Source organism: Trachurus trachurus (assembly GCF_905171665.1).
Source record: "Trachurus trachurus genome assembly, chromosome: 21".
Lineage (NCBI taxonomy): Eukaryota > Metazoa > Chordata > Actinopteri > Carangiformes > Carangidae > Trachurus > Trachurus trachurus.
The window spans coordinates 27,796,323-27,855,919 of NC_139899.1; the positions used below are offsets into that span (position 1 = coordinate 27,796,323).

General features: G+C 42.0%; 3 protein-coding genes across 3 annotated transcripts; all 3 read right to left on the reverse strand.

Moving 5' to 3' along the window:
* Nucleotides 1-5,653: 5,653 nt before the first annotated feature.
* Nucleotides 5,654-18,061, reverse strand: LOC311004083 (trace amine-associated receptor 1-like; the record flags this gene model as incomplete). The annotated part of the gene is made up of 3 exons (XM_083996032.1): nucleotides 5,654-6,473; nucleotides 6,949-7,062; nucleotides 17,868-18,061. 3 exons carry the CDS (start codon nucleotides 18,059-18,061, stop codon nucleotides 5,654-5,656), a joined length of 1,128 nt encoding a protein of 375 aa, XP_083852158.1.
* A 30,594-nt stretch (nucleotides 18,062-48,655) lies between these two features.
* Nucleotides 48,656-52,924, reverse strand: LOC311004084 (uncharacterized protein; the record flags this gene model as incomplete). The annotated part of the gene is made up of 11 exons (XM_083996033.1): nucleotides 52,864-52,924; nucleotides 52,437-52,551; nucleotides 52,286-52,357; nucleotides 51,694-52,098; nucleotides 51,442-51,540; nucleotides 51,115-51,347; nucleotides 50,637-50,815; nucleotides 50,459-50,474; nucleotides 49,028-49,105; nucleotides 48,761-48,948; nucleotides 48,656-48,668 (listed from the first exon to the last, which is right to left on the reverse strand). Exons 4-11 carry the CDS (start codon nucleotides 52,082-52,084, stop codon nucleotides 48,656-48,658), a joined length of 1,197 nt encoding a protein of 398 aa, XP_083852159.1. The 5' UTR covers nucleotides 52,085-52,098; nucleotides 52,286-52,357; nucleotides 52,437-52,551; nucleotides 52,864-52,924.
* Nucleotides 52,925-56,523: 3,599 nt separating this feature from the next.
* Nucleotides 56,524-57,694, reverse strand: LOC311004085 (trace amine-associated receptor 13c-like; the record flags this gene model as incomplete). Its single annotated transcript, XM_083996034.1, has 2 exons — nucleotides 56,524-57,346; nucleotides 57,525-57,694. The coding sequence occupies 2 exons, from the start codon at nucleotides 57,692-57,694 to the stop codon at nucleotides 56,524-56,526; spliced, it is 993 nt and encodes a 330-aa protein (XP_083852160.1).
* Nucleotides 57,695-59,597: the final 1,903 nt, after the last annotated feature.

The window sequence follows — 59,597 nt, forward strand, 5'->3', positions numbered from 1 at the left end:
ACAACTCCCACCTCTGGGAGAGCTTTGACCGGATCCCGAGGGAGGCTGGAGACATTAAGTCCGAATGGACCATGTTCTCCGCTTCCATTGTTGACGCAGCTGTCCAGAGCTGTGGCCGTAAGGTCTCCGGTGCCTGTCGCGGCGGCAATCCCCGAACCCGGTGGGGGACACCGGAAGTAAGGGATTCCGTCAAGCTGAAGAAGGAGTCCTACTGAGCCTGGCTAGCTCGGGGGACTCCTGAGGTAGCCGACGGGTACCGGCAGGCCAAGCGGACGGCAGTCCGGGCGGTCACGGAAGCAAAAACTCGGGTCTGGGAAAAGTTCGGAGAGGCCATGGAGGAGGACTTCCAGTTGGCCTCGAGGAAATTCCAAAATGCTTTCATTCCAGCATGGCCTTAGATTAAAAAGTTGTGGTGACTTGTCGGCAAGTTTTTAATCGAAGGCCATGCTAAAATTTAAGGGATAGTTCAACATTTTGCTAAATTTGCCCATTCCCATAATCCCTATAATCATTATTTGTCAGTGAATGTTGTTTTGAGAGAGAGGCACAGTGACGCGGCACACGATACTTTCGGTTTTCCCTATAAACAATCCAACAACTCCAAAACGCTCTTGTGGAGAAGTTGTGACCTGCGCATTCACCACACTATGAAATAATAACTGTCCTCTGAATGCCAAGCTGTCTGATGCTATACTGACCCCTATGGAAGCAAGGGTGAATGCAGTCTCAACTCCCATTTAGTTAAGTTTCACTTTCCGTTTTGAGAGGTGGTTGGTGCTGCAGTCCATTTTCATTGGTCTTTGCACTGTATGAAGATTTCATTTTGGTATTGAAGCCACAGAAGACTAGCCTAGAAATCTAGACGCACCCTAGCGGCAGCAAAAATATTTGCTCTGTAGGTGGGTCTAGAAACGAGCCATAGGAACTTTTTGAGTCTCGAACACCGATTGTGTTCACCAATCACAGCACTCTGTGTAGCGAGTCGTTGGGCGGGCTTAATGCGATGACGACATGCATTTTAATTGGCTTGTCAGGCTATCCTGCTCTTTGCTCTGATTAGTCGTAGCGCTACACTATTGCGTGCAGAGGCAATTTGAAAGACAGCCTTCATCCCGCCCCCTGGATTGAGCCGAGGTCTACCGCTCGTTTCCAGACTATACATGTTAATGATATACAGATGTAGCCACCTAGAAGTTCCCCCTGGTCCCTGTCGGGACCTCTGCGGGACCGTGATGGGTACGTGGCGGGTCCGTGACGGGCTCCCGCTTGGCCCGTGGCGATAATTTAATCCCCCGCGATGACGTAGTGAACGCAGCCACGACTGTTAACGCCCCTCTGCAGCCCGTGTGAAAATCAGCTGCAGTGTCGCCTTTGTCCACGGGGAGGAGCAGTGATTTTGACCCGAGTTAATCTGTCAATCACTTTTCCTCCTCCTTTCTTTTTTCCCTCAGATGAATTGCTATAATTGCCTCCAAAACAGGCGATCTATATGTAGCTTCAAAGATAAATAAACACCGACAGAGCACAAATAAAAATGTATATCACTCGCAGTTTACCTGTCTACAGAATTTGCATTCTAGTAAATGAATAAATAAATAAACAACATGTCAACGTGTCCGTGATTATACACGCATGAGACTGTATGTGTAAAATGAAAGTGTGGTCCTAAGTGACCACCCTTATATTCAAACAAGAGGAAAGAGAAATAATTATGAGGTTCATAAATTAAAACCACATGTGCGTCGTGCGCCCTCGCCATGGCACAGCTGAGACTTAACATAGGCTACTGGATGTTTTTTGTTTGTTTGTGTGAAACCTGTAATATAAACAGTTATGTACAAGCCCCTCTTTCAGTTTTTGCCAGTCGGCAACCATGAAATCTGCTGTGCATCTCTGGCTTGCTCATTCACTCCCGATCCGCAAATAAATAAATACATTTCTAGTGACCACAGCGAGTCACGTCTCAGAACCACGGGCTACATTTGTGTATTTATTAGGGCTGTGCAAGTTGCGTTATGGCAACTCATTAAACTATTAACGCCAACATTTATTTTACTGCGCATTAATGCATGTTGCTCACATGCTTTTATTTTGTAAAAGTCTGTTGCTGGCTGCTGCGGTGTAGGGGTCAGAGTCGCCGGACACCGTAAACATGCGCTGTGCACCTCTGTAAAATTCTCAATAAAATTTCACGAATGAGTCTATTTTTCACCACAGAATACTAATATCCCTCCCCCTGCGCTATGCTGACCTGACGCGTCTAGTGGTTGACAGCTCTCTCTCTCCCCCTCTCTCTCTCTTTTTTTTTTTACTTTTAATGATAAAGTCACGTCAAACCAGCCATTCCCATTAGGAGAGCCAAATGCCTGACGCGCGATTCCGCGATGATCTACTGGCACCGACGCACCTGTCTTAATATGGAACTCAACATGAGAGCGAAGGTGCGCTCTGCTCTTATTTCCATCTCACCCCACACACGTCGACCTGTGTCTTGTGAAGACGTACAGCCCGATGGAGAGAGAGAGAGAGAGAGAGAGCGAGAGATCATACAGTAGGCTATACAGCGCGCACTGTACACCAGCTGATCCGCCGGTCCACTTGAAATAAGCAAGTTAGTCAGATAATCAGGGCTGTTGCTAGGAATTCTGGGGCCCCTGAAAGAATACTAAAGTGGGCCCCTGACTTTTCCACTTTTTTTCTTAGACTACATATGTATGATCATTTTTTATTTAGCCTACTTTGTTTTGATGCTAATGCAGCATTACTATGAGTATTAGTCAGGGTCTTATGCAGAATAATTCAGTCACACAAAGATTAGACTAGGTGCAGCAGGTGTCTTCAACTTTGTGAAGTTGTGATATCAAATCGGAATGGGGTTTATAGGGGGATTGACAGTATAGGCTTGTGCTATAACTAGTAAATTATAGTGAAAAATCAATACATTTAATTAATAAATTTAATCCAGAGGAAGTACAGAGTTAAATGAAATTCCAGCACTGACTCCATATGTTCAGACCATCTGCAATCCTGTGTGTGTGTGTGTGTGTGTGTGTGTGTGTGTGTGTGTGTGTGTGTGTGTGTGTGTGTGTGTGTGTGTGTGTGTGTGACAGTTGAGGGTCCTGTCACTATGCCTCCTATTGATCATGCGCCCTGGCTACTTGGCCAAGGTGATGTCCCTTTGGCCGAATGGTTAGCGCACATGACTGTTACCCAAGAGTCTGGGGTTCGAAGCCCGCCCTGGACCCTCTTCACCTTGCCACATGTGCCTTTCCTAACCTCTGCCATGAAGCACTGTTGCAAAATTACAACATATTTTGTAAGATAGATAATAATGTAAGATAATCATGAAAATATATATGTTTAAAGCAGGACCTTCTAAGGAAATACCTGCTCATTTTCTAATCAATTCATAGTCAAAGTGGTGGGGGATGCTTGGAGATGGTAATGCTCTGGAGCAGGTGTGAATGTTCAGGGGTTTGGGGTGTGTTGTTGCTCAGGAGAGAGTCTGGTCCAGCTAGCCTTCCAACATAACCTCCCCTCCCCCGGTCCTCCTTCAAAGTTGAACAGCGAGCTCCATTGCAGGCTCTGTGCGATTTGTGTGACAATGGGTGACCAATAGGTGGCCCATTAGGGCAAACAAAAGATTGAGCAATGATAATGCTAATTCCCTGGTCGAAGGCATGCACTGAATACCTGCAACTGCAAACATCTTAAAAAGGCTTTCATCACTCCCTTAGTTTTTTCCTATTTAAATGTAGATTCACAGTAAATAAATTGTGATAAAAAAAATTGACAGTAGCTATTATTAGCTACAACAATTTATTTCCAGATAAAACAGTGGCCAGCGCATCTCCAGAAGCTAGGTCTGTTATAATTTCACTTCTTAAATCAAACATGTACTCGTGGTTCTATGAATTATGTGAATTTCCACTCACCACCAGCGGGCGGCACTTTAAATGCCGCCTCTGGCGATATGTACTGTTCTGTGAGAGAAGCGCCATCTCCTGGTCATGTCATGTATTTCATTGAATGGGTGGAGTTCCAGTAAAAACTAGTCACACCCAGGAAAAGGAGGGGGTCACTCCAGCTGCTGGGACTTTGCTGGAGCTCTGCTGGAACTCTCATGGGGACAGCATGGGAACAGCATGGCAGCAGCATGGCAGGGGAATTTCTATGTGGCTCCCACTGTAGTCTGGCTTGTCAGGCTAACAGAAGACCATATCTGCAAGTTTTTTTGTTTCGTAAGTTTTCAAATGAAGATTGTGTGTTACAATCATTTTCATAATCATTTTCATTTTGTGCATTGTAATAATTCAGCCACGTATGAGACACAGACTTAGCCATTTAGCTCAGATGCTGTTCTGATTGATTTGAGGCGTTCTACTACACTTTTTCTCTTTTTGTTCATATTATGTTGTCTGTACTTACCTCACTCATTGTGATTATTATTCTGTTTGTGTAAGTTCATTTAAAAAAAAACTTGTATCTGTGGATATTTTGTATTACAGTTTCACAGTCATGACATCTTCAGTAAAGATAAGTGACAACGCCACAGTCTGGTCTATTCTCGATTGTTTAGGCAAGCTGGATAACCACTTCGGCACAAGAGGTAGGCCAGCATAATAACATAATTATGTATATTACAAAATGAAGCAAATACTCGGAACTACTTGCATTTTTGAAATCACTCCACCCAGCAGCTGTGGAGTTTAGTTTTGGTTACGCATTTGCCTCGAAAACAACTCTGTCTCGTAACGTTCCAATATTATTTCATAGTGTGGTGAATGTGTAGGTCACAACTTCTCGGCGAGAGCGTTTTAGAGTTGTTGGAGTTTGAATTTAGGGAAAACCAAAACAACATGCACCGATAAATAAAGGTAATCAACGTACTCCTATGACTATAGGGATTATGGCAATGGACGAATTTGCCAAAATACTGAACTATCCCTTTAAAGTTTTTATTCTGCAACTACCTTTTAGAAAGAGGAAAGTGTCTGAAACAAAATTATTCCAACTTTTGGGGCTGCTGTGTAATTTTCAACCTGGTTTCCATTTTAATAATGCACAAAAAGGATGACGACAAATGTTTATTTAACTATTTAAAAAAGCAAAGCATCATGTCTGAGTCAAGTAAATCACTGATGCTTGAACTGGAATAAAAAAAAAAAGGCTCAACATAATATGTTGCTTTTGTATTAGCCTAGATTATCTTGTCAAAGAACGTGAATTACAATCATCAGAGTGACTCTGGTGAAAACAATAATTGAAACTATCAATTTTGTACATAGGCTACAAATCTTTAACACACATTTTTTTTCACATGTGTCTGCCATCAAAAATAGACAGCATGAAGGCCAGTTGATGTCAATGACATCATATCAGTAATAATCAATTGTAATACCTTACCAGCCCCCCGAGGAATTCATCTAACTGTCTGAACAGCTGCAGACAGGTGGCTTTTTCAAGAAAACATTAATCTGGAATTAATGAATAATTAAGATAAAAACCACTAATCCCAGCAACCTGCAAACTTTCTAAAGATGGCAGCAGCAGCAAAGTAGCTCACACAACACAGGCAGTGTATTCCTGCCATTAGGATGATTTTCCCCTCAGAAATATAACTGGTTTCAGTGGATTTAATCACTGTCCCTTCCTACATGAAACTGGCCTGATTGGAGCCAGGCTGCAGTATCTTAAGTGTAACAATGTGTTTAATGGACTTTCTGAACCAGGGATAGAAAAAAACATAGATCACTGGATTTAAACAAGAATTGAAATACAACAGCCAAATTTCAATGGCTGCAGAAGACTCCCCTATTGTGTTGGTCACAGCTGCAACTGCAACACAATAATATGGACAGGAGCACAGAAGAAACACAACTACTACAACACCAAGAGTCCTCGCTGCTTTCATTTCAGATTTCTTAGGTTTTACACTCTCTGAACGCTCAAGTGTCACAGTTGTAATGTGAGAGCGCATGGCACGAGCCTGAGACACAGCCACCACAAATACTCTCAGATACAAAAGTGTAATGATTAAAATGGGACCTAAAAAGGTCACAGCAAGGTCAAAGATTTCTTCAGCATAATTGTTTAAATATATACACTCTCCATAACAGGAGTCATACCTGTGTGGTTTCCTGAGAAAATCCCTCAGAATCCAACTACTATGGACAACAGAAAATATCCAACACAGACAAATGCAGAGGTTAACTCTTTTCACAGTGACTTTGGTGGAGTAAAACATGGGATCACAAATTGCAACATAGCGGTCAATTGATATGAGCACCATGTTTCCTACTGAAACACTGACAACAAGGTAACCGAAAAAGTAATTGACCGCACATAGGAAGTCACCGAGCATCCAGCAGCCTTGGAAGAGGAGGAATTCAGATGGCATCTGTAGGAAACCAACAAGGAAGTCTGAGACAGCCAGAGAGAGGAGAAGGAGGTTGGTGGTTGTGTGGAGCTGCCTGAAAAAAAAGAGAGAATATATATATATTTTATCAACAGTGAGCACACTGTTACATGTAGAGTTTGTAGAAATAAAAGTTATAATCTAAAATGTATCCAGCATTGTGATTTAAATTCATCACAGCATTAGAGCTGCAAAAGCATTTTCAAATCATGAATAAGCATCCATTAAAGGCCTAAATAGGAAGACATTATTTCCTTGCATTATCTATATTCTCAAGGAGAAGAATATTTTCTGTCGTCGGGCATATGAGAACTCATCACTCATCCTTTTTTTAATCATATATTTGCAATTATCTGAAAAGTACTAAAATCAGTTGTGTTGCCTATAGGTCAAAGCAGTATCTTCATATTGGATCAAATAGGAACCTGTAAATCTAACACGTTTTTGTTCATAACCTAAATCACACATTATGTTGCATAGAAGGAGCCACAATATAAACTTTAGACCATGCAGAGAAATTCTATCTCTGCCTGAAATGGGAGATAGAGATGATGACCAGGAGGTTCAGGACCACAATGAGCAGAGTGATGCAGATCAACCCAGTGAAAAGGAGCATAGCCAATGCATGATGATTCATTGTTGTCCTGCAGGAAATGTTCAACTGGGAAAAACAGAGGTCTGTTTCTTCTGGGGCCTCCATATTCAGACAGAGGAGAAACTGCTGAGCTCTGACGACTTTCCGATTAATGCTATATTGGTCATAGAGATGATTTATCTCTTTCCATCCTCCCTTCCCACATTAAAATTTGAATTATTCAGAAGGCTGACTATGTCATACTTTGGCTGTATCTACCTACTTGTGGGCAATCTTTAATCAGTGCAACTACACAATCAGCACAAAGGTCAACTAAAAGAAACATAAAACAAAGATAGAGGTGGTCTACTGATGACTACTAAAACATTTTCCAATATTTTCCTTTTTAATTTTCATAATGAATATGTTCATCAATAAACCCCACCACGATGTAGCGATTATATCACTTAAGTTGCTTCCTATATCAATTTGGCGTGACTGAAGCCAGGCTGCATTATTTGAAGTGAACCAATGAGTTTGACAGAATTTCTGACCCAGGGGTAGAAAAAAATGTAGATCACAGGGCTCAGACAGGAGTTAAATTTCAACAACCAAAGTTTGAGGGCTCCAGTTGATGGCCAAAGTGAGTTGTTGACTGCAGAGCAACACAATGATATGGACAAAAACACAGCACAAACACAACTGCTACAATACCCAGATTCTTTGCTGCTGTAAATTCAGATTTCTTAGGTTTAACATTTACTAAATGCTGAAGTTTGACAGCTGCAATGTCAAGGAACATGGCACGAGCTTGAGAGACAGCCACAAAAACTCTCAGATACAGTGTAATGACAAGAATTGGGCCTAAAAGTGTCACAACAAGGTCGACAATTTCTTCTGCAAAGCTGTGTAAATATATGTACAGTATGCATTATTTACATCCTCAAGGAGAACAGGGATCCTACTTGTCTGAAGGCTCAGGTTCAAGATGGTACGGAGAGGCACAGCCAGCTGGACAGCACAGTCCTCAAGGAGTGTCAGCGAAACACCATCAGGGCCAACCAACTTGTTTGAAGTTGCTACCAGCTAACCCAGACATTTTGTTTGAAAACTGACCGCATGGTACCATGAGCACTTTCAGTCCTACCAGCTATGCTAGTAGGACCTGATGGCCCTTCTATGTGTGTGGTTAAGATGCCTGATATAAATAATGTCTTTCTACTGTCAGCATACAAAGTAGGCCACAAGGGAAGCTTATGGTGACCCTCAAGATTAGTTATTTGCTAAAACTGTTGATGTTTCTTTTTTTTCCTCAGATGGCTACACAACAGAAGCTGACGATGAGAGTTATTTATTTTGAGGGGGACATACGAAAAATGACAATGACTCCTGGTCCCAATACAGTTGATGATTTAATAAAGTGGTTCAAGAAATCAGTTGAACCTGATTACAACTTCGCTTTACAGTACGAGAACCCTGAATTCAACAATGCACGTTGTAACCTTACAGACATTTCTGACCTCCCCTACCATCAGAATTATTCCTGTCCTTGATCTCATCCCAGTGCCACAAAGTGAAATAAACAATGACATGAGCAGCCAGCCTGACACAGAGATCTTATCTACCTCATCTCAGGAGGGACGTGGAACACAGATTACGGCATGGAAATCTGATGTATCTTTGTGATAGCACTTACCTGAAAGTGACAAAGGATATGAAGCCAGCATGGGGTCATTCCTATGTTCCCACAGCCCTATGTTCCCTCAGCCCTATGTTCCCTCATTTCTAACTTTTGTTGTCACTGGAAATTAGGCCCTATGTTCCCTCAGCCCTTTGGTCCCACCATTGGTTGGGTTTAGGCAATGAAGAAAGGAGTTGGTTAAGTTTAGTAAAAAGACCCGGTAGAGGCTAGACAGGCTAGATAGATAGAGAGAGTCCAGAGGGAACATAGGGCTGAGGGAACATAGGGCTGTGGGAACATAGGCACGCTCCCTGAAGCATGATATTCTTGACAAGCTGGCTGGGAGATAATCTATGGCTACAAAGTGTAGCCGATGTTATCTGGCCCTTGTTGTGTTCGGGGCGGACTGCCCCAGGTGGGGTTTGAACCGGGAGCGTACCTATGTTCCCCAGGTTTTTTTACTCACGGAAATTTTTACAGAGGTCCGGTCCTCGGTGACCTCATAGCTGGCTACAGCCATGCCTACGCACTCCACCTGCAGTACCCAAGGTGCTTAAAAAACACATTCACCTTCACTCAGCAGGTAGAATGCTAAATTTGGGTTGAAGTGAGCTACCTCCCAAGGTTCAAAAGCTGAAAAATGATCTTGCAGTGTAAGACACATGTATGCTCATGGCACAATTCTTGATGTCCGTATCTGAAATTTTGACCAACTCTGTTCTCACTGCATAGTTGTTCTTAATGCTACTGTTCTTAACTCATTGAGTGCCGCGCTCCTTTCCAAAGTTTTAGTCAAGTGTACCGGCAATTTCGACCATTTTTGACTTTTTATGTAGAGCCATAGTGTATTCTATATTATTGCCACCAACACATACTGTAGCTCATTTGAAAGGTGTAACTGTATGCTTCAAATGGCCACAAACCGTTTGTTTCTACGTGCCTCTGTTCCTGAGAAAAGTCAAGCTAAACATGGCTAGGTTTCACCAAAATCCCTCCTTTTTTTCTAGAAAAGGAGATAGAGCGTCTTTTATGAAAGGTGCTCTGTTTGTGCCTGTCGCTCTTCTGACACTCGCATTTCTGGATCAAAGGGCTCGTGTAAGATAAATATATACAACAATTGTTGTTCTATTCACAAAACCACCATCGGGGGCGGGGGGGGGGGGGGGGCGCCACTAAACAACAATAACACAGACGCACCGTGCCGTGTCACAGCCTCTCGCCGCGGAATTTGAGGGTCTGTCGGCCACAGCGGCTCGGGAACACCAGTCCCGCCGGTGGTCGCGGTCCTTCTGTGGTACGGGTCGGTGCCGGCGGTCTGCTTTGGCCCAGAGACCATCATATTTTACCGCGGGAGGACCTTGGGGAGGACACGGTGTTGCTCGAGATGAAAACCGGGCGGGACTGTCGGCTGAGAGCTTCCTGTTTCAGCTCCCAGCTGCTGCAGCCTCGCGGGTGAGAGCGGAGCAGCTGCGCTGCATCCACACGCAGAACTCCGTTTGAAAAAGCTGAGTTATGATTAAAACTTCCAGATCATGAGCTGTCATGAGACTGATCGTCATCTATTTCAGTTCTGCTCGGCGTAGAGTCCCCAAATTTACATATAGGGCCCTAGTTTGCTGGCGCAGCGCAGGTGGCGCAAGGTAGTGCAGCCGGTCTAATGCAAGTTTCGACCAGCGCAGCCTAGCGCAAAGTCAGATTGGGAGATTTGTAGATCGCGCTGCGCTGAGATAGGCGTGGCCGCGCAGCAGGGGGAGGCGTCACAGATTCAGCTTGGTGCAGTGGAAGTTTTGTGCGAAAATGTCTCGCCGAGGTTGCGCTGAAAGCTCGCCACCTCCAACCAGGTCTACTCTCAGCGCAGGGCGAAGCGCAGCAGGTGCAGTGGAAGTTTGACTGACTGACCTGCAGTGCACACACATCACCAAGACCTCACAGGCAGATTTCCACAGTTCCAGGCACATTTCAATGCAATAAATATCCACAATAACCACTATTTAATGCAACTAATGGAATCAACACGTGAATTTATATCTATATAGATTGTCCCGTCACATCTGACGTCAGATCAAAGCAGAGATCAAAGGCTGTAGCACGCGTAATGGAAACTCCACCTGAATTAACACAGCAGGGACGAACTGGCACTGAAAAGCAGCTGTGGATGTCCCAAAAGCAGGACTGAGGGTGGATGACTGCATGTCTCTGCCGTGTTGAGATACCACTCTGCCCTTGTGATGATCGCTTTATTTATTTATTTACTTATTAATTCATTAGCGTGAGCGACCGCATCAGGCAGCCGTAATGAAAAACAAAACACAAATCTTCATCTCTCTTAGTCCACCACAGCCTCGGTATCAGATGTCAGTATATAGCCTACTACAGTATACTCAGCATCTCTATCACAGAAAAAAAAGAGAAAAAAAGAGACGGACAGAGAGAGAGAGAGAGAGAGAGAGAGAGAGAGAGTCCTTTACGCTGATTTCATCCGTTACGCATGGTGTTTGTTTATGTTGTGATTACACCTCTCATCTTGCTTACACAGGGTTTGAATAAATGTGAGTTTCTTTATTAGTTTATTAGTTGTTGTTTCTTACATTGGGCAGGGGTTCTCAGTGTATCAGATCAAACCTGATTAAGGATATTTGTATTATTATTAGTAAACTCATTATTGGTCACTCTGTGCTCGGACCTCTGGACCAAAACAGCTGTTTCCTCCGGGGAGAGGTTCGGCCTCTGGCGTCGCTGTCTCCTCCGTCCATGTCCAAGTATAAAATGACAAACTTGCAGCGCGCATCGCCCTCCGCGCAGTTAAAGGTGAGGAGAGGAGCTCATTTGATTGGTGAAGATCTAACTCGGCTGTGTCAAACCCACTCCACGCCTTTCTCTCCTCCTCCTGTCTCCCTCCCGCCCTGTCTCCTCCCTCTTCGCCGTTTGCGCCGGTGGGAGGGACGAGGGGAGGGCTTGCGCTGGTCTAAGTCTGACTGCGCGGCCCACCAATCTTGCGAAATGGACCTGGTCCACGCCCCGTTGGGGTTCCAGGGTGCCATTCCGAAGGGCCGCCACTCCGAACGTTTACTTTAATTTGTCGGAATGCCGACCCTTAATTATTTATGGGAAAAGGGTGCCATTACGAACCTGAAAGAAAGGGTGCCATTCCGAACCTGAAATAATCTTGAATGGTTTACAGCACCTTTTGCGGTGGTAGCGTAGTGGTCAGAGCATCTGCTTTTGACGCGGTGGATCAGGGTTCGACTCCCGGGGGAGATACATATTAACTGCGATTTTATTGGCCTCTACCTAACCTTTTTACTAAACTTAACCAACTCCTTTCTACATTGCCTAAACCTAACCAAAGCACAGAGCAAGGACATTTATTTTCAGCAGGAGTGCCGCGGCTGCATCAGACCATGGATGTAATGCATCAGACTCGCACCTGGGTGAAACTTTGGAGGCGGAGGGGGAGGGGGAGGGGGAGGGGCCGGTCGGGCGCTGTCCCCGCGGCGCGTCGTGTCAAGCCGGGCAGGAAGTCAAACCACGAGAGAATCCGGTCAATTTTCAAAATAAAACACATTCGGAACGGCGGCCCCTCGGGAAGTTCGAAATGACGGACCTTCGGGAATTTTCGGACTGGCAGACCGTCGGAATGGCAGTCCTTCGGAATGGCGGTCGCCCCCCCCCCCCGTTGGCGTGGCGAAGCTGCTCTGAGGTTAGACTTCGCTCGGTCTAAGAAACTAGGGCCCTTTATGTGTATTAAAGTGTCTATTTTCATAATTAAAAAAAAAAAGCAAAAAACGTAAAATCTCGTTTTTGGCACTCAACGCATGGGAACGAAAAACGAGAAATTACGTGGTTGGCACTCAATGAGTTAATGTACTGTATATTGTTGTGTGACAAAGTATACAGTTTTTTTTTTCATTTTGCACTTGAAATACCTGCTGCTATATGATCAGTGTTGTTTTTTTGTTTTGTTTGGTCTTTTTTCCAAACTTGCAGCGTAAGACACATTTATGCTCATGGCACAATTCTCCATGTCCATGTCTGGATTGTTGCACAAATACATTGCACTCAATGGAGCAAATATTCTTGCAGTTGCTTATGTGATACTTCTTGTAATGCATGTGTCTAGTGTTGTTTGTTTTTACTGAAATAATTCTATAGAGGACACATGTTAGAAAGTTGCAGTTTTAATAACTCTGATCTTCACTGCATAGTTGTTCTTAATGCCACAGTTCTTAATGTCTATTGTTGTGTGGCAAACAAAGCATACAGTTTTTCCTTTTGCACTTGAAGTACCTGCTGCTACACAATCAGTGTTGTTGTTTTTTGTTTTGTTTTGTTTTTCCTCCAAACGTACAAGTAGGCTAAAAGACATTTATACTCATGACACAATTCTCCATGTCTGGATTGTTGCACAAATACATTGCACTTGATGAAGCAAATATTCTTGCAGTTGCTTATGTGATACTTCTTGTACTGCATGTGTCTACTTCAGCATACATGTTAGAAAGTTGCAGTTTTAACAACTCTGGTCCTCACTGCATAGTTGTTCTTAATGCCTGCTTTGTTGTGTTGTGTTTTGTCCTCGCAGTATGCTGGTCAGTGTTCTTTTTTTTCATACTTGAAAATTGTTTGCAGAACAAACAATTAAAAAACTGTGCTGTGATTGTATTTGGAAGGAAATTGTTTCATAATTCTATACACATGTTCTGTTTGCTGCATCATAGAATCAGGTAATATCTGCAGCAAAAAGTAAGAATAGCCTATACTGTTGTAATTGTTGGCAAAGACCGATTTTGATAATTTTATGAAAACAAGGTCTTATTTTGAATTTGTATCAGGAATTTCACACAGCATCATTATTTTACATAATTTGTTGCTCTGTTGTGTGTCTAAATAAAATAAATAAAATGTACTGTATTGTGTGGTCATTGACAAAATAATTAAATCCAGGTTTACAGTTACAGTGTAACTCATTCATGTAATTTTGTAATTTTTTATAAAGACAATTATTTTTTCTAACTTTGACCCATGTAAGCCTAATGAGGACAACGTAGGTATGCATTCTGATCTGTGGAAAAATGACTGATTTCAATGAAACCATCACAGTCATCACAGAGAACTGTGGCTGCAGAGGGAGGGTGGAGGGGAACAATAAAGAAAATCAGTCAAATTAGCAGGTTTATTTGACAAATATACTTATAATCCATACAAATGTAATCGTATAATGAAATAAGTTTTGTCAGACATGACAAAAAAAAACAAAACATACTCATTCTTTGTATGTCTGTTAAATACAAATTTATTTACAGCCCAATCTGCTGCAGCAGAAAGCCAAGTCAGTAATGTGTCAGTGTTCAATGTAATCTATTCTATTCTATTCTGTTCTATTCTAAACAAGAATAATTTCACTTTCAATGACAAGTAAATCATCTCAGTCAGTCTGTCACTTGCTACATCATATTTGCCTGACTGGAGCCAGGCTGCAGTATCTGAAGTCTAACAATTTGTTTAATGGCTTTTCTGAACCAGGGATAGAAAAAAACATAGATCAGAGGGTTTAGACAGGAGTTGAAATATACCAGCCAAATTTCAGTAGCTGCAGATGATGCCCCTACCGGGTTGTTCACAGTTATAAGACTAAAACAGTAATATGGACAGGAGCAAACAATAAACACCACTATTACAATGCCCAGAGTCCTCGCTGCTTTCAGTTCAGATTTGTCACTTTTTACAGTGTGTGAACGCTGAATAGTGACAGCTACAATGTGAGAGCGCATTGCACGAGCCTGAGACACAGCCACCACAAATACTCTCATATACAAAATTATAATGACTAAAACTGGGCCTAAAAAGGTCAAAACTACATCAATAATTTCTTCAGCATATTTAAACTTGAATTTACACTCACCATGACAGGTTTTATATCTGTCTGGTTCGTTAAAGAACTCCCTCATCATCCAACTGCTATGAACAGCAGAAAACATCCAACAGAGTAAAATACAGTACTGAACCCTCCTCAGAGTAACCTTGGTGGAGTAAAACATGGGGTCACAAATTGCCATGTATCGGTCAACTGATATGAGCACCATGCTTCCCACTGAAACACCAACAACGACATAACCAAAAAAGTAAATCATAGCACATAGGAAGTCACCCAGCATCCAGCAGCCTCGGAGGACAAGGGTTACAGCTGGCATCTGCACAAAACCCACAAGGAAGTCTGCAACAGCCAGAGAGAGGAGGAGGAGGTTGGTGGCAGTGTGGAGCTGCCTGAAAAAAAGAGAGAATATCAACAATGAACACACATGCAGCAGTTGTAGAAATACTTGTTATTAACAGCTACAACAGTAGCCAGGCTAGCGCCGCCTACTGGTTCCGGCAAATTTAATTTGCCTCAACCATGTAGTCAGGGAACTAGCAATGCGTTTCGGTTTCAGCGAACAGACGGGTAAGTGAAGGCGATGACGTTGAACTCAAGCGCTCAAGATTAACCTATGAGCTTAACCGGTGTATAGCACACGTGACCACCAAGCAGCAGCGATTAGTTGAAGCAAATGTAAGCAACCGCCTCCCGGAAGCAAACAAATCCCTATGGCTCGTGTTCAGACGCTATATGAAATGTAATGAAATAAGCGGCTGATGCATCAGGCTACTACAACAGCACTGTAACAACATAAATGTATAAATCTCAACTGTAAAGTGCATTTTCAAATAACTATTTTGTATTCATTCTTAAAAAAAACAAAACAACAACTTTCTTCCTATTTATCAAAACAGAGAAGCCTTGGTCAGAGCTCTTTCCTTATAAATTGAACCAAAACATAAAAGTAAAACATGTTTTCATCAGTAACCTAATTCTGAATTTCTGTTGCATAGCTGGAGCCAAAAAACGAATAATTTTGTAAGCCATCCACACAATTATTATCTCTGCCTGAAGTGGGAGATAGAGATGATGACCAGCAGGTTCAGAACCACAGTGAGCGAAGTGATGAAAGATATCAGAATGTAAATAAATATGGCGTCAGTGAGAGAAAGTATTGTCTTCCTGCAGGAGTTGTTGAACTGAGGAAAGCAGAATTCAGCCTCCTCCAGAGCCTCCATATTCAGAGAGAGGAGAAGCTGCTCAGCTCTGACAGCTCTCTGAGTGAAACTGTTTGTCACACAGATAATTTATATGTTACGGAGCCCCTTGGAGGACATGCATTGTTCCAGAAAGCAGATTATGTCATCGATCCAATCTGTCTTTGAATGGAAGTCTATTTTTAGAGCGGCGGGGTTTTCGAACGGCGGGGTGTAACAGCGACGGCACCAGTACCGGTAACAAATTCACAGTAGTAGGAGTATCCACCTTTTTCCGTACGTCAAAAACGTAAGCCTGTTTTGCCGGTTTTGCTCTTCCGGTGGAATTTTATGTTTACGTTTCCATGGTTTCGGTAGTCGCGGTAAATGCATGGATTTCTTTTTTTTATGAAAATCTGTAAAACGCATGGATCATCACACCAGCTTTTAACAGTGGATATCACACAAATTGACATCCGTGTTAAAAGCCAGTGTTAATAGATCCATGCGTTTACCGCAACTATGACAATGACTGAAAACCATGGAAACGTAAACGTACAATTCCACCAAACCGGCAAAACCGGAAGCCAGTTTTGACCATAGATGACGTTCGGAAACTTGTGGATACCATTACTGCAAGAGTGTCAAAAGTGGACAAAGGAAGTTTCATGCCTGGCGATGTTGTCATGGTGATGGACTCCACAGCACTGGGTACTTGGAAAAGTACCAGATAAGAAGGGTCTTGTATGTGTTGTTCCAAAGCAAACCAAAACAAGCGTGATTTAAGATCTGTAATAAAAATATGTCTGTTATGTGAAGTCACAGCTTGATTTATTTGTACAGTGATTTATGTAAAAGCATGGATTACGTATTCATGCATATTCATATATTTTGATGTTGGTTTACATTATTGTGGCTCCTTTAATTTTTGTTTATTTAACTGCTTTGTTTTCACGCTTTTTAAGTATCCCATTTTTGTGTTTGAGCATGTGAACACAATTTTTTAATGATCAAATGGTATTCATTTTAATACATTTAATAATTTCCTTCTGCACTTATTAATTTACAAATCTATTCATGCTATACCATTGTTTTTTTTCAATATAAAAGTGGTTTCACGCAGTCTTTACAAGATCAAAAATAGGTAGCCTATTCAGTATTACACAGATAGGAAACAAAACTCCAATACTTATGAATTACAACTCCCAGACTATGTCACCTGTACTGTAAATCAAAACAAACATTCAAAACTAGATGAAGTGATGAATATGTAGTTAAAGCAGAAGTAAGCGATCTGGTCGTTTTGGCTAATGCTGCGTTCCAGGCAGGCTTTTGAAACCGTAAGTTACAGCTTCAAGTCACGACTTATGACTTTGTAGCGTTCCAGGCAACCCGTAACTCGTGTTTTTCCGACCTGTTGCCTGTGAAAGTGCACTACAACGGCCACTCGTAACTTCCGACCCATGAACTCGTACCAGATCAAACTGGTCTGACTTCACAGGTTGGAAAAATGAGTTACGGGTTGCCTTGAACGCACCATAACTTCTTGTCAGCCGATGGAGTTAGCAGTCCCCGCCCTCGTCATGGATCTATTGGTCCTCGTCCCTACGTCACCACATTCACACGCATCCCTTGGCTGCACACACAGCCCTTCATGCCGTTCTCTCTCCTCATTGGATAAAACTTGTAGGATACAAGAAAAGTTTTCTCCTCGGCTCAGAGCAGAGTGACTGACAGACCCGTGTTTCAGACCAAACACTCTATAGTCTAGACGGATTTCAGAAAAAGGGCCTTCTATAAGCCCCCCTTCTGGAGCTAGAGCTCTGCATCATGCTTTTACCATCAGTTTCACTTTCTGTGCTTAATCGAACATACAGTATCTCACAAAAGTGAGTACACCCCTAACATTTTTTTTAAAATATTCTATTATATCTTTTCATGGGACAACAGTGAAGATATGACACTTTGATACAATGTAAAGTAGTCAGTGTACAGCTTGTATAACAGTGTAAATTTGCTGTCTCCACAAAATAACTCAACACACAGCCATTAATGTCTGAACCGCTGGCAACAAAAGTGAGTACACCCCTAAGTGAAAATGTCCAAATTGTGCCCAAAGTGTCAATTTTTGGTGTGGCTACCATTTTTTCCCCAGTACTGCCTCAACTGTCTTGGGCATGGAGTTCATTAGAGCTTCACAGGTTGCCACTGGAAACCTCTTCCACTCCTCCATGATGACATCACAGAGCTGGTGGATGTTAGACACCTGGTGCTCCTCCACCTTCCATGTGAGGATGTCCCACAGATGATCAACAGGGTTTAGGTCTGGAGACATGTTGGACAGTCCATCACCTTTACCCTCAGTGTCTTTAGCAAGGCAGTGGTGGTCTTGGAGGTGTGTTTGGGGTCGTTGTCTTGTTGGACTACTGCCCTGGGCCCAGTTTATGAAGGGAGGGGATCATGCTCTGCTTCAGTGTGTCACATGTTGGCGTTCATGGTTCCCTCAATGAACTGTAGCTCCCCAGTGCTGGCAGCACCCAAGCAGCCCCAAACCATAACACTCCCACCACCATGCTTGACCGTAGGCAAGACACACTTGTCCCTGTCCTCCTCACCTGGTTGCTGCCATACACACTTGACACCATCTGAACCAAAATGGTTTGTCTTGGTCTCATCAAACCACAGGACATGGTTCCAGTAATCCATGTCCCCAGTCTGCTTGTCTTCAGCAAACTTTGCTGCCTTTCTTGTGCATCATCTTTAGAAGAGGCTTCCTTCTGGGACGACAACCATGCAGACCAATTGGATGCAGTGTGCAGCGTATGGTCTGAGCACTGACAAGCAGACCACCCACCCCTTCAACCTCTGCAGCAATGCTACAGAGGATGACAGGGTGGGGGGTTCTGCCTGCCCTCTAACCCTACTGTGACACACTGAAGCAGAGCAGACCCCCTCCCTTCAGAAACTGGGCCCAGGGCAGTAGTCCAACATGATAACGACCCCAAACACACCTCCAAGGTGACCACTGCCTTGCTAAAGACACTGAGGGTAAAGGTGATGGACTGTCCAACATGTCTCCAGACCTAAACCCTATTGATCATCTGTGGGACATCCTCAAATGGAAGGTGGAGGAGCACAAGGTGTCTAACATCCACCAGCTCTGTGATGTCATCATGGAGGAGTGGAAGAGGTTTCCAGTGGCAACCTTTGAAGCTCTAGTGAATTCCATTTCCTAGACAGGCAGTGCTGGAAAAAAATGGTAGCCACACAAAATAATGACACTTTGGGCACAATTTGGACATTTTCACTTAGGGGTGTACTCACTTTTGTTGCCAGCGGTTCAGACATTAATGGCTGTGTGTTGAGTTATTTTGTGGAGACAGCAAATTTACACTGTTATACAAGCTGTACACTGACTACTTTACATTGTATCAAAGTGTCATATCTTCACTGTTGTCCCATGAAAAGATATAATAGAATATTTAAAAAAATGTTAGGGGTGTACTCACTTTTGTGAGATACTGTATTTGCTGCTGTGGTAAGTAGAGCATCATCTCCTCTGTTTGAAACAAGTGGACATGAATTACTATTTGTTAAGGACTTTAACGTTATTTGTATATATGACATATACCTCTATGCATAGTTATTGTCAACACTCCAGTTGTTTAGCCTAGATATACCTATAGCTAGTCATATTTTTTGAGTTATAGACTAGCATCGTATTTCACTTTGGTAAAAGATGAGAAAGTTGGATGAAACAGTTTGTCTTAAATGAACACAAGATGAAATTGTATCTACTTTACAGCCAATACAACATGAAACAAGTAGGAGCAACTCTTTGTGTTTCCAAAAAACACAAAGAGTGTCACATTTTCAGCTGACTCAATGTGGAACCAGTTGGTGTTTTTTCAAATAAAAGACAGATTAATTGGGAAAAATGCTTAATTTGTCAAAATGACTATGGAAAAAGTAAAGATAAAGATCTACGAAATGGAACTGAAGATGGACTACGCCAGATCCATATACCATTTGTCTACAAAAAAAATATATTTCCTTAGATGTACAATCTTTAATCTTGACAATTATGCATAGAAATTGTACCGGTTGGCCATACTTGTGACCAAAACTGACCATATGCCAGAATTGAGAATTTCAATATTGTAGCACCTCTAGTGGTCACCAGCAAAAAAAAAATCAAGATGACAACACCCCTAAAATTCCTTCTATAGGTTTCTTCTAACAAAAAAAAAAAGGTTTTCAAACTTTACCCAGACATGTGAGCAAAAGTCCTAATGGAGGCTCTTTTCTAAATTCGCCCCTTGACTAATTATATGTGTCATTTTTAAGGTGGACATAAATATTCAATAAATGTTACTCTGAAATTTTCTCTGTTGATATGACATATGATGTACACCATATTATATGATAACAAAGAAAAAAAATCCATTGCAAGTTGTCTGAGATTTCATGTTTTTTTTGTTCTCTAAATTCTAAGACAGTTATATATACTGTATATATACATAAAAAAGGCAGTGAGCCTCCACTATATCCTTGCTCTGACCCTAGACTATAGATCTAGAAACTTAATTTCCTCATCTTTGATTGCCTACTTACAAAAAAACTTGGGGAAAATGGTCCAACGACTGAGCAAGATAGGCAATTTGGCAGCCATTTTGATATGCAAATTAGAAGGTCAAAAACTCACAATTTCGCTTGGGTACCGTTTTTTTTGGATTCAGCACCCTTGAAATATGTAAAGTAGGCCGGTTCCCGACTTGTACCTATAAATGCTCCTTACATTCACTTTTTGGGTACATCCCGTCTAGTTTACTATGTAAGTGATTGCCGTCGGAAGATATAACTATTTAAGACTTATATTAACACAAAAATTCTGCTTACTTCTGCTTTAAGCTCGATTCGAATTGTTTCCGAGTTACCTATTTACTTCCCTTTAAATTACGTGCATGGGTATAAATTCCTCTTAATGGAAAAATAACTAAAAACACTATGTCTATCAAGGCGAGACACCAGGCAAAAACACTGTTTTTTCATTCACTGATCAATTTTGAGATTTTTGGCTATTTTTCTTCCTTAACATGTATTCTTTCATAAAAGTCAAACGAAATGGTAGAAAATCCACATTAAGGTGGTTATTTTACATAATTTTGTCTCTTTCCAGACGCAGATTCAACGTGCCCAGATGCAGGACCGACAGATTAAAAAAATCCTGGGTTCCAGTGGCTATTGGCCTTCTTAACAATTGATAGCACTGCGGTCACTTAACTCCTTGTTTTTATCCTGTTTTTACCCAGTTTCATCCAGTGTGGCACTGTTGCACTTTGTTTGTTGATTGTTGGATTGATGTTTATTGTTGTCCTGTGTCATTGTGTCACCCATGTTGTTGGTATCTATTGTCACTCTTTTAAATTATTATATTGTGTATTGTTGTTTTTGCTGCTGGCTGCAACGTAAATTGCCCTCTGGGGACAATAAAGATATCTTGAACTTGAACTTTTGTTGGTAGATTTCTCCTAAATTCGCGAAAAGTTAGCATGCTACTGTGACATACTGTGCTGTGCTTGTTATCTGACAGGTATCATTGTAAAGCTCTCTCTCTCCTGAACAATGATGTAGGCTTCAAAAGTTGTCATCTCCTCTGTATCCACAACCAATCGTAAAAGTATGATTTACATTAACAATCTATGGAATTTTACAGTACAAGTCTTTAAAGGCCGTTTTCTCAAAATTTGTTTTTCCTCAGACTCTGGGTGCGAAATCTCCACTTCAGTAGCACTTACAGACACTAAAACTTCCAGTTTTATTCCTGTCTATATTCTGAAGGTTTTTACAAAGGGAATTGTTGATATATCCTTCAGAGCCTGATTTATACAACATTTTATTCCTAAAAACATGGCAAAATTTGATTTTTTTTAGGGCTGGTGACAGTATTTTCTCATTTACAATGAGATAAAAAAGAGATATCCAAAATCCCCTCTGTAAAAACTTCTGACTCTAATATGTCAACAAAATAAAACAAGAATTTTGAAAGTGGCTTTATCCTTTTTTCAGATTTCGGTTGTGGAAATGCATGCAAATTAGCGCATATTTCATTAGATATTGCCTCATTTACATATTTAAACATAAAATTTGACGAAACTTGTAATACAAAAAACATTTATCTTAATGTACAGTAAGTGATAAACTTGGGAAGTTTCATGGTGATAGCTGTCATTAGCAACCTTAAAATGTTTTTTTTTTTCCTATTGAGTAACTGAAACCCAAAAAGACCTCCAAACCTTCAAATACCCTCTAAAAAACCTGCTTTTTAAACTGGCTTTTAATGTGTAATTATATATTTCATTTCATTTATTTTTGACATTGTTCTGTATCATCATTTTGTACATGTAAGCGTCTTTGAGCATTTGTAAAAGTGTGTTTTAAATAAAATGCATTATTATCATTATTATTATATCATCCAGTAACAAATCAAGTGATTTTTAGACAAACCTTGCTTACTTTTCATAAATTAACAATTAAAGCAGAAGTGAGTGATATATTTGTGTTAATATAAGTCTTAAATAGTTATATCTTCCGACAGCAATCACTTACATAGAGTGTTTGGACTGAAACACGGGTCTCTCAGTCCCTCTGCTCTGCTCTGAGCCGAAGAGAAAACATTTATCGTATCCTACAGTTTTTATCCAATGAGGAGAGAGAACGGCATGCAGGGCTGTGTGTGCAGCCAAGGAACGCCGTGAATGTGGCGACGTAGGGACGAGTGACCGTTATGGTGCGTTCAAGGAAACTCGTATTTTTCCGACCGTGAAGTGGTACCAGTTCAATCTGGTACGAGTTCACCGGTCGGAAGTTACGAGTGGCCGTTATAGTGCACTTTCACCGGTAAAACAGGTCGGAAAAACACGAGTGGGTTGCCTGAAACGCTACAAAGTCGTAAGTTGTGACTTGAAGCTGTAATTTACGATTTCAAAAGCCTGCCTGGAACGCAGCATTAGCGAAAACGACCGGACAACTCACTTCTGCTTTAAATGAATGCAGCAATATATAAATAAGAAATAGCCCTTTTAATGATCAAATGATTTTCATTTTAATGCATTTAATAATTTCCTTCTGCATTTTTTCATTTACAGAGCTATTCATGCTCATACCATAGTTTTTCTCAGCATAAAACTGGTTGTTTAGCTCAGTTGGTAGAGCAGCTGCCTCATGAGTTGAGGATACAGTCCTCACTGCAGACAGCCCTGGTTCAAATCCCGCATTGAGCGGCCCTTTCCTGCATGTCATTCCCTCCCCATTTCCTGTCTCTCTCTCGACTGTGCTTTCTATTAAAAGCGAAAAAGCCCAAAAAGTATACTTAAAAAAAAAAAGAGTTACCTTTATCTACTTGAATTTATATTTATAAATTCCACTTCAGGGGAAAATAATGTCTGTCTACATTAAGTTGGCCTGACTGGAGTCAGGCTGCAGTATCTGAAGAGTAACAATGTGTTTAATGGCTTTTCTGAACCAGGGATAGAAAAAAACATAGATCACTGGGTTTAGACAAGAGTTAAAATACAACAACAACATTTCAGATGCCCCTACAAACACATTGTTCACCTTAACAACAGCAGCATGGTAATATGGACAGGAGCACAGAAAAAACACTACTATTACAACACCCAAAGTCCTTGCTGCTTTAATTTCTGATTTATTTGCTTTTACAGTGTGTGAACGCTGAAGTGTGACAGCTAGAACTTGAGAGCGCATGGCACGAGCCTGAGACACAGCCACCACAAATACTCTGAGATACAAAAGTGTAATGACTAAAACTGGGCCTAAAAAGGTCACAACAAGGTCAACAATTACTTCAGCATATGTATTAATGACTGAACACTCACCATAACAGCTTCTAAACCTGTCTGGTTCTTTGAAGAAATCCCTCATTATCCAACTACTGTGCACAACAGAAACCGTCCAACACAGACAAACACAATACTGAACTCTCCTCAAAGTAACTTTGGTGAAGTAAAACATGGGGTCACAAATTGCCATGTATCTGTCAATTGTTATGAGAACCATGTTTCCTATTGAAACACTGACAATGACATAACCAAAAAAATAAATCAAGGCACACATAACATCACCCAGGATCCAGCAGCCTTGATAGATGAGGATTGCAGCTGGCATCTCCAAAAAACCCATAAGAAAGTCTGAAACAGCCAGAGAGAGGAGAAGGATGTTGGTGGTGGTGTGGAGCTGCCTGAAAAGAGAAAATATCAACAGTAAGCACATTGTTAGATGCCAAAAGTGTTCCAACATAAACGTATGAACAACACATTAACAAAATTAAAAATTAAAATCGTAAAAACGTTTTCATATAGCCACTTTGGATTTATCAAAGGCCTAAGCAGAAAAACACTGTCTATTTAATATTTATATCATAGATATATCATATCAAAGCCCTGTCCTCACATATCTAACTGAAACACAAGTAAAACATGATTTTCATTAGTAAACTTAAAAAGTTTTTTTCTTCTTCTTTCTATTGCATAACTGAAATAAAAAAAAACCTAGTCATTTGGTTATCCATCCACACAAATATTATCACTGCCTGAAGTGGGAGATAGAGATCATGACCATCAGGTTCAGAACCACAGTGAGCACAGTGATGAAGGACATCAGACAGATCAATATGGCGTCTGTATGAAAGAGCATCGTCTTCCTGCAGGAGTTGTTCAACTGGGGAAAGCAGAGTTCAGCTTCCTCCAGGGCCTCCATATTCAGAGAAGAGCTGCTGAGCTCCAACAGCTTTCTGAGTAAAACTAATTGTCATAAATATAATTTATATGTTTTCCTCCTCCCCTTCCATATTCAAACCATCAATCTATGTATGAAGCAAACTCCTTCTGCAACATGTATGTTCCCTACACAATTTGGGATTACTCAACTGACGGGGGGCGACCCCCATTCTGAAGGACCACCATTCCAAAAGTTTCCGAAGGTCCATCATTCCAAATTTCCGAGGGGCCGCAATTCCGATGGTGTCAATCGTGGTGTTTTATTTTGAAAATTGGCCAGATTATCTCGTGTTTCTTTTACCCCTTTCCCACTGGCCAAAAAACCTGTTTAAACCCACTAACAATTGGCTTTTGGTGGCAGTGGAAAAGGCACACCGACCCGCATCGACCCGTGTCAAACGACTCTGCAAGCGACGCGGGTTAAATCACCTTCAATCAGCTCGGCTCTGATCGGCTTGCAGTGGGAATGCCAGACCCGGGTCAACCCGCTAATTTACGTGATGACGTCGAGCGTTACGTGACACCACGTCATCGCGGCAGTCGCGTCTCATATCACGTACCAAAAAAAAAAAGAAACTGGCTCAGCTTCTCTGCGCTTCATGACTATTGGCAGCGCTTCCGCGTCCGGTGTGTCCCCGGCCGGTTAATAATGTACATGATGAGTGGGCTAAAGACAAAAAGGGTACCAGCATGCACCCCTCTCGGGATTCAAGCCCCAGTAACCCATCCCAAAGCCAACTGCTTTACCCAGCACACTTACAAACCTTTCAAAATGGCAGACCTTTTTTCAGGTTCGGAATGGTGCCCCTTTTTCAAAAATGATTAAGGGCCGGCTTTCCAAAACATGAAAGTAAATGTTTGGAATGGCGGCCCTTCGGAATGGCGCACTGGGACCTCAACTGCCTGGCACCGACCTGAGAAGGGAATTGATCGTTTTCAGTCACGTGATTTGCCAGTGACCTGGCGGGCAAAAACAACATTCCAAAATGGCAGCGCAACGGACTCTCTATTAACAAACAACCGAGTAATGACTTAGATAATCTGTTAGCAGCCGAGAAGGAAATATATAAAAACAACTTTGAAGTTTTGGGCACTTGTGACCCATATACAACACCAGCTGCTGTATACGAGCCGTTTAAAATGACCAGTTCCCTGCCGAAGCTCGAGTTGGGAGATGTTTACCTGGTGGAGAATCCATCATCCTCCAGCGCTTGCAACCAATATTTTCGGTGTTATGGCCCAACTGGTTTCTGATTAAAAGCCCCATTTTGTAGTTTTTTGATCTTAAAATAATGTTTCTAAACCCATTGAAGTGGTAGAAATGTACCTGTAACTTTCCTGTGCAGGAACACTGTCCTGGTACTGCAGCTCCGCTGAGCTCCACAGTCAGAGCTCCAGCCGAGGCTCTCTGCTCCTCTCACCCACAAACCAGCGCCCTGTGTTGGGCTGCATGGCGACCAGACCCCCTTGAGTTCTGGAGCTTTGCTACGCACCGCTACCGGCGGCAACGATGACGGCTGCGGTCCGACAGCAACGGGACCGGTAATCACAAATTCACGTAGGCTACTGTGCTTCTCTGGGAAAGAGCAGAGCAGACAGTTGCTCTTCTCAACCAGAGTACCAGTACCAACACAACTGCAGCTGTGCTTTTCATATTGTTTAGCATATTTTCAGAGTGTTTTCACCCCACCCGACCCCAGCCCATAAAACCCCACCCATATGCACGCACACACACACACAAGCACATGCAAATGCACGCAGGCACACACACACACACACACACACACACACACACACACACACACACACACACACACACACACACACACACACACACACACACACACACACACACACACACACACAAGCAAGATCTAAGAAACGTGAAACATGTGGCTGAATACAGAGGCGCTAGGTCAGGAGACACCAGGCCGTCTGTACTGGGCGCTGGTCACGGAACACGACCAGGATGCCTCCACCCGGGCACCATCATGCTACAGGCCAGTGAAGGGGCCCACAGCAGTGAAGCACTGCCATAGATCCCCCACCAGGCCGAGCAGATGTGCACCACAAGTCAGAGACATCCCAGCGAGAGCCGATCACAGCCCCCAGCACAGACGGCCCCCACTGAGGAAACACTGGAGACATGAAATAAAACATAAAACCACTACACAGACTAAGAACATACAATTTAAAAATTAAGATAATAAGAGAAAGTAAAAAGTAAAAAATAATAAAATAAAATACAACTAATAAAAAATAGCTAAAAATGAATAAACTCATAAAAGAAAATAAAAATGAGGATAAAAAATGGCTAAAATATAATTTGACTATAAAAGTAAGACATTAGTTAAAGCAGATATCAGCTTCACGGCCGTTTCGGCTAATGCTGCGTTCAAGGCAGGCTTTTGAAACCGTAAGTTACAGCTTCAAGTCACAACTACGACTTGGTAGCGTTCCAGGTAACCCGTAGCTCGTGTTTTTACCATCCTGTTGTCTGTGAAAGTTCCCTAAAACGGCCACTCGTAACTTCCGACCCGTGAACTCGTACCAGATCGAACTGGTATGACTTCACAGGAAGGAAAAACACAAAGTACGAGTTTCTTTGAACGCACCATGAGTTAGCAGCCCCCGCCCTTGTCAGGCATCAATTGGTCCTCGTGCTACGTCACCACATTCACGCGCATCCCTTGGCTGCACACACAGCCCTTCATGCCGTTCTCTCTCCTCATTGGATAACACTTGTATCCCACAAGGAAAATTTTCTCCTCGGGTTACAGCAGAGCAGAGTGACGGAGAGACTCGTGTTTAGGCTGAAATACTTCATGTAAGTGATTGCTGACGGAAAATAGGACTATTTAGGACTTATATTAACAAAAACATTCCACTGATATCTGCTTTAAAAGCTAAATTAAATAGGTCGGTCTTGAGCCTGCTTTTAAAAATATTAACATTCTCTGCGGCCCTCAGGTCCTCCGGCAGGCTATTCCACAGACGGGGGCCATAGTGCTGGAAAGCTGCCTCACCATAAGTTTGTGTTCTAGCTTTAGGGATTATCAAAAGGCCAGTGCCGGAGGATCTCAGGGTCCGCGAGGGTTCATATGGTAAAAGCAATTCTGAAAGATAAGAAGGTCCAAGACCCCCAAGACATTTAAAAAACATTAAAAGGACCTTAAAATCAATCCTAAAACACACAGGGAGCCAATGCAGCGATTTTAAAACCGGTGTAATATGAGCCAGCCTTCTGGTCTTCGTCAGCACACGTGCTAGCTTGAGATGTTTCTTTTTGGACCAGAAAGCAGGGCGTTACAGTAATCAATACGACTGGAGATAAAAGCATGCATTAGCGTCTCTGTGTTAGCACGAGAGAGAAAGGGGCGGAATCCTGTTTTTGTTACCTGTTTAATGTGTGGAATAAAATTGAGCTCAGAGTCAAAGATGACGCCCAGATTCTTAACCTGACTGGATGGATTTAAAGACAGCGTTTGCAGTTTTGATAAAAGTTTCTCTCTCTGAGCCTTAGGATCGATAATTAAAACCTCAGTCTTGTCCTGGTTGAGCTGTAGGAAGTTTTCTGCCATCAGATCAGTTAGTAAACAAGGTTGTACGTGGGTCATCCTAGTGTCCTTCCTCTGCCCCCAGGTTTATTGTAGTTAGTACACAAACGTCTCCACTATTTGAGTTAACAGGATTGCTACAAGATTTTACTACAACTACTTCAAAGACTATGTTACCACTTATTACGAGGAGAATACCAATCACAGTAAATTTCCACCACACAGCAATGTATAAAAATAAATAAATAGCCCTTTTAATGATCAAATGATATTCATTTTAATGCATTTAAGGCGAGACACTACAGGCAAAAACACTTTTTTCATGCACTGATAAATTTTGAGATTTTGGGCTCTTTTTCTTCCTTAACATGTATTTATTCAGAAAAGTCAAAAGAAATGGTAGAAAATTCACATGAATGTGGTTATTTCACTTCATTTTGTGTCTTCCGTCAGTAGATTTCTCCTAAATTCACCAAAAGTTAACAGCTACTGTGACATACTGTGCTGTGCCTGTTGTCTGACCCATGTCCTGTCAGGTATCATTGTAGAGCTCTCTCTCTCCTGAACAATTATGTAGGCTCCAAAAATGGTCATTTCATCCGTATCCAAAACCAATCGTAAAAGTATGATTTACATTAACAATCTATGGAATAGTACAGTACAAGTCTTTGAAGGCCCTTTTCGCAAGAGTTTTTCCTCATACTCTGAGCCCGAAATCTCCACTTCATCAGCACAGACACCAAACCTTCCAGTTTCATTGCTGTCTATATTCTGAAGGTTTTTACAGAGGGTGTTGTTGATATATCATTCAAAGCCTGATTACAACAATACAACGTTTTATTCCTAAAAACAAGGCGAAATTAGGTTAGCTGGTGACAGTATTTTCTCATAGACAGAGTGATAAAAAGAGATATCCAAAATACCCTCTGTAAAAACCTCTGACTCTAATATGTCAGTAAAATAAAACAAGAATTTTGAAAGTGGCTTTATCTATTGTTCATATTTCGATTTTGGAAATGTATGCAAATTAGCGCATATTTCATTAGATATTGCCACATTTACATATTTAAACATAAAATTTGACAAAACTTGTAATACAAAAAATATTTGTCTTAATGTAAGTGATAAACTTGGGAAGTTTCATGTTTCTCTTAGTTATTTTTTTTTTTACCCTATTCACCTGTAGTGTCTCTAATAATTTCCTTCTGCACGTTTTCGTTTACAGAGCCATTCATGCCCAAACCATAGTTTTTCTCAGCATAAAATTGGTTTCACTCAGTCTTAACAAGATCAAAAATAGGTATTCAGTATCACATAGATAGGAAACACAACTCCCATAATTAGGAATTACAACCGTCAGACTATATCACCTGTACTGTAAATCAAACAAACATTAGAAACCTCCCTGCCTCCCCATTTCCTGTCTCTCTCTTGACTGTGCTTTCCAATAAAGGTGAAAAAGCCAAAAAAAGTACACTTTAAAAAAAAAAAGAGTTACCTTTTATCTACTTGGCTTTGTATTTCCTGCATGGGGATAAATTCCACTCCAGGGGAAAATAACTGATTTCTGTGAAACCTGAACAGTGTCTGTCTACATTAAGGTGGCCTGACTGGAGCCAGGTTGCAGTATCTGAAGAGTAACAATGTGTTTAATGGCTTTTCTGAACCAGGGATAGAAAAAAACATAGATCACAGGGTTCAGACAAGAGTTTAAATACAACAACAACACTTCAACGACTGAAGATGTCGCTTCAAACACATTGTTCACCTTAGCAACATCAGCATGGTAATATGGACAGGAGCACAGAAGAAACACAGCTATTACAACACCCAAAGTCCTTGCTGCTTTAATTTCTGATTTATTTGCTTTTACAGTGTGTGAACGCTTAAGTGTGACAGCTAGAACTTGAGAGCGCATGGCACGAGCCTGAGACACAGCCACCACAAATACTCTGAGATACAAAAGTGTAATGACTAAAACTGGGCCTAAAAAGGTCACAACAAGATCAACAATTTCATCAGCTAAAGAACTAATGATTGTACACTCGCCATAACAGGTTCTATACCTGTCTGGTTCTTTGAAGAAATCCCTCATTATCCAACTACTGTGAATAACAGAAACCGTCCAACACAGACAAACACAGTACTGAACTCTCCTCAAAGTAACTTTGGTGAAGTAAAACATGGGGTCACAAATTGCCATGTATCTGTCAATTGATATAAGAACCATGTTTCCTACTGAAACACTGACAATGACATAACCAAAAAAGTAAATAAAAGTACACATAATATCACCCAGGATCCAGCAGCCTTGATAGATGAGGATTGCAGCTGGCATCAGCAGAAAACCCACAAGAAAGTCCGCAACAGCCAGAGAGAGGAGAAGGATGTTGGTGGTGGTGTGGAGCTGCCTGAAAAGAGAAAATATCAACAGTAAGCACATTGTTAGATGCCAACAGTGTTCAATATAAGCATATGAACAACACATTAACAAAAATTTAAAATGAAAATTGTAAAAACATTTTCATATTGCCACTTTGGATTTATCAAAGGCCTAAGTAGAAAAACACTGTCTATTAAATATTTATATCATAGAGAAGGCCTGGTTCAAAGCCCTGTCCTCACATATCTAACTGAAACACACACAAAAAAAACATGATTTTCATTAGTAAACTTAAAATGTCTTTTTTTTCTATTGCGTAACTGAAATAAAAAAAACCTAGTCATTTGGATATCCATCCACACAAATATCATCTCTGCCTGAAGTGGGAGATAGAGATGATGACCATCAGGTTCAGAACCACAGTGAGCACAGTGATGAAGGACATCAGACTGTAATTCATTATGGCCTCTGTGTGAGAGAGCATCGTCTTCCTGCAGGAGTTGTTCAACTGGGGAAAGCAGAGTTCAGCTTCCTCCAGAGCCTCCATATCCAGAGAGGAGCTGCTGAGCTCCAAGAGCTTTCTGAGTAAAACTAATTGTCATAAAGATAATTTATGTGTTTTCCTCCTCCCCTTCCATATTCAAATCATCAATCTATGTATGAAGCAAACTACTTCTGCAACATGCATGTTCGCTACACAACTTGGGATTACTCAACTGATGGGGGGCGACACCCATTCCAACGGTCCGCCATTTCGAAAATTTTCGAAGGTCCATCATTCCGGGCCGCAATTCCGAAGGTGTCAATCATGGTGTTTTATTTTGAAAATTGACCAGATTATCTCGTGTTTCCCACTGGCCCAAAAAACTGTTTAAACCCGCTAACAAGCTCAGCTTCTCTGCGCTTTGCGACTATTCAATGCACTTCCGCGTCCGGTGTTTCCCTGGCCGGTTAATAAAGTACATAATGAGTGTCTGTCATAACAGATGAAGAAGCGTGAAGTTACAGGAGCTGTCTGCCTCTTTTATATCACCATGTGGCTTCTCAGTGAAACACAATGGCGACGGCTGATGACTGGTTGACCGGACAAAGTCCGTCAGCGATATTTCACAGATGCGCGGTGCGTCGCTAGAAACATATCAAACACGTTAACGCAAATGAGACGGCATCACCCCAATATGTCAATCACTGGTTCAAGGAAAAAGACAAGTTGTGTGCAACAATTATCCTGCTGCTGTTAAGCCTCTTGACATGAACACAGACAGGACCAAAAACATCACCAAAGTAACTGGCATCTGGCCTAATTTAACTGTGTAAACCTACACTGATGTTAGTTTGTTGTTTTATATATATACTATATGTATATACATATATATATATATATATATATATATATATATATATATATATATATATATATATATATATATATATATATATATATATATATATATATATACACTGTATATATAATAGTTGCCAGTTGTCAAGTGCAAGTTTTTTTCCTCTAGAATGAATGCATGGTATTATAACACTCCTAATGCACTTTTTTTTTCTTTTTCACTTTTATAACAGAAGATGGTTTTTAGTTTTTGTACCGAACCCATACCGAACCATGACCCCCGAACTGAGGTACGTACCGAACCATGACTCGTGTGTATGAGTCATATTTGATTGTTTGAATCAGGGGTGTCAAACTCAAATACACTGTGGGACAAAATTTAAAAATTGGTACAAGTCGAGGGCTGGACTGGTTCAATGTTTATTGAGAACTTGAAATGACCATATTGAACCCAAAACTAACAAAGCCTGTAAGGTATTTCATATAAAACAGCATTAATCATTAAATACAGTTAAAAAAAATCGGTTGTATTAATTACTTATGCCGTTATCTGTAGTTTTCCATAGTAATTTCTAATTAGGGATGCATATGATTAACTGTTTAAGCAATATATCACGACAGGCCGTGGTATATGCTCATTATACCACGGCTAAGGGGCGTTTGGTTACACCCCGCCTTTCCGAAGCCCCGCCTTTCCGACAATAGACTTCCATTCATCGTAATAGCGGGGTTTTCTATTTTTTCTAAAGACCCCGCTATTCCGAAAAGGCTATTGGGGGAAACCCCCAGTGCGCAGTGCGCATTGATCCTTTTTTCCTTTTTGGCAAATACTTCATATTAATGACATATAACGTTCATTATGCTTCTAGCCTGTCTAGCCTCTACCTGGTCTTTTTACTAAACTTAACCAACCCCTTTCTTCATTGCCTAAGCCCAACCAAAGCATCTCCCTCAGTCAGCTGTCAGCACGAGCGGCGGCTGCAGCAGCCTCGCGCCCGTGTGAGCTCAAGCCGACTTCAGCCGCGCTGGAGCGGAGCAGGGGGGGGAGAAAAAAGTGTATTTCTATTACTGTGTGGGAGATCTCCAACAACGGAGTCGGGGAGAAAGCAAGTGGGACAGATCTGCCCAGTCTCTGAGCAGCGCACGTTTCACAGACAAGCCACAAAGCAGAATGTAAACAACGTCACGCGGTTCAGCACCTTGGACAGCTGCGGGGGGGAGGGGAGGGTGTCGGAACAGCGGTGTTTCGAAGTGGAGGTATTTTGGAACAGCGGGGTGTCGAAGTGGAGGTGTGTCGGAATGGAGAGCTGTCCCCGGGGCGTTGTTCGGCCCGACGCGAAGCGGAGGGACGACAACCCCCTTAGAGTGGTATAATGAGCATATACCACGGACTGGAGTGATATATTGCTTTTATAAAACGGTTACGAATAAAGGCAATATAAAAGAGGGATACGCAATCAATTTCATGTAGTTTTATTCAACCAGAAATACATATTATCCAATAAAATAGCCTCACTGTGAAAAAAATAGTCCCACCTCTCCAGACGTTAGCTCCAAATTAGCTCTGCATCTCGTCTTTTCCTCCGCTTTTTTTCAGGTTAATGTCACTGCTCAATCCACTCTACCGTTGTTAACCCTCCCCGGAGGTGAAAGTTAACCTTAAACATGTGAAGTCAACTACTTTAGTCCGTTTTTCAACATCGTATAAACATCAGCTGTCTTTGGCTACTGACTGCAACAGTCCGTTGTCATGGATACATGACAACAACTTCCATTCATACCAGTCATACGTGCCTGACGCGGAGTGATAGCCTACGCTGTGATAAGGTTTTAGAATAGTAGCCGTGGTATATGCTCAATATACCACGGTTAACAACCAATCAGATTGCGGGATTTCACCTTTCCGTTTTATAATAACCAATAACAAGAGCTTTGACCGATTAATACATGCAGACTTCACGTTGTCTTCAGTCATATTTTGCAGCAAGAAGTTAAAGGGATAAAAAACGCACAGCAAGGAGACTGTCCTGGTGCAAATAAGTGGTAAAAAGTAAAAGGCAGTCCAATACCATCAGTATTGGACTGCCGGCGAGGGGACTGCTAACTCCATCGGCTGACAAGAAGTTAGCCAAAACGACCGGATCGCTTACTTCTGCTTTAACTGACATACACATTAAGCGTAGTCCGTGCCTTAGGTTGCTGGAAGATTATTGTGTGTGTGTATATTCATATCTCCCTTCTCTTTCTTTAAACAATTTCTGTAGGTTACCAGGGAGCAGATTATTTCTTGCTTTGTAAACTATCTGAGTCATTTTCAGTTCAACTATGTCCAATAATTTCAGTGTGTTCGATTTTAAAAACAATTTGTTGGTGTGATGAGTATATCCCACATTATGTATTATTATTGTTATAGCCTTTTTTGCATGAAGCTGAGGGGATTCAAATTGGTTTTATAAGTGTTTCCCCAGGTTTCAACACAGTACGTTAGATATGGAAGTAGTAGAGTGCAGTAAAGCAAATACAAGGATCTCAAATTTAATATACTATATCTTGTTTTTAGGGCTGTCAGGCGATTAAAAAAAAAATCTAATTAATTATAGAATTTGTAATTAATGAATCTAATTAATCACATTTTAATCTTATATCTGCTAAAGATACTCAAATAATGAATTCAAATTCTAGGACATTACAAAATTGTAAGAAGAGAAGTGTCCGGGCTGTGAGTCGCGTCCATGTCGGTCAGTCTGTTGTCACTCTGCTTTGACTAGCGATGCAGGTGGGAAGTGACCAACACATCTGGACAAGTTCCTCGGTGCTATGCTACCGTGACGTGCTACTGCCAAGTAGCCTACGGGTCATTCAATGGGCCAAATTTAAAGTGCTCGCGCATTGAATTGCCACTCAGAATTAATTGCGTTAATTTTTCTAACGCGTTAATTTGCAGTGTAATTAATTCATCTAATTAACACGTTAAACGTACAGCCCTACTTGTTTTCCTTAGGATGCCTGGGCTCGTTTTCGATCTGACATAGTTAATGTGGGGTTTCCAACTCGGGCTTTGGTCGATTATGACTCCCAGAAATACTGCTGTACTCTTTGAAGTTTTACGTTCTCAATGCTTAGCTCTTACTTGAGTGCTTGGGTTTACCGTCTTATTACCCAAGAAGATACATTTTGATTTGCTTACTGTATGTTTAAAGCATATTACTATCAAACCACAGTTTTAAATTATCTAGTTCAACTGTAATAACCTGCAGCAACTGCTGGATGTCCTTACTTGAACAAAAAATATTGGTGTCATTCGCAAAAATTACATATTCAAGTATGTCAGATGCCATGAATATATCGTTGATGTATAAAATAAATAATTTCGGACCCAATACGGAGGCTTGTGGTACTCCACAGGAAATGTGTGAATGTATATTGATCAATAAATGCTCACATAAATCATCAAATACATGAAAAAATGTATGTATGTATTTGTGCTCATACCATTGTTTTTCTTCTTCTTCGAAAAGAAAAACAGATTTCACTTAGCCTTAAAGCTATAATATGTAAGAAATCTAAAGCAACTGGCCGTAAAATCTTCCTAATGTCACAGAGACTCAAGAATAATGTTCATATAACATACTGAACTCACCAACAACAATAGTACAGCCAGAATATTCACATTAATTTTTTTTTTTTTTTTGCAGACAATCATGTTTATGTTTTGAATTTACATGTTGGCATGTGGCGCCACTCAGCTCTCTCTCCCAATCACAGCGTCAGTGGCATTTACGCCTCCGGGTTACCAGTTAACTCACTGAGTGCCATTGACTTATATATACGTCAATCAAAATACAATGCGTGAGTGCCATTGACATATATATACGTCAAACACAATTTTCTGCGGCTGGTAAAGGGGGGCGCTGTCGAGCACACAGAGTAATGTTGGGGCTTCTGTGATGCGTAGAACGAAGAAGACTGTAGATCAGAGCAAGAAGTGAAGAAGAAGAAGAAGACGAGCGCAATCAGTACGCAGATAAAAAAAGTTGGAAAAAGTTTCTGTGTCTAGAGAAAAACCACGGGCAGAGCCTGGAACAAGTGATCAGAGGAGGCAGGAAAGGTAAACTGAGATCAGCACCAAAACGCCGAAGCAAAAGCGAATGGCGGAGTCGAGGGGTCAGTTTCGCCGGCACACACGGGAAGAAATGTTAAACTTCTGTGAACCGGTTGCTGTCTGAAACCGACCCTGAATATAGTGACGACGAACCAAGAGATCAGCACGTTGAGCCGCCTGCCGCGTCCAGCAAAGAGGCTGAAGAACGTCCATAATGTCTCCCACCCGTGTTCCCGCCGGAGTAGCAGATCAAAGGGATCCGCTCCTCAAGTAGTGGAATACACCGACGATACTTAAGAGACAGACTTTTCAGACCCAGACTCTGAGGAGGGGATGCAGCAGGAGAAGTAGGAGAGGGTGAAGGGGGAGGGGAGGGCAGGTGGGGGGTAAGAGAGGGTGAGGGGGCAGCAACTGCAGGAGGAAAAGTAGAAGAGCAGGCATCACTCTGCAGAGTAGGACTCCTACTTGTTGTATTTTAGTTGTTGTTTTTTTATTGTACAATGAAAAAACATGTGAAATGGAATTTTCAGATGTCTTACATGTTTTTGAAGCCAAAATTAAAACGGATAAATCACTGTTTTTCTTGAGAGACTCTCTTTCACAAGAATGCATTTTTCTCAGCTTTCTAGAAAAAAAGTGGTCTTTTTGGTGCAACCAGGCTCTATTCAACTTAAGATGAATCAATAATGGAACAAGGTACAAACAAATAGTTTTTTCCCTAATTAAATAGAGAGTCTCCTCTTTCCTTTGAGCTATTTGGTGTTTTCAGAGTCATAGTACAAAATATTCTTTGGGTCTTGAAATATTACTCAAAATGTCTCATATGTTGGCTCATCTATGGCGTGAATAACAGGCTCCTGTAGATGCGGGGTTACAGTGTGTGTGTGTGTGTGTGTGTGTGTATACAGCGCTGCACACACAGACACACAGCATCGGAGCAGTGAAATGTAACAATAACTTGCAGATCACCTGAGTGACGTGAACTCTACTCGTAGTTACTGTGAGTCAGAGCAATAAAACAGTGAGGTTGATGAATATTTAGCTTTTTACTCTGCTTTGAGACTTTGAGACTGACTGTGAGTGAGCAGAGCAGAGGTTAGTGCGTCGCTGTCTGGCAACCTCGAGTCTAGGGGTTGGGGAGGGGAAACAGCGCACTGCTGTGTTTTGAATTTCACTGCAGCAACAATTTTTGCCACATTCTTACATACCGCTCCTTTGACAAAATCAAAGTAGGTTTCCAATATCACGTAATTAGGAATCACAACTCCCAGACTGTCTCACCTCCAGACAATTAAAACCATATGTGAAGTGATTAATTACCCGCTGGTTACTAATCCTGGAAAATGTTCAGTTGTGCTTCCATTAGATCTAAATGCTGCTTACATGCTGGTGACACATTCAATATGCACAGGTCATGATGTAGGTCATCTAGCATAGATCATCTTGGTTATATGGCCTATATGTGGTTTTACTGTGTTTCAGAGTGACTTTTATCTACTTCCCTTACTTTCCTGACTTTGAGTTGTGTATATTCAGTGTATTGAGGACAACATGAGTATAAATTACTCATCTCTGTCTACATGAAATTGGTCTGACTGCAGCCAGGTTGCAGTATCTGAAGAGTAACAATGTATTTAATGGCTTTTCTGAACCAGGGATAGAAAAAAACATAGATCACAGGGTTTAGACAGGAGTTGAAATACAACAATAACAGCTCAAGGCCTGAAGATGTTGCTACAATCAAACTGTTCACCTTGACAAGAGCAGCACGGTAATATGGACAGGAGCACAGAAGAAACACAACTACTACAACACCCAGAGTCCTTGCTGCTTTCATTTCAGATTTCTTTGTTTTTACAGTGTGTGAATGCAGACTTGTGACAGTTGCAATGTGAGAGCGCATGGCACGAGCCTGAGACACAGCCACCGCAAATACTCTCAGATACAAAAGTGTAATGACTGAAACGGGGCCTAAAAAGGTCACAACAAGATCAACAATTTCTTCAGCATAAGTACTCATGACTGCACACTCTCCATGACAGGTTTTATACCTGTCTGGTTCTTTGAAGAAATCCCTCATTATCCAACTACTGTGAACAGCAGAAAACATCCAACAGAGAAGAACACAGTACTGAACTCTCCTCAGAGTAACTTTGGTGGAGTAAAACATGGGGTCACAAATTGCCATGTATCGGTCAATTGATATGAGAACCATGTTTCCTACTGAAACACTGACAATGACATAACCGAAAAAGTAAACTACACCACACATAACATCACCCAGGATCCAGCAGCCTTCCAAGGCGAGGATTGCAGCTGGCATCTGCACAATACCCACAAGGAAGTCTGCAACAGCCAGAGAGAGGAGGAGGAGGTTGGTGGTGGTGTGGAGCTGCCTGAAAAGAGAGAACATGCTGATACAAGCATCAGATGTAGAAATATGTGTTAATAAAAGCTGCAACAGTACTGTAACAACATAAATGTATTATATATAACAACTATGGAGACATTTTCAAATGACAATTTTGCATTAATTTACATACATTTTCCTATGTATTCATCATTTTATATCTGGTTTCCCTGTATCTTTTCCATATGGGTATATTGTTCATATCCTGGATAAGAAGGGCTACTTCAAATTAATAATTTAAATACATTTTTCATTAGTAACCTATATGAATTTCTGTTGCATAGCTGGAAGAAAAAAGCTAATCATTTTATAGGTAATGTAGAGAAATATTATCCATGCCTGAAGTGGGAGATAGAGATGATGACCAGTAGGTTCAGAACCACAGTAAGCACACTGATGGGGGAAAGCAGAAGGTGGATAAATACGGCATCGACGCGAGAGAGCGTCGTCTTCCTGCAGGAGTTGTTGAACTGGGGAAAGCAGAGTTCAACTTCCTCCAGAGACTCCATATTCAGAGAGAGGACGAGCTGCTGAGCTCTGACAGCTCTCTGAGTAAACTCTTTGTAATACAGATTATTTATGTTTTCCTCTTCCCCTCCCATATTCAAATTGATTCAGGAAGCAAAATATATCATTGGTCTATCTATTCCACCTTCTGTGTTGTTGCACAAACTTATAAAATGAATCGCCTTGTTGTTTACTAACTACTTCCGGGTAGAAAACCAGCATGAGAACAATAGTGACGGACGAGAGTTTCGCTATATGTATCTAATTTTTCACGTTACTATATCGCTGTTTAGACTAATCTGATGTTTGTAAAGTCTATAAAACCAATGATTGGACAAACATTACTATTTCTGTGTGCACATTTTTGTAATTAGTCATGGTTACCGCTACCGCCGTTAGCTGTCCCTGTAGCTGCAGCCACTGATGCTTTCTAGACACTGTGATTCCCCCAAACTGAATAAATACAACACATAGCAACACAAAACATACACCAGGGCTCTCAAGTCTCACGCATTTGGCGTGTGACACACGCATTCCCACCTGTTCACACGCTCACGCGCCACACATTGTATTTCTCACGCATTTAAATTACCACGGTGACGTCCACCAAGTTGCACCGCTTTAACAGTGGAACAGAGAGAGGAGAGGAGAAACTGCTCAGCTCTGGCAGCTTTCTAAGTGAAACTGTTTGTCATATGATTTATCTTTTCCTCCTCCCCTCCCCATTCAAATAATTCAGAAGCTAGACTATGTCATCTATCGATCTATTACGCCTACCATGCTTTTTTAAAATTATTAATTGTGGTTCTTTTTGTTACCTGTGTTAACTATATTTAAAGGTGTACAGAAAAGAAAATTGAATTTGAGCCCACTTTGGGTCATAAAATTAATGTGATAACTCATCTTTCAGACGTTGTAGGCCAAACTTTGTGCAAAATTCTATTTTTGAGTAAATCCGGGATGAAAGTGTGTATTTTTTTTTCCGCATTGGATAATGCAGGCGCACGGATTATACGTCAGCCTGTACACGATTCACCAGCCACTGATATTGGATCCGTCATCCGTCATTCAAACGTCTGAGACACGCACACACACACGGAGCTCGGGCTCGCCCCAAGCTTTGAATATCCCGCCCGCTCGATAACGACCAATCAAATTCGTTTTCCTCACTCGGGTAAACTCGTGTTGCAGCTCATGACAACTCGGCGCGACAAAAAGGACAAACGGCCATTTCTGTACACCTTTAAAGCCCCAGTATGTAACTTATTTGGCTTTTTATTAGCAAAAATCAAATATTGCTTATAAATACGTATTTATTTTCAAATCACACCCGCATACAAATGAAAGCTTTCTCGTACCTTAGAATGAGTTGTTACAAGTCGTTACAAATAAATAAGGGCGATGCACCGTACCGAGGCGGCCATGTTGCATCGCCATTTTTTACGTTCAGTGGCAGCGTGACCGTAGGTAACCACGGAAACTCAGCGGAGCTGTCGACTCGGCCTGTTAAAACTGTCACCACTGTGTAGTGTGAGGAAGGACGGAGGCACTGATGTTGCATTCAGGTGCAGTCAGGCAGACGGCCGTCGGCAAACCAACCGGATGTCATTTTACTCAACGAGAGAAAGACGGTAAAACGTGGGTCAGGCCAACAATACGACATCACCATGACAACATATTGTCAAGCCTGTATTGTTTTGCCTCGTGCTGGCGGACCACTTGTTTATAGAGGCTTGTTTATCCTGTTACATGCAGCGTCTGTTGTCTGTCTGACGTCTGCCCGATTTCACGTGAATGCAACATCAAGAATACGTTCCGCTAGATGAGGGGTAATCCTACATATTATACCTTTAAACATGGCGATAAAGTATAAATTAATAAAGAGAAAATGTATAATGAAAAGATTTAACTCTGTGACCTTGTTTTGGTAATATAAAATGCTATTTGGATTGGTTTCCTTTTGTTGATTATTACATTGAGTTATTTCCACATGTATTTATGTATTATGTGTATTTTAGCACTTTGATTTTTTTTATTCACACATGTCTTAAAGGGATAGTTCACCCAAAATTCAAATTGCACTCATTATCTATACTCACCCTCATGTCGACTAACGCCGGGTTCACACCGGATGCCGAAGCGCCGTGAAGCGAAGCGGCCGCGGAAATCGCGCGCGAGCCGCGTCCCTCCAGTTCACACCAGACGCTGATTTCTCCGCGGCGGTCGCAAGCGCCTCTGCTCCTCAGCTGTTGTTCACTCACATTCAGAGCTGTGTTTTTTACATCATGGATAAGTAAATAACCTCATATAATTATAACACCATGTGCTGTGGGTCACACAACTCCCTGTACTTCACTTCCAAGATTAATTTCACGTCCTCCTTCACTTTACAACAACTCGTCTCTGCCTCTCTCTCTCTCTTTCCCTGTTTGTTTGTGTGTTTTGCCCCCCCCCCCCCCCCCCCCCTTCCCACTCCCCTTCCCACTCCCCTCCTCCCTCCTGCAGCCAGCCCACCGTGTCTCCCTATCCTGTGTGTGTGTGTTTTCATCTCTCTTGCTCTCTGTTGAGAGTCTGACAAATATAAATACGGTCGCATTTGTCAATCGCTGTATTTTATTTTGAAAAGTGTTTTATTTTGAAAATTGACCGGATTCTCTCGTTGTTTTATGTATGACTTCCTGCCAAGATCGACGCGATTGCTCGCATCTGTACACATGTCTTAAAACAAAACAAAACAAAAAAAACGGGAACACACACACACACACACACCCTAACCACCGCTCGAAATAATGCACATTTCCTTATGGAAACTAAAGCCTTGTCGGAATGGCGGGACGAAACTGTCTGAATGGTGGGACGTTTGCATGTCGGAATAGTGGTCAGAATGGTGACATGTCTGAATAGTGGAATGTCCGAATGGCAGTATGTCGGAATGGCAGCATGTAACCTGTTCGTCCGCAAGTTGAGCATAAATTAGGCTTTAGCTGTTAGCTGGGTAGCTGTAGCAGCTGTTAGCTGGTAGCTGGTAGCACGTCGTCCCCTTCAGCGTCAGAGCTGCTGAACACAGAACCAGAGGAGCAGCGCTACAAGGCTGTTCTTCCCTGAAGCCCCCGGGGGAGGGGGCTATCAGGCATAGCATTGACATCGACCTCAGCAGGGTTACATGCTGCCATTCCGACATGCTGCCACTCCGACATACCGCCATTCCGACATTCTACTATTCAGACATGTCACCATTCAGACATACCACCATTCCGACATGCAAACGTCCTGCCATTCCGACAGTTTCGTCCCGCCATTCCGACAAGGCTTTAATTTCCATAAGGAAATGTGCGTTACTCCGAGCGGTGGTAGGGTGTGTGTGTATGTGTGTGTGTGTTTTCGTTAGTTTTTTTTTTCCTTTCATGTTTTAAGACATGTGTACAGATGTGATACAGTCAGTGGAAGCTTAATAAATAAACAAACACAAAGTCTCGCCATTTACAATCACACACTCCGATGTCAGTTAGGAACAATTTCCCTTACAATAAGGATATAAGGGGAACTGGCACAACGCAGTCCTGCTGCAGGCGGATCTAGGCTCGCGCTACTGGTGCGTCCAGGGAAGCAATAATCAAAGTTGCTACTCGCTAGTCTCTGTATTTCACTGAACTCAAAACGCGCCCATCACAGGCGGCAATAAACAATTACACACAGATCAACAGAACCCGAAAGCCCTCCCCCCTCCCGCTGTCCATTAAAGCAGATATCAGTGGAATGTTTTTGTTAATATAAGTCCTAAATAGTCCTATTTTCCGTCAGCAATCACTTACATGAAGTATTTCAGCCTAAACACGAGTCTCTCCGTCACTCTGCTCTGCTGTAACCCGAGGAGAAAATTTTCCTTGTGGGATACAAGTGTTATCCAATGAGGAGAGAGAACGGCATGAAGGGCTGTGTGTGCAGCCAAGGGATGCGCGTGAATGTGGTGACGTAGCACGAGGACCAATTGATGCCTGACAAGGGCGGGGGCTGCTAACTCATGGTGCGTTCAAAGAAACTCGTACTTTGTGTTTTTCCTTCCTGTGAAGTCATACCAGTTCGATCTGGTACGAGTTCACGGGTCGGAAGTTACGAGTGGCCGTTATAGGGAACTTTCACAGACAACAGGATGGTAAAAACACGAGCTACGGGTTACCTGGAACGCTACCAAGTCGTAGTTGTGACTTGAAGCTGTAACTTACGGTTTCAAAAGCCTGCCTTGAACGCAGCATTAGCCGAAACGGCCGTGAAGCTGATATCTGCTTTAAGTCCGAGTCCCAGCTGTGGGAATGAGTGTGTATGTGTGGTGTGTGTGTGGGTGCGCGAGCGCACAGTCACTGTCCGTGCCTGCGTGTGTGTGCGTGTGTGTGTGCGCGTGTGTGTTGGTGCGTGGTGAGTGAGAGAGAGTTTGTTTGTCCTACTGTCCACACTGGAGAGACGCCGCGGCTCCGCCGAGGTGACCACGCCAATCCTCTCCCTCCTCCCGCTTGGCTGAAAACGGGCCCGGCCGTGCGGTGTCCAAACGGGCCATTATAATCCACAGGGTAATCCACCAGGAAAAATAATCCACTATGCCGCTTTGGAATTGCCGCCACGCCAGCCGTCCAAACGCCGACTGTGTCTCTCACTCTCCTCCCCTCTCACCATGTCACTTCCCTATTTAAAGCCTCGGTCACTTTTACGCATTACGCACACAATTTACAGCAAAAAAGAAACATTCATTCATTCATTAAAGGTCCGCACGTCCCAGTGCGCAAACCACAAGGATAATTGATCATTTTCCTGGCCTAATACACAATGAAAAATACCTGGGGAGCAAACCTGCAAATCAACTACCCCAGCTGGCCAGGCAAAACCCAGTGGATCACTACAAGTTGTTGCAACTTTGGGGAATTTACTCCTGGTAAAAAGGCTTACAAACATGGACCAGGACGGCTTCATAATACGCACAAAAATCCAAAGGAAACGAAAGGTAACTTTAAAAAAAAATGGCAACAGCATGAAGTAGTCAAAATATGTGTTTTACGCATGCCTCTGTGCGTCTGCCTGTTCAGCTCCGCTTACATGTAAAATGACATTTCGTTGCGTACAGTAATCAACAGACAAGACGTCCGTTGTCCATGCTCACAATCATTACAACAAACGAAATGATTTACAGCAAATCATTTGGTGATTTGAAAGCCTATCAAATTGACATATTTTTTCATCGAAGATGGCAGTAAAAAATGATGGATTTTTTTTCTTTTTTGCCTCCTGTTTGTGTCATTTTGTGGAGCAGTTATATCTGCTGCTCTGCTCTCTCCCTCTGCACCGAGCAAAACTTCACTTCCCTGCCTGATACTTTCTGTAATTTTGATGCATGTTTATTAGTTTCCATCGTATTTGTATCATTATTATAGCAGCAAAAAGAAATGCGCAATAGTAAATCATATGCATTAGGTTCTCAAATCAGCTGCCTATCTGCAGGGACTGCGCGTGTCATAAACTGAAAGACAAATATGTACACAAGCAGGAAAGCTGGTCCATGGAAAAAAGAAAATAAAGGGCCCTAGTCTCGTAGACCGAGCGAAGTCTAAGTGCAGCGCAGCTTCGCCACGCCAACGGGGCGTGGACCAGGTCCTTTTCGCAAGATTGGTGGGCCGCGCAGTCAGACTTAGACCAGCGTAAACCCTCCCCTCGTCCCTCCCACCGGCGCAAACGGCAAAGAGGGAGGAGAGAGGGCGGGAGGGAGACAGGAGGAGGAGAGAAAGGCGTGGAGTGGGTTTGACACAGCCGAGTCAGATCTTCACCAATCAAATGAGCTCCTCTCCTCACCTTTAACTGCGCGGCGGGTGATGCGCGCTGCAAGTTTGTCATTTTATACTTGGACATGGACGGAGGAAACAGCGACGCCAGAGGCCGAACCTCTCCCCGGAGGAAACAGCTGTGCGGTCCGGAGGTCCGAGCTCAGAGTGACCAATAATGAGTTTACTAATATACTTAACCAGGATTGATCTGATACACTGAGAACCGGTGCTCAGTGTAAGAAACAACAACTAATAAACTAATAAAGAAACTCACAGTTATTCAAACCCTGTGTAAGCAAGATGAAGGTGTAGCCTACACTAATCACAACATAAACAAACACCATGCGGAATGAAATCAGCGTAAAGGACGCGCTCTCTCTCTCTCTCTGTCCTCCTCTCTCTCTCTGTCCGTCTCTTTTTTTCTCTTTTTTTTCTGTGATAGAGAGTACTGTAGTAGGCTATATACTGACTATCTGATACAGAGGCTGTTGTGGTGGACTAAGAGAGATGATGATTTGTGTTTTGTTTTTCATTACGGCTGCGTGATGCGGTCGCTCGCTCTAATGAATTAATAAGTAAATAAATAAATAAAGCGATCATCACAAGGGCAGAGTGGTATCTCAACACGGCAGCGACATGCAGTCATCCACCCTCAGTCCTGCTTGGGACATCCACAGCTGCTTTTCAGTGCCAGTTCGTCCCTGCTGTGTTAATTCAGGTGGAGTTTCCTTTACGCGCCGACAGCCTTTGATCTCTGCTTTGATCTGACGTCAGATGTGACGGGACAATCTATATAGATATAAATTCACTGTTGATTCCATTAGTTGCATTAAATAGTGGTTATTGTGGATATTTATTGCATTGAAATGTGTCTGGAACTGTGGAGATCTGCCTGTGAGGTCTTGGTGACGTGTGTGCACTGCAGGTCAGTCAGTCAAACTTCCACTGCACCTGCTGCGCTTCGCCCTGCGCTGAGAGTAGACCTGGTTGGAGGTGGCGAGCTTTCAGCGCAACCTCGGCGAGACATTTTCGCACAAAACTTCCGCTGCACCAAGCTGAATCTGTGACGCCTCCCCCTGCTGCGCGGCCACGCCTATCTCAGCGCAGCGCGATCTGCCAATCTTCCAATCTGACTTTGCGCTAGGCTGCGCTGGTCGAAACTTGCATTAGACCAGCTGCGCTACCTTGCGCCACCTGCGCTGCGCCAGCAAACTAGGGCCCAAAGAGTCAGAGCCGGTCGCAGCGCATCTCTCTCTCTCTCTCTCTCTCTCTCTCTGGCGGTGACACGCTGTCATTCATTTCAGCACTGAGACAGCGGACAGCGCGCTTGGTCATAGTTCAGCACTACAAAATATCAGCAGTTCACTCTTCACCGATAAATCCATGGCACTGTCCATATAGTTATGAGGCAGAAAGAGAACTCAACACGTCTTCTCCCGAAGGTGAAAAATATAAAGACAACGTTTCGAGCGTCTCTGCTTCGTATTTGACTCGAACAGCAATAATATAATAATAATAATAATAATAATAATAATAATAATAATAAATAATACATTTCACATGTCATTCACAAACCAATGTGGGAGAGGTCCAAGACGCGTGTGCCAGACGCACAGAGGCATGCGTAAAACACCGACCTGTTTAGTTAATCCTTTAGTTAATTTTCGTTTCTTTTGGATTTTTGTGAGTATTTTGGAGCCGTTTTGGTCCATGTTTGTAAGCCTTTTTTCCCCCTGAATTATATTTTCTAAAGTGCAACAAGTGGGTTCGGAGTGTGTGATTGAAAGCACGGTCTGCTTCCCGTTCAAGGCCTATCTCCTCCTTCGTTGGTTTACGAGGTTGTGGAGTCCCTCTGCTTATAATCTGAGGCTTTGAAATCGTCTGCCGTTTGAATTATCTGACCAATCTGTGTGCTTTAATGAGATGCACTGGACAAACGTGGGCAAACTGCTATTTTGCGCCGGCATATCATTAGTGCAAAATTGTGTTAGGCCTATTTATTTTTTATTTTTTGGTGTGTGTGTGTGGGGGGCGGGGGGTAGGCTTTTAAAAGATTTGTCGGAATGGCAACACGTTTAAAAAAGAAAAGAATACCGCCATTCCGACCTTAGGAGACGAAAATTGTCGGAATGATGGGACGTTTATTAAAGGGTAAAGTGTTGCCATTCCGACAATTAGGGCCTAATGTCGGAGTGGCAGCATGTCGGAATGGCGGTTGCCCCCCCCTCAGCAGCAACATTCAGCTTGCACGCACACACACACACGCTGCATATCCACAGAAAGCTCTGAAACTCCGCTAAACGCTCATATAAACCATTCGTATGACCAACAAACACAGTTACAACACCGAGCGATCAAACAATTTGATGCGAAAACACCAACAAACACAGAAATACGAGCGACACAGACAAACACGGCCAACGCAGCGTCTGCTTTGTTGTGATCATGGTGTCATGGCTGCTACACGATAGCAGAGAATCCACAGATTCCAAAAATACATTTTTTATCCCTCCAGACCAAGTTTCACTGATCCAGCAGCCAAATATGACAATTAACAACAAGCACCTTTGGAAAACAAAACCAGAAATGCTGTCTTACCTTTGAAGAATCACGGCGAAAAATTTAATCCACAGATAAAAACAGCGCTGCATTTGAAGGACTACAACTCCCAGCATGCATCTCACCGCCTGTGTGGCGGTTTTCACCTCCGGGTGAAAGGCTAGCAGGCTCTGACGCGCTCATCCAATAATACCTCACGCTCTACAATGGCCCGGTTTCTGCTGGTTCTCATTGGCTGCCAGTGCTGTCAATGAAACCAACGTGGGTATAGCTTCTTTCTATTGGCTCTAACGGTTACAATGAGCTGTCAATCACTCAAATCGACCAATCCGCTGCAGAGATAGAGCCCTGCGCCATTAGGCTCGTTCGAGATGAACTGCGCCTCGTCTGGACGGTCAGCGAGAGCAGGCGGCAGCAGCAGCGGGTGGTGACAGAAAGCTGCAGTCAAGTCGGACAGTTTCCAGCCGCCGTCAATATAAATAGGAAGTCACCAAAGTATATATTTCTTATGCTGTACTGCAATTGTCCAATAAATAACCAATATATTTGTCAGGACATAAGTTTGATTCAGTGTGAATATTTTTTTAAGCAGTATAGGCCTACAACATGAGATTCATATAATCTAGCATTATACAACTACACGTAGCCTAGTGTTTGCAGTCCTAACCAGAGCCAATCGGCTCGTGATCCGGCGTGTTTCCCATCATGCCCTGAGGCTTGCAGGCGGTAGCAGTCGGTGGAGAGCAACTGCAGCGCCTGGCTCTAAAAACTGCGGCCGCCTTGATCTCGTGAGGTTATCGTTGCAGGCGCGTGCATGACGTCAGAGCAAGTCGGGATCAAGTCGGACACAAATCTAACCGGCATGCATTGTGCACTGGTCACCGGCGATCGATTCTGCGCACGCCTGGCTCATCTCGAACGCACCTATTGTATGAACTGCTCTCAGTGCAGCAGGACGCAGAGGGACAGAAAGAAAAGAGAAAATAAGCTGGAAAAGCTCGCCTGAATATTTTGTAATAAAATCTCAATAATTTTGTCCTGCTTCAATTAATCAGTATCAACCACTGCAGAGACAATGTTCATATGTTGTACAATGATTGTATAGAGAGTTTGAGCTATGTTAGCATTATTCTAAAGGACACTCATCAAAATATAATTTTTTTTTTTAGGCAAACATTGAATTTATTTAATAATAAAAAAATATTCGAATAGACCTTGTGGTTGCAGAGATATACTCATTTTATTATTGAAATGCAATTTTGGAGCAGAGGCCTGGAAAAGGTGCTGGCACACATCGGTGCGCACCAGATCTGAAAATGATCCACTGTTTAATTTTTCAACTCATATGGTTCGCAACAAGTCCTCCAACTCATACGCCCCATAATGCCGTTTGTCCATACACTCGAATACGACCCAGTGGAAACAGTGTAACAAAGCTCTGATAACTCATGCAAGAACTCAGTACTAACGGCCACACCTGCGGAAAATACAGATTTATGATGAGTAAACGGTTGTGACTACCTGCATGTGATGTCCATACAAAAGAACGTCGCGTTTGCCTTTTCACACAATTCTTTCTGCAAGAATAGCGGATAGGCATATATTTCTCCCCGGTAGTGGTTGAGGCCTTGAAGCAGTGTTCCATGGCGACAGACAGCAATTTGGAGCCCCTCCTCATCCACCTTTGCTAGTGATTTGTGGGACTCAGCTCTGGCTGCTGTGAAAGTTGCCGGCCCACAAACATCACGACCGGTGCTCTGAAATTATATACAATGTGTTACACGTAATACTGGAGCAAAAAGTAAAGAAGAATTAGATGGTTAAAAACATCCTTACAACTGTCATCATGCTCCGGATTGTGTCAACAAATGCTGACACCTTACAATCCTCTGCAATGAAGACTCCATCAAATAGGGATGGTCAGGGTTCATACACTTTTTTAGCAATGGTTTTCCATAACTTTTCAATGACTTTTCCATAACCTTTAAATGAATTTTCAAGACCCCCCCCATCGCTCCATCCATTTATCGGTCCTCGGTTCTAAAGCACTTTAGCAGGGGGGTCTGGGGGCACTCCCCCAGAAAAATTCTGTGATTTTTAACACATAAATGAGGCATTCTGGCATTCAGAACTGGTCTAGTGGAGTTGTGGCTGGAGAGCAAAAACAAAACCCATTTGTTAAATCTTTTGGCTTCAACCAGCCTTTCAGAGGCTGTTTCCTCTTCTTCCACAACTTCTGCCCTATTCTCATCTCTAGGTATATATTAAATATGAAAGGAGGCTCCAACATGGATGAGCTTTAAACATGTCCTAAGATTTTCAGCCAACTATGTTTATACAATATATAAGCCTACATTTTACAGCAGGTAGCACGCACACACACACGCAGGCACACGCGCACGCGCACACACACACACACACGTTGCTGTGCTGTCTCTCTCTGTTCCTCTGCTCTCTGGACTGGGCTGCCTGGCTGTTCTTTTGGGCTCATAAAGTGAACATGGACGGCCCAATCCGACCGGACGCGCTAGTTCGTGTCGATAATATGACTCGGTCTGGCCTGGCCTGGCTGGGACTGGGGCGGATTCAGACCGAGAATAAATTAATTACGGTAGGCACTCCTCGCGCTCATAGACGTTGTAAACACAAATGTAAATGTAAATGTAAATACACTAACGTCAGCGCGTCACTTGCAGCACCACGTCGTACCGGGCCGGTCCACTGACCCACCGGGAAAACTCCCGGTGGGCCGGTGGCCAGTCCGCCCTGCCGCGCAGCCACCACAACTGCAGAAACGCCTCCCCTTTTCCGTGTAAAAAACCGCCTGATGTCGTCCATTTTTCCATTTTTCTGATGATTTGGGAGCGCTCGGAACGCTAGAGTTCAGATTGTCACCTTGGTTACCTGGCTGTTAGCCAATAAAACACGGAGGAGGATTCTCCGCTTCCACAACACTTCTCTCTGATTGGTCGTGGCGTCGTGCCTGTGTTGTATTCACTGTGACCGGGAAATTACAAAACTACCTTCTCAGTCAATGTCGCTGAATAAGAAATGTTCGGGGCTAGAGCCAGGCGACGCGATTGCGTTACACTATATTTATTTTTTTAATAGGCCTATTACACATCCAAAATATTAACCACGCAATATTTCAATGACTTTTCCAAAACTTTACAGAGGATTTTATTTTTCCATAACTTTTCAAGGACCTAGAAATTGCATTTTCAATTTCCATAACTTTTCCAGGTTTTTCATGACCGTACGAACCCTGGATGGTTCATCTGTTCTGGTACATTAGAAAAACAAAGTGTTTGACAACATAGTCACACATCCACAAACATTAAATATTGTCTCTAGAATTTGTGAAAATGCCTATCATGAGTTAAATGTATTGGCAGTGAGGTCCAGTATAGATCAATTACTGAAATGAGAAAGTGATTCTACTAACCCTTTGGACTTCTTGTACCGATAATGCTTCCTATTCCCATCCACTGATATTGCCAGCATATCTGGTGTGCACGCTGGGCAGACGAATGGCTCCACCTGGCACAAGTCGTCTTTCTTGAAGTCACAGAATGAAAATTCCTTGAAGGCTCGGTGGAAGGAATCGCAAGAAATACTACCCATCTGGAGAGAAGGATACAATACAAGACTTTGATATTTGGAATGTAAAGAAATATTGGAAAGAAAAACAGATGCACTGACACCTGAGCAACAACACAGACGATTACATAGTCAGTGTAGAACAATAAGATTCAAGGATCAACAGCACACTGCAGATCTGTGCGTTTTGAATCCAGCGCAGAGCGGCCCTATCCTGTCATTCCCCCTGCTCTGCCTCCCATTTCATGTCTCTCTCTCAACTATCCTGTACATTTAAGGCAAAAGCCACCCCAAAAATACTTAAAAAAAAACAGAGGTCTTACCCGTCCTGTGCTTTGGGCTCTATGTTCAAGCATTCGAAGGAATGCCTGTTGCGACAGTGCTGGGCTCGCCAACTTAATCTCTTCAAACGACGTGAAGACATCGAACTTAAAGAGGAGTTGGCAGCTGGTTGTTGCCGGCCAGTATCGACATCGAAGCAGGTCGTTTAAACCTGGGGTCCAGTTTTTGTGGCAAACAGGGCAACACACAACTGGCAGGCACAAGTTGTATGGGCCTGAAAACAAAATTATATTTACTATTTGAACAGTATCTGTACAACACAGGACAAACGGATAATAGTAAGATATGTAGAGGAAGTGACGACGCACCATTGATAGTCACCAGGACTGTCTGTTTGCCAGGGGCAATGGTGAAGTCTGTGCCACAGGAGCAGACTTGCAGTGGTGGAGGCATTGGAAGCATGCAAACTGCAGTAAAGAAAATGACCGGAATTAAAAATAATAGTGTTTGTATTAGTCAAATATAGTCAACACAGTCAAATGAAAAAGCCAAAAAAAAAAAAGTTTAAGCAAACATTAGATGTGGCTTATTATCTTATCTACTAAAATATTTTAACATACCTTGTTCAGCAAGTTCAAAGTTGCCACTCTGGTCCATTACCACTGAGGATGTGGGAGGAATGGGTTTGTAAAAACCATGAATCATGACCACCCTGTCATGTAAAACATGACTTTGGTGGACATTGACATCACAACCAGGACAAAGAAACTGAGTTCCCGAGGGAACACAGTCCAGGCAACGGACCACAGCGTCTGCACTTTTACATTGTTGACAGGAGTGCACTTCAACAGTCTCTGCTGCCATTCTGCAGTTCAAGAGCTCTGGCATTGCAGCTCTGAACCTTTTTTGTGCATTGGCCTGTCTCTGGGCCCATGCAGACGTGGTGGGTGCCTCTGCTTCTGCTTCAGTTGAGGTGGGTAGAGTGACGGATGAGAGTAAGTCTCTCAACATCTCAATACGTTGGTCTAAATGAACAAAACATACATGATCAATAAAATAAAAAAGTGATTTTCTGCATTGCTTGGTCACTGCATAGGCATCAGACGTATGGGCACTACAGTACAGTAGTAATACAATATTCCGATGACTACATTTTACATTTTTAAAACTAAAAGAGTAATGTTGTAAGATGTCATAATTCAATATGCATACCAAGATTTGGGACCTCTTGAGGAATTTCAAGTTCCTCAACTCTTGGGACCTCCCGAGAGCTGGAAGGTTGAACTGTAAACACAAAATGTAATGTGCAATGTAAGAGCATTAAAAACTGTGCATAATAGCATTACTATGTTACTTTACTCACCCGATCGAGATCGATTCTGCCTCACACGTTGTGGTATTATTTTACCATCTTGGTCCCACCTCCTCCAAGTAAAATTGGAGCCTTCACCCTTCTTACGCCTCCTTTTCTTTGGGGGCTAAAAGTTTAAAAAACTGTGTTAATAAATTTGCCTTTATTGTGGCACACACCCCCATGCACTCTCACATGTTCAGCCCTAACCTACATGCGCACACACACATGCTGTGTCTCAAATCAAATACATTTTGAGTACATCATCTGGGTTCTTAAAGTACACAGCATTTTGACCTACTTGAAAATTGAGATGCACTGCAGACTCAAAAAAAGAAAAAAAACAAACTTACTTTGATTAAGGAAGTATTTGAATTGAAACACAGCAACACACATGTGACTCTTATAATAAAAGAGAAACAATGTAGGAAAACTTTACTGTTGGGGCAATTGCTTCTAACTCGTCCGCCAAGGCTTTCCCCTCCTCCAATGCCTCTTTCAATGCCTCCATGACAAGTGAAGGTGGGGGAGAGAGAGGGAGGGTGGGAGAGAGAGAGGGAGGGAGAGAGAGAGAGAGGGAGGGAGGGAGTACGGAAGGAAGGAAGGAAGTCAAAGTAAAGACAGAGAGGGATAAAGTGAAACAACGAGAGACAAAGGAAAAAGTAAGAAGAAATAAGTGGTAGAAAGGTAAAGGAATGAGATATTAGTTCTTAAAAGAACAGTTGGTTTTAAAAATGCTGCAAGCAATGATGGTGATGTTGGAATGACGTTCAAAGACCTGCAAGCAAACAAACAGACCAAAAGGACCTGGGATTAAATCATTTTCTTGTTACAACTAAAATAAATATTTATTTACATAACAAGTAAGTTATGATAAAGTTCAAAAGGAATTAGCTGTGTCTTCTTATTATATCTCTGACAATAGGCTACACTAATCAAAACTACCAAGAATGTATATCACTAGGCTAGTGTTTACAGTATGGTCCCTGATCATTTGTGTGTCGTTATTTGTTAGCCTGCTTCTGAAACTAGCATAACCAATTATGAAAGTCTCTGCAGTATAAGAATAGAATTAGGTTTCAGATGCAGAGTGCCATGTTGTCCTAGAGCTAATAAGCTAACTTACTGTAGCTGAACTGTTTGTAAACAGCCGCACCTTTCAGGTAAAATCGCATACTTTCAGAAGCATGGGTGACTAACTAAAGCGTACCTAAGTGTAAACTGAATTAAGTAGGGTACATATTAATTGCCGATAAACGTGGCTATTTGTTAAAAAGGAAGATAATAAACAAATAAAATCATACACAGAGTGAGTGACCTACCAGAGCCACGACGTTCAGCGATATGCCAAGAACACGCCCGTGCATCGTAATTTCATTGGTCATTAAGGTCAAAGGTTAAATGATGGTAAAGTTAGCTAGAAGTAGAGGTTTTCATATCCTGTCTTCAAAACAAAAGCATTGTCACATTGTCACTGTCGCTGAGCTTTTATTTTGTAAAAAACCGGAAATTACTTTACTTCGGACCATCGCTAGCTTGCAAATTGTATAGCAACGTCGGAAACAAATTTTTAAATAGGCTATATTTGGACAAATTGACCACATATATGGGATCTACGTTGTTACTTTTGCGCATGAAATGTTTTCAAAACTTGATAAAGTGACATATTAACGGCCGTAAAACGAAACGTGGAATCAACCTAGACCGAAGGCGTGGATTGTGGGCTGCCGTTGCCACTAGAGGTCGCTGGCTGTCGGATAAACGTAACAATGAGTCGTAATTCGTGTGCATGCCACACGACAACTGTGGTCGTTTGGTGAAGGAGGACAGTCTGATGGTTCGTGTTCACACGTGTGTTTTCACTCTGGCCCATACAGTAGATGAGTGTCACGTTTCCATGACAACTGACCAGATGAGCGATATGTCATGTTTACATGACTCCAGATGAAAAATCTCTGAGAAGTAACACTAAACTTTCACAAGACACCAAGGCATTTCTTTTTAGTTTTTAGTGCAAAAACTTGATATTATTTATTTCAATTGTATTTTTTTGTGATCGGTTAAAACAGTATTTCAAGCTTGTGCCTTCTTGTAGGGTGGAGTGAGTATGTGTACAGTTGTAACACCCTTAATATCTTGCCAGCGCTGAAAGGCTGAGCCACCATTTTTACTCAGCACATGCATATTAGCATCCTCTTTGGTTGTGGGAAATTTGAAGAGTTTTAGCATCTCCAGTCCAGAGATATCAGCAAAAGTCGTTTTACTAGGGTAAGAATTTCACTCTACCATGTCCCTTCCACAACGAACAGCTTATTATCGTTTTGTGACCATCAAACATAACTTACATCATTGCAAACTTTATTTTGCGCCCTAAAAACTCACATATTTCATGCTATCCTACTATGTTAGGTCACTGCACAATCTAGAGAAATACACAAAGTGGTCAGCGGGGTATAGTTGAGACACAACGTCTCAACTGTACCCTAATAGAGTTCTATTACATCCCATCACTGTTAAGTTGTGCAGTGTAGGCTAACGATAACATGTTATAAGTCATAATAAGACCAAAAAAACTAAGAAAATGGAAAAAAATATATATATATATTTGGTGGTGTGGTACCTGAACAGTGTTATATTAATATATACTATTAAATATATAATCATATGTTATATAATAATATTTATATTAATAATACAATAATATTCCATTGTTTTTATGAATGATAAATTTATGATGATATTTTATTATATTTTGATGAATAGGAATACATTTATATTGAAATATCTTGACAAATTGTAATTTTTATAAAAGTTTATTGCATTTACAATTGATGTTCAGTCATCATCAATGGGTTTCAATAGGTGTCTCAACGGTACCATGGTACCGTCTCAACTGTACACGTGTAGGGTATGGTTGAGACAGGACCATGGTAAAAATGCACCTCATGTTTATGACCTGATTGTGGAAAAAATAAACAAATAATAAATGATATTCTTCAATAATAACTTAGTATACAAACAAATTAAACAGCATATGAAAAATCACTTATTTTCAGTGTATAGTTTTTTTTGCAATATCTATTCAAAAATGGAAAATCAAAAAGTGTCTCAAACGTACTACCCATTAAACATGTAGAACACATGGTTATGATAATATTTTCACATTTCCAGACAACCTTTAACATTGATCTGATGCAAGGCCTAATGGAATAACATCTTCTAAATTCTAATGCTCCTTTCATGAATCTGTTACCTATAGGGCCCTGCCATCAGTTAGTGGTCAGGGTTAGAGTCACAAAAAACATGTTTTCTGGGGGAAACCCTGACTTTAATATTGTATTATTTCATTCATTTGTGTTTCATTACAATAACAATTTATGTTAAAACAGTTATGTTATTTTTCATGGGTTTTTCATTTGCACCGAGAATATGAGGTAAAACCAAAGTCAAAACAGATGCGGCCAAAATAATTGTGAAGCCCTAAACAAAAGTCAAAACGAATGGAACATAATTGTACCCAGCATCTCTCAAAACACACTCCAGCATGTGGTCTGCCACCAGCACTTTGTTCAGAATAAACTGAAGCCCCTTGTGCTTTTTTTTACTAAGACAAAGTTAATGTGGAGTTGAAACTTGAGCAAAGTTTTCAAGTTTAGTTCTCAAAGTGATTTTAATGAATGTAATATTTAAAGAATGGTCTTCTCTCGAACTAACAGGGAGTTTAATCATTTTATTAAACAAAGCTACAGGTGAGGGGTAAACTGCCTGCAGTCACTGTGATGTGATGTGATGTGATGTGATGTGATGTGATGTGATGTGATGTGATGTGATGTGATGATAAAGTGGTTATACTTATGTTTGAATCATTATTCACATAGTATATTCACATAAATCTATGTGTATATACATGCAAGGTTAAACAAATGTGATGTGAAAAAGATCAGGAGTTTAATGTATTCTAATGGTACAGTTAAAGAACTATAACAGGTTTTGACTAGAGCGAAAAGACCAGAAACCATAAACTAATGCATTTCATTTTTTCATTTTTCACTTAATCAAGAACATCCTAGGCCAGATACATTTCTTGTACCACTGTGTGTCACTTTAGTATTGTAATATCACGGGAGCCAGGTTTAAGTATCTGAAGTGTCAGAATGAGTTTTATACATTTTCTGAACCAGGGGTAGAAGAAAGCGTAGATGACAGGGTTCAGACAGGAGTTAAAATGTGCCAGCCAGAGCTCAAAGGCTACAGACGAAGCGTCTACTGAGGTGTCTTCACCTGTCCAAGCAGGGTAGTAGTATGGACAGAAACAAATCAAAAACACAACCACAACGATGCCTAAAGTCTGGGCTGCTTTCAGCTCAGTTTTCTTCACTCTACTAGTCCCTGCACGCCGCGCTGTCAGAGCCGCAATGTGAGAGCGCATAGCTCGGGCCTGAGACACAGCCACCACAAACACTCTCATATAAAGAAGTGTAATGACAGTAATGGGTAGAATAAAGGTGAAAACAAGGTCGACAACCCCTGCAATGTTATTAATGACAACTACACACTCTCCCAGACAAGAATTAGACCTGCCTGGCTGTTGCAGGTGATCATATAAGAGGATAATCCTATACAAAACAGAACAAATCCAACACAAACAAACAATGATCTGTGCTCTTCTCTTAGTCACTTTGGTGGGGTACAAGAGAGGGTCACAAATAGCAATGTAACGGTCGGCTGAGATAAGCACCATGTTGGCTACTGATGCAGAAGTGATAACATAATCAATAATGTAATACACAATGCACAGAATGTCACCGAGAAACCAGCATGCCTCTATGTAGAAGATCTCAACTGGCATCAGCAGGAGGCCCACAAGAAGGTCTGAGACAGCCAGAGAGAGGAGGAGGAGGTTGGTTGGAGTGTGGAGCTGCCTGGAGGAAGTAAATAAACAACATATTTATCAGTTATTTGAAATATCTAAAATAATTCAAGCAGATAACACAGGACCAGATGAGAATATCATCATAAAACAGAATGTACTCATCCACACTTTAAACAACTACAACATATGTTAAACGTAATAAGAACATATTAGACAATTATCTCTGCCTGAAGTGGGAGATGGAGATGATGACCAGCAGGTTTAGAGCTACGGTGATAATAGAAACGGTGGAAAGCAGCACATAAATCAGCATGGCCTCGTTTTGCGGCTGTGTCGGCTTCTTGCAGGAGAAGTTCAGCTGTGGGAAGCAGAGTTCACCTCCGTCCAGTGCCCCCATCGTCAGAGAGGAGAGGCTGCCCAGCTCTGGCAGCTTTCTGCCCACAACCCTTTGTCCTTCAGCTCTTTTATCCCCCCCCCCCCCCCCCACACACACACACACACACAAACACACACACCACACACACACATCACAACCAACCCCCTTCCTCCACAAGACTGCAACCCCACCATGCTTTTTTTCTATACTGTAACTTTTACCAAACATTTCCTAAATATTTTGTAAAACAGTCAAAATAAAGAATGAATTTCAGTTAAAGGCCCCATGGCATGAAAAATGTGATTTTGGTTATTTTTTTGGTGCTTGGGGAGGTCTCTGGGCCACGTATATACTGCCCCATGCATCAAACTGGTCATAAACGGAGAAACACACACCGCCCATTTGTAGGAACATTCTCTTTAAGACGAGCAGATAGCACTTCCTCCTTTCTGTGATGTCACACACAAGGTAACTCCGCCCACCGTGACCAGTTGTTTTTTTTCAATTCTTATGAATGCAGCTTAGGTTTCAGTTACTTGCCTGTGATTGGCCCGACCACATGCCGCTTAAAAACAGTCAGCCAATCAGAGGAGAGGTTCTCATTCTCTCTTCTGATTGGCCAAATGACCTGTGCCTGCTAGAGCTCCAGAAAGAGGCAACAGAAAGGGGCAGTATAAACAATATTAAGCAGATCACAGGTACTAAAAACCAATGATACATCTTGTTAGGGATATCAGCAGGTAAACAAACCCAGATAAAAGTGCACAGCATGGGGCCTTTAATTGATCACAAAAAAAAAAAAAAATATTAAGGCTTGAACTATATGGAGGGCGCAGCATGTGGTAGAGGTTGTTGTAGCATAGAGTAATGTTGTTGACCTCTAATGCAGAACAAACTTGGATCCAACTGATGAGACCATTTCCACATAGGGGCCCATCATGAACTGACCCAACAGCCACAACCTCTGAACTTACTAAACTAAACTCATGTTATATCATTATCACATGATTATTTTATTGTGATTTCTTATTGTTAAAGGTATAATGTGTAGGAATTATCCCCATCCAGCGGTGCGGTTGCATATCGGAACGTATTCTTGATGTTGTATTCACGTGAAATCGGGCAGAAGTCAGACAGACAACAGACGCCGCATGTAACAGGATAAACAAGCGTCTATGTAAACAAGTGGTCCTCCAGCACAAGGCAAAACAATACAGGTGACAACAATACGTGACAATGTTGTCATGGTGATGCCGTATTGTTTACCTGACCCACGTTTTACCGTCTTTCTCTCGTCGAGTAAAATTATATCCGGTTGGTTTGCCGACGGCGTCGTTCAGGTGCCTGATTGCACCTGAATGCAACATCGGTGCCTCCGTCTTTCCTCACACTACACAGTGGTGACAGTTTTAACAGGCGCTACCTCGAAAACGTTCTCCCCGAGCCGACAGCTCCGGTGAGATTCTGTGGTTACCTACGATCACGCTGCCACTGAACGGAAAAAATGGCGATGCAACATGGCAGCCTCGGTTCGGTGCGCAGCTTTCATTTGTATGCGGATTCGACTTCAGTGAAATACGTATTTATGAAAGCAATATTTGATTTTTAGTAATAAAAAGCCAAATAAGTTACATACTGGGGCTTTAAAGCAGAAGTAAGCGGAAATGTTTGTGTTAATATAAGTCTTAAATAGTTATATCTTCCGACGGCAATCACTTATATAGAGTGTTTGGTCCGAAACACGGGTCTGTCAGTCACTCTGCTCTGCTGTAAGCCGAGGAGAAAACTTTCCTTGTATCCTACAACCTTTATCCAATGAGGAGAGAGAACGGCATAAAGGGGCGGTCCTCTCTGTGTGTGCAGCCAAGGGATGCGCGTGAATGTGGTGACGTAGGGACGAGGGCGGGGACTGCTAACTCCATCC